Source organism: Marmota flaviventris, chromosome 8 (assembly GCF_047511675.1).
Source record: "Marmota flaviventris isolate mMarFla1 chromosome 8, mMarFla1.hap1, whole genome shotgun sequence".
Lineage (NCBI taxonomy): Eukaryota > Metazoa > Chordata > Mammalia > Rodentia > Sciuridae > Marmota > Marmota flaviventris.
The window spans coordinates 46,572,943-46,645,031 of NC_092505.1; the positions used below are offsets into that span (position 1 = coordinate 46,572,943).

Sequence of the window (72,089 nt, forward strand, 5' to 3'; positions counted from 1 at the left end):
ATGTTGTGTCTCTCAATACTCCAAGAAAAGATAATAGCTCCAGTCCTTCTAATTAGAAGGCAATTAGTCAGCATTAGCTAAGACTCTTTATCATTATACATTTACCTGGATATAGAGACTTTAAAGTGACAATTATCTGAATTGAAGCATGACTTCATTTTCGATGGTCAGTTTTGCTATACAATGGAGAAAAAAAATAACATACCTTGGCTATGTATTAAAACTAAAGATATCATTATATTAATTACTGGAGAATGGGAAATTATGTAAGTTTTGTTTGTTACATTCTGTAAATAGATTTTCCAAAGAGGGAACCCTCCCCAACAGAGATGACAATAAAATTAGCATTTGGCATTCACTGATAATTTCAGTACTTCTGAGCAATATCATTTTTCATCTTTAATATAAAAACTTGACATCTTGACTGATATAAATTGTTTTCTTTGTGAATCAGACCATAGGTTAGGCTGACATAATCTTTTAGGGAAAAGTAACTATTTTCCAAATGAACAAATATAAAATACTTTGTGTTTATCATCAAACTATTCCATTTTGTAAAGGGGAACTACTTTTATTTCATTTTGGTGGAACTACAGTTAGTAAAATAACATAAAAAATCATACTATTTTGCCAGAACTTATTATTAAACTTTTCAAAAATGTCTGTAGGATTTATTTTGTACAAATGTCACAGAGCAAAATTAATTTAGAAGTGAAGGATTTCTTTGTAATGCGTATTCTCTTCCCTTTATTCTGATTTTTTTTTTACAAAAAGTGGTTATAGGGAGTGGGGTCTCACAGCCAACACATTTTCATTGTCTCATTTTTTCTTACACAATTCCGAACTATTGCACATTTTGCTTTAAATATCATATTCTAGGTGAGTTTCATTTCACTGTTCACATGAATGCTATTCAGTCCTATTCCAACTCTATTTCATTTCCGTGAAAGATATTGAATTTTAAGGTTGTCTTTTATAAAAGTTGTGCTCCTAACACAAATGAAACAAACCTAGAACTACAAAGCTGAAATTAAAGTACTTGTGGTCAGTGAAAAAGAAATAAGCTAGACCTATAAGGTCAGCATTGTAGATATTACATTCCACGTGGATGTCGCACACCCCAATTAGCCCACCTGTGCATTCAGCTCAAACTCAGAGTTCTCATACCCAGAAAGTGTGCTGTATTTCAGATTTCCTAGGCTGTTCACATGGCAGGCATCTCACTTGCTGCCCAGTTTCACAGTATGAGCCAAATATGAGCCCAAGTACCAGATTTCATCAAATTTGAATTTCATTCTTCCCATTTTGGTAGGGTCTGTCAAAAAATCTGGTATCAATAGTAATTCTACTTCATGGTTTCACTTAACCATTAAAACAAATGTAGCTAATTGGTTGGACTCTTAGATAGATTTCCATGCCCTCTGGTGGATGCTCTATGAAAGAGCTTTGCCCCTTAGAAGTAAGAAAGCTCTCATTTTAAAAATGAACACTGTTTAACATGGGAAGGAAAAAACTGTAGTCATTTGAGAATTAGAATATGAGACACCCAGTCTTCTTTTGTTGTTGTTATTTTGGTTTGGTTTGATTTTGGTTTCTGGAGATGCTTTACTTCTGAACTACATCTCCAGATCTTTTTTATTTTTTATTTGGCAACAGGAAAATAGAAAAATAGGGCCTCACTAAATTGCTCAGGCTGGCCTCAAACTTGTGATTCTCCTGTCTCCGCCTCCCGAGTCACACGGATTACTGGTGTGTACTACTACACCTGGCTTTTAAATAGAACTTAAAGAGCCATAAAATAACTAAAATCATTGCATTTGTTGTGGAAATAGCTCAAGAAACTTACAGAATATTTAACACATGATAGTCACTCAGTTATTTTAAAAAACATTTAATGAAACATAACCTGTGCTATTTGATAAGCAATCATGTTAGAAATTGTTCTATGAAAATAAACTATTTTTCTACCAGCCCTATACACCTGCTTACACCCTATACTTAAACTTCTTCCCCAACACTCCCAAAATAAATCAACCAGCCATATATCAAATGTGTACTCAGGTGTCCTTCAACAGACAAATGAATAAAGAAAATGTGGGCTCAGGAGGCTGAAGGATCACGAGTTCAAAGCCAGCCTCAGCAAAAGCGAGGCACTAAGTAACTCAGTGAGACCCTGTCTCTAAATAAAATAAAAAATAGGGCTGGGGATGTGGCTAAATGATTGAGTGTCCCTGAGTTCAATGCCTGGTAGCCCCCCCTTCCAAAAAAAAAGAAAACAAAATGTGGTATATATACCCAATGGAATATTACTCACCCTTAAAGAAGAATGAAATTATGGCATTTGCCAGTAAATGGATGGAGCTGGAGAATATCATGGTAAGCAAAATAAGCCAATCCCCCTAAACCAAAAGCCAAATGTTTTCTCTGATATTTATTTGGATGCTAATTCACAATAAGGTGGGGGGCAGGGAAAAATAGAGTTACTTTGGATTAGGTAGAGGAGGGTTATGAGGATAGGCAGGATAGTAGAATGAATATGACTTTATTACCTATGTGCATGTGCTGGGAGCCATTAGCCAAGTAGGTATGACAATTTCCTTGCCAGCGTACCCCATGTTGCTTAGTGGAAGGACTCGTGGAAATAGGACATTTTGCAGTGACATTGCATGTAGGTGACCTTGCTCAAGGACCAGGGCGGATCCAAGTTTAGGGTGTTCCCGGTTTAGGATAATCGGGTTTAGGGCGTTCCGGTTTAGGGCGTTCCAGGTTTAAGATTATTCCTGCTGGTAATAGGGCGTATCCTGCTGCCTGAGTTCCCCTTGAGTTCTCACGGGATTCAGACAGTATTTTTTGGGAGACAGAAGCCCAGTGGGAGTGGATTTGGGCAGAGAACGTGGATTTCCCCAGAACGTGATGGTAGATGGCTGGTGTGAGTTCGGGAATAAAGAGTTGCTGTTTGAATCTACAAGCTGTGTGGTGGCTCGTGATTGTGTGCCCAGCCAGACTGTGGCATTTGTGCCCAGCCAGACTGCGGCATGCATGTATGACTGCATGAGTGGTATGATTCTACGTCATGTACAACCAGAAGAATAAGAAACTATACTTCATTTATGTAGGATGTGTCAAAATACATTCTACTGTCATGTATAAGTAATTAGAACAAATAAAAATGGGGAAAAAATGAATTATACTAGTCTCTACCTTTTGATTGAAAATTTAATCCATTCATATTTTACATACTTACTGATAAAGATGGTCACATTTCTGTCTTTGCCATTAGTTTTCTATATGTCTTATAGATATTTTGTCCTGTATTTTCTCCATTACTGCCTTCTAATTTTAGTTTTTGCTAATGACATGTTTTTATTCCCTTTCCATTTACTTTTATGTACATTCTTTGTGTGTTTTCTTTATGGTTCTAACATAGAACAATCTCACTAATATTGATACCAATTAAACTCCCATTTCATTAAAAAATATAATACCATAGTCATTTCCCTTTCTTTATGCTACTAATGTTACATTTCTATATATTGTGTGCTTAGTAGCAGACTTATAATCATTTTCTATTTTTAACTTTTAAATTATTTTGAAAATAAAAGGTGGATTTATAAATTTTTAAAAATTACATTTACAGAAAAGTGCAAATCATGCAACAATAAATTCATATTGCTTCAACTCTGAGTTTCTCTAGAATCTTAGGGAAAATCCATCTGCCAAATCAATAGCCCTGTCTCAAGATTTGCTGACATTTTTCTACATATTAATTATAACCTCTGCCTACTCTGTAAGTGGAATGGCTTTGTACATAGCTCATTGAATAAAAACAAAAACTCTTTTCCTAGAGTTATTTATTTGAGATAAATATAATCATAGCCCACATTCCCTGATCTTTTTTTAAATTTTATTTATTCTAATTAGTTATATATGACAGCAGAATACATTTCAATTCATATTACACAAATAGAGCACAATTTTTCATGTCTCTGGTTGAACACAAAGTAGAGTCACACCATTCATTTCTTCATACATATATTTAGGGTGGTGATATCCATCTCATTCTACCATGTTTCCTACCCCCTTTTCCACCTACCCCTCCCTGCCCTTTGCCCTATCTAAAGTTGTCTATTCCTCCCATGTTCCCCACCCTATCCCCATTATGAATCAGCATCCTTATATAAGAGAAAACATTTGGCATTTGTTGCTGTTGTTTGTTTTTTTTTTTTTTTTTGGATTGGCTTACTTCACTTAGCATTATATTCTCCAACTCCATTCATTTACCTGCAAATGCCATGATTTTATTCTCTTTTAGTGCTGAGTAATATTCCATTGTGTATATATACCACATTTTCTTTATCCATTCTTCTACTGAAGGGTATATATATTGGATCCACAATTTAGCTATTGTGAACTGTGCTGCTATAAATATTAATGTGGCTGTGTCCCTATAGTGTGCTGTTTTTAAGTCCTTTGGGTATAAACCCAGGAATGGGATAATTAGGTTAAATGGTGGTTCCATTCCCAGTTCTCCAAGGAATCTTCATACTGCTTTCCATATTGGTTGCACCAATTTGCAGTCCCACCAGCAATGTATGAGTGTAATTTTTTCCCCTCATCCTTGCCAATACTTATTGTTGTTTGTCTTCATAATAGCTGCAATTCTGACTGAAGTGAGATGAAATCTTAGAGTAGTTTTGATATGCATTTCTCTAATTGCTAGAGATGATGAACATTTTTTTCATATAATTGTTGATTGCTTGTATATCATATTCTAAGAGGTGTCCAGTTCCTTGGCCCATTTATTGATTGGGCTATTTGGGTTTTTGTTGTTGTTGTTGTTTAGCTTTTTGAGTTCTTTATATACCCTAGAGATTAGTACTATATCTGATGTGCGTGTGGTAAAAATTTGCTTCAAAGATGTAGGCTCTCTGTTCACCTCACAGATTGTTTCTATTGATGAGAAGAAGCTCTTTAGTTTGAATCCATCCAATTTATTGTTCTTGATTTTAATACTTGTGCTATAGGAGTCTTATTAAGGAAGTAGGGGCCTAATCCGACATTATGGAGATTTGGGCATACTTTTTCTTCTAATAGGCATAGTGCCTCTGGTTTAATTTGTAGGTCTTTCTCCCACTTTGAGTTCAGTTTTGTGCACAGTGAGAGGCAGGGGTTTAATTTCATTTCCTTGCATATGGATTTTCAGTTTTCCCTGCACCATTTGTTGAAGAGGCTGTCTTTTCTCCAGTGTATGTATTTGATACTTTTGTGTAATATAACTGTAATTATGTGGGTTAGTCTCTGTGTCCTCTGTTCTGTACCATTCGTCTATCAATGTATTTTGGTGCCAATACCATGATGTTTTTGTTACTATTGCTCTGTAGTATAGTTTAAGGTCTGGTATAGTGATGCCACCTGCTTCATGCTTCTTGCTAAGGATTGCTTTAGTTATTTTTGGATCTTTTATTTTCCCAGATGAATTTCATGACAGCTTTTTCTATTTCTATGAGGAATATCATTGAGATTTTGATTGGAATTTTATTAAATCTGTATAGTGTTTTGGTAGTATGGTCATTTTGACAATATCAATTCTGCCTATCTGAGTACAAGGGAGATCTTTCCATCTTCTAAGGTCTTCTTTAGTTTCTTTCTTTAGCGTTCTGTTTTTGTTATAGAGGTCTTTCACCTCTTTCATTAGGTTGATTCCCAAGTATTTAATTTTTTTTTGAGGCTATTGTAAATGGGCTACTTTTCCTCATATCCCTTTCAGAAAATTTGTCGTTGATATTAGAAATGCCTTTGATTTATGGGTATTGGTTTTGTGTCCTGCTACTTTGCTGAATTCATTTACTAGTTCTAGAAGTTTTCTGGTGAAATTTTTTGGGTCTTCTAGGTATAGAATGATATCATCAGCAAATAGTGCTAATTTGAGTTTGCCTTTTCCTATCCATATCCTTTTAATTTCTTTCATCTGTCTAATTGCTCTGGCCAGTGTTTCAAGAACTATGCTAAATGAAAGTGGTGAAAGAGGACATCCCTATCTTGTTCCAGTTTTTAGAGAGAATGCTTTCAATTTTTTTTTCCATTTAGAATGATTTTGATCTGGGCTTAGCATAGATAGCTTTTACAATGTTGAGGCAAGTACCTGTTATCCTTAGTTTTTCTAGTGTTTTGAACATGCAGGTGTGCTGTATTTTGTTGAATGCTTTTTCTGCATCTATTGAGACAAGCATAAGATTCTTATCTTTAAGTCTATTGATGTGATAAATTACACGTATTAATTTCCATATGTTGAACCAACCTAGCATTCCTGGAATGAACCCCACTTGATCATGGTGCACTATCTTTTTGATATGTTTTTGTATTCAATCTGCCAGAATTTTATTGAGGATTTTTGCATCTATGTTCATTAGAGATATTGGTCTGAAGTTTTCTTTCTTTGATGTGTATTTGCCTGGTTTTGGAATCAGAGTGATATTGGTCTCATAGAATGAGTTTGGAAGTGTTCCCTTTTTTTCTATTTCATGAAATAATTTGAAAAGTATTGGTATTAGTTCTTCTTTAAAGGTTTTGTAGAACTCAGCTGTGTATCCATCTGGTCCTGGACTTTTTTTCATTGGTAGGCTTCTGATGGCATCTTCTATTTCATTGCTTGAAATTGTTCTGTTTAAATTGTGTATTTCATCCTGGTTCAGTTTGAGGAAATCATATGACTCTAGAAATTTTTAATGCCTTACATATTTTCTATTTTAAAGGAGTAAAAATTTTCAAAATAATTTCCAATTATCTTCTGTATTTCTGTAGTGTTCATCGTGATATTTCCTTTTTCATCACAGATGTTTAATTTGAGTTTTCTCTCTCCTCTTTAGTAGTAGCATGGCTGAGGGTTTATAGATTTTATTTATTTTTTCAAGGAATCAACTTTTTGTTTGTCAATTGTTTTAATTTCATTGATTTCATCTCTGATTTTAATTATTTCCATTCTTTCCTGGATTTTGGTGTTGATTTGTTCTTCTTTTTTCTAGGGCTTTAAGATGCAATGTTAGGTTCTTTATTTGTTGACTGTTTCTTCTTTTATGGAATGAATCCATGCAATGAACTTTCCTCTTAGTATTGCCTTCATAGTGTCCCAGCGATTTTGATATGTTGTATCTGTGTTCTCATTTACTTCTAAGGATTTTTTAAATCTCTTTCATGATGCTTTTACAACCTATTGTTCATTCAATAGCATATTATTTAGTCTCCAGGTGTTGGAATAGCTTTTATTTTTTATTTTATCATTGATTTCTAATTTAATTTCATCATGATCTGATAGAATGCAGGGTAGTATCTCTACTTTTTGTATTTGCTAAGAGTTGCTTTGTGTCATAATGGTTTGTTTCAGAGAAGGATCCATGTGCTGCTGAAAAAAATGTATTTACTCGTTGATGGATGAAATAATCTATATATGTTAGTTAAGTCTAAGTTATTGATTGTACTTTTGAGTTCTATAGTTTCTTTGTTCAGCTTTTATTTGGAAGATCTATGCAGTGAAAGAGGTGTATTAAAGTCACCCAGAATTATTGTTTTGTGGTCTCTTTGACTCTTGAACTTAAGAAGATTTTGTTTGATAAACATAGATGCTCCATTGTTTAGGGCATATATATTTATAATTGTTATGTCTTGTTGATGTATGCTTCCCTTGATCAGTATGAAATGTCCTTCTTTATCCCTATTGATTAACTTAGGCTTGAAATGTACTTTATTCGATATGAGAATGGAAACCCCTGCTTGTTTCCGCTGTCCATGTGACTGGTATGATTTTTCCCAATCTTTCACCTTCAGTCTGTGGGTGTCTTTTCCTATGAGATGAATCTCTTGGAGGCAGCATAGTGTTGGGTCTTTTTTTTTTTTTAAATCCAATCTGCTAGCCTATGTCTTTTGATTGGTGAGTTTAGGCCATTAAATTCAGGGTTATTATTGAGACATGATTTGTATTTCCAGCCATTCTTGTTTATTTTTGATATTTAACTGATTTTGGTTTCTCCTGTGATTAGTTTTTCCTTTAGTGTAATACCTCTCTCTGCTGATTTTCATTCTTGTTTTTCATTTCCTCCTCCTAGAGCATTTTGCTGAGGATGTTCTGTAGTGCTGGCTTTCTAGCTGTAAATTCTTTTAACTTTTGTTTATCATGGAAGATTTTTATTTCATCATGAAATCTAAAGCTTAATTTTGCTGGATATAAGATTCTTGGTTGGCATCCATTTTCTTTCAGAGCTTGTATATGTTTTTCCAGGATCTTCTAGCTTTCAGGGTCTGGGTTGCTGAAAAATCTGCAGATATCCTAATTGGTTTCCTCCTATATTTAGTCTGATTCCTTTCTCTTGTAGCTTTTAAAATTCTCTCCTTATTCTGTATGCTAGGTGTTTTCATTATAATGTGCCTTGGTGTGTATCTGTTGTGATTTTGTACATTTGTCATCCTGTAAGCCTCTTGTATTTGGTTTTTCAATTCATTCTTCATGTTTGGAAAATTCTGTAATATTATTTCACTGAATAGATTTTTTGGTTTGGAACTCGATGCTTTCCTCTATCCCAATAACTCTTAAATTTGGTCTTTTTATATTATCCCATAATTCTTTAATGTTCTGCTCATGGTTTCTTACCATCTTCACTGTGTGATCTACATTCTTTTCGAGATTATATATTTTTTCCTCATTGTCTGAGGTCCTGTCTTCCAGATGGTCTAATTTGTTGGTGATGATTTCTATTGAGCTTTTAATTTGGTTTATTATTTCTTTTATTTCAAGGATTTCTGTTTTTTTTTTTTTTCAGAACCTCCATCTTCTTTCTGAAGTAATCTTTTGCTTCCTGTATTTGCTTATGTAGCTCTTTATCAAAATGATCTTTTGTTGCCTGTATTTGTTCTCTTATATCATTCTTTAATTCACAGAATATTTTAATTTTGTATATCCTGAATTTCTCTGTAATTTCATCTGTTGTGCTACCCATGGATTCTAATAATGTAGTATCTTGTTTTGTTTGGGGCAACTTTCTCCCCACTTTTTTTTTCATGCTATTTGTGTGTCTTTCCTTCTAGCACTGACAATCTGCAGCATTACTGTTTTTTATACTTTAGGCTTTTAGTGCCCCTGCAAGGGTTCTAATACCTCTCCTGCCCAGCTGGTGTTCTAAGCCCAGTGGGGGTGGATTTGGGCAGAGAACGTGGATTTCCCCAGAACGTGATTGTAGACGGCTGGTGTGAGTTCGGGAATAAAGAGTTGCTGTTTGAATCTACAAGCTGTGTGGTGGCTCGTGATTTTGTGCCCAGCCAGACTGCGGCATTTGGCGTCCCATGCGGGGAACTTCTGAAGCTTAGAGGTAAGTGAAATTTCTCACCCTTGAGGAAGAGAGAAAGAATGGGTGAACATTTCAAAAAACAATGTGTTATTGTTTTGATTTATTTTGTTTTTATTTCAAGTTGCCTATTCCTAGAACTTTCTCAGGCAAACTGGGGAAAATGGTTGACTCAAGGTTTGAAGTTGTTCGCCTCCGAGCAAGAGAAATTGTTAGAGGAAGGAGGTACCCCAGTGAGACCAAGAACAATTAGGGCATATGTTGATACAATACAAAAATGTAGCCCATGGCTTTTTAAAGACAGGTTATTAAGTATATCAATGGGACCATCATGGTATCCTGTAGAAGGATTTTTCTTTAACAAGAAAGAGATGGCTAGTTCTGTTTACTACATTTGTCTAAGATCTTGGTTTTTACAGACATCTGATTAATTTACAAAGCTAAAGTGTTAAAATATCAACCACTAAATATAAAATCAAGTACTCTTTACTGCCGCGTCCGGCCAAGGGAGCCGAGTCTGGCGAGGGACGGCGAGGTTAAAAGACACACAGGACACCAAGGTTCTTCATCCAGGAGTCAATACCCTTTATTGCTAACACACTTTTTTTATACCCCAAGCAGCAGAAGTGGAAAACTACCCAAAATCAGGAGGGAGGGGGGAGAAATTTAGTTTCTACATCTATTATTGTCAGGTACCGAAACCTCCCTTAACAATAAGTCCATCAGACCAGAAAAGGTCAAGGCATTCCCGTGGGATACATATGTCTCAGACGGACAAGCAGGATCAGAAAAACCGCAAGTTCGCCATGGCCTTGTGAGCTGGCCACACTGGCATGCAGAACAAACTAGTGGAGGTAGGGCTCCAGGGGCCAGGGTGGACCTGCTGCCAACACTTTACTTATTAAGTTCCATAAGGTAATATATTTAAACATTATGTGTGTTTTCATAAATTGGTAAATGGAAAAATGTTTAATATTGCTTTGTGTCTGTGTCTTTGCTAAAACAAGGTTACTAAGTGTTAAGATTCTATCATGTGTAATTTATATACAAAGAGTAGAAAAATTTTCAGTTGGGTTTCAATTATAGTATTATAGTATCATAAAAAACATGAAAGTCTTTCATCTTATTAAAGTGGAGTAATTTGTCTAAATCAGAAATTTTATAAGAGTTGTTTCAAAATGTGAATTTATAAAAAGGGTTAATGGTTAAAAAAGAGAAAAAGATTCAAGATGTGGAAATATATTTTAATATAAAAGGTTAAAGGAAAAAGAAATGATTCTAGATGAGATAATCTGTGTGGTAAAGTAAAAAGTTGTAAAATGCCATTTAAAAAGAATTTGAGGAAACTAGACTTAATTTAAAAGCTTGAGAAAGGAAGAAAGAAGAAAAAGATATTTGTACATGGCAGATTGAGACAAAGCTTCTCAATGGAGTTAAAAAAAAAGCCTTTGGTTGAAGGGCAGCCATGTCAACTAACATTAAAGCGATTTAAACAGAATCTAAGCCTCGTTTAAAAGAGTGAAGTTGTAGGTGGTGAAAAAGTACATTTAAAAGTACAGTATAGATGATAATTAAAAGGCTTTAAAAGGTTAAATTGAAGGTGGTCAAGATACCTTCATGGCGGAAAAAAGATTGCTTTATTGCATCATTCGAAGCCTAGTTAATCGTAAAGGCATTACTTAAAAAAAAAATGGGAAGATAATAGGATAAAAGATATTTAGATAAAGAAGATTAAAAATTTGAAGTGAAAAACTTTAAAGACAGAAGTATAGAAAGTGAAAAAGAAAAAAAGATAGAAAAGATGTAGGAAGACAATAATTTTAAACCCACAAAATAGGAAACAAGAAAACTAAGAGGAAAGAAAAAGCAACTAAGGGTGAATGTACAAACCTTAAAAAAAAAAAATTAGAAGATAGAAACAAGATAAAAATGGTTGAATATGTCAAGTAAAGGTATTTCAGATAGAAAATACAAAAAGCTAAGACAACTATTAGATACAGACATTCAAGATAGAAAAAGGTAGAAGAGAGAAGTTTAAAGTCAAATATTGGATAAAATAGAAGAACAAGGAGATTATTAGTAATTTTTTCAAAAAGCCCATCAACTTTAATTTCTGGTGGTGCAGATATTAGAAGTCTCAGATGAGGGTGTTAAAATTTATAGACAAAAGCCAATTTAGAAAATGTTAAACTAGAAGGAAATTGGTTTAAAACCACATCAAAAAATTAAAAGGACTAAAATAATTCTAAAAACTAAGGCAGAATGCTTTTGAAAGACTTAAATTTAAAAGGATCTTTAAGGAGTATATATCCCCCAAAGATAAACTTAAAATAACCCTTTTTACCCTAAACTTTTTAAAATTTAGATTCATTAGGACTTAGTGCTGCGGAAAGGCATATGTATCCAAAAAGCCTAAGGTACTTTGGAAAGATATTCTAACAGGACAATGGAAAGGTCCTGACCCAGTGATTGTCTGGAGTCGGGGTTTTGTTTGTGTGTTTCCACAGGAAGAACAGCAGCTGATTTGGATTCCAGAGAGATTAACTAAAACAATTTCTACAGATTGAAAAGAAGATGATTTGACTCAAATCCATAACAGCTGATATCCAGAACTCTAGCTTGGCCATTCTTACATCTGCGACAGTGATTAACCAGTGATGCAATTTTTATTTCCTTGCCAGCGCACCCCATGTTAATTGTGGTAGTGCTAGCATATCTTTGCTGATGGTGTCACCAGTGATGCAATTTTTCCCAAGGAGCCGTCAATTGGCTTGGTGTCTTGGCATTTCTGTATCCTCCTCCCTTCTGCTAGTGATGGTCTAAAATTTGGGGGCCAATGGCTATATGCTGGACCGGTAGTCAGTGATGGGTATGATCCAATTGCAGTGGTATCAACCTAAGACAGGAGGCTAACGCCTAAAGGTCAGTTTTCCGATGACGGGTAAGAACCATATGTTGAATTGGACAACCTACCAGGCACGGTCCTTAAGCCACATTGCTGTTGTTTAATTAATCAGAAGGGGGGAGATGCTGGGAGCCATTAGCCAAGTAGGTATGACAATTTCCTTGCTAGCGTACCCCATGTTGCTTAGTGGAAGGACTCGTGGAAATAGGACATTTTGCAGTGACATTGCATGTAGGTGACCTTGCTCAAGGACCAAGGCGGATCCGAGTTTAGGGCGTTCCCGATTTATGACTATCCAGGTTTAGGGTGGTTCCAGGTTTAAGATTATTCCTGCTGGGAATAGGGCGTATCCTGCTGCCTGAGTTCCCCTTGAGTTCTCACGGGATTCAGACAGTATTTTTTGGGAGACAGAAGCCCAGTGGGAGTGGATTTGGGCAGAGAACGTGGATTTCCCCGGAACGTGATTGTAGACGGCTGGTGTGAGTTCGGGAATAAAGAGTTGCTGTTTGAATCTACAAGCTGTGTGGTGGCTCGTGATTTTGTGCCCAGCCAGACTGCGGCAAGTTGCCACAACTAAAGATGGCAAGGATGGGTCACAAGATGGAGGTGGTTGCTTCAGCAATGGAGTGTCAGGTTGGGCGAGGGGGCCCCTAGCGATGATGTTGGGCAATGTGTTCAAAGATGCAGTTGGGACCCAGTGTGGGCTCCGTGGGCATTGGTGGGTCTATCCTGGGACATTCCAGGGCTCCACAGATATGATCTTTTTTTTCATAGCCACTTTTGAAATTAAAAGGTCATAGTGGAAAACCATCTAAATAGGAATTGAAAGAAAAAAAATCACAATGTCTAGTTTTAGCTCCCACAATAATTAACCATACACTTTGGGCAAATCAAATACTCTTCTAGTCCATATTTTCTCATCCCTTATATGAAGACAGTTATTATAAACTTGCATATATATATAATATATATAATCTTTTATATATGTTCTTTATTGTTAATTGATGCATAATTGTTATATATATATCCACGGGGTACATTATGGTGTTTTGCTATATGTATACTATTATATACATCAAATCAGAATAATTAGCATATTCATCACCTCAAATATTTTAAATGGAAGTTTATAAAGTTTTCAATTGTAAAATAATGTATACATATTATTGTACAGTTTGAAAATCCTGAAATGTGCTAGAAAATAAGATCATCTATATACTCATTACCTAAAAAAAATATGCTTAACACTTTCATTTCCTTATGGTGTGACTTCCTTTGTTGGCTGGCAGGTGTACGCTATAACTAAGTATTATCACTTACAATTACTATTAAACATCTAGTAGTCTAATTGTATATTCCTTTTTTTATTAGTGTAATGCATGCATTTAGTTTTAAAGTCAAATAATACTATAGCCATGATAACAATCAGTACTTCTCTGTACTGCCTATTTCACACATTATTATTTCTGACTCCAATTTCTTGAGACAAAAATTTTCGACTGTTAGCGTTTTGTTTTAAATATTTATGGCCTAACTTACAAATGTAAGCCATGTGCACTATCATTATTTGATTTCTCCCTTCAGTTTAATATATTATTGATTGACTTTCCATAATCTAAGAATAGGATTTAGATCTCCTACTACCTCCTCTCACCTTCTCATACACTTTCTGCTAAGTATAACAATACAAAAAACAGACATTTAAAAAATATCATTTTAATAATTTTGATTCACAATATTTGATTCACAATAGTATTTGTATTTTTTATAGTTAAGTATCTAAAACAGTGTAATTATTTATAGCTTTCTTTAATTAATCTGTCTTTTATTTTTATGGATTATATAATTGCCTTGCTTTTTCACTTTCTTCATCTTCCACTTATTAATCATTGATTATGATGTCATTTACATGCATTTTTTTTTCTGTAGCCATTCCTCTGACCATTTACAGTCATGATCTGACTGGAGCTGGCTCTTCTCTGAGCTGCTGCAATGCCTCTAATTTGTGAGTGTTTCTGGATTTGCTTCAGCTTTGAGTTGCTTCATTTTTCTGTTTCTTCCCCAAAGACACTTAGCAAAGTGGAGAAACTTGAAGCTCCTGTCAATTAGGACATCTATCTGTATCCATCTCATTAATCTTTTCAGGTACTGAGATCTTATGGCTAAGTTTCCTCTGTTATCTTCTGTCTCATTGTTTTTCTGAATTAAATACATTTTTATTCCATTACTGAAATCATAGTGGATTTCTAAAGGGAGTAGACGTGTTCATTCTACCATGCATAACTTAAAGTTAGAAATAGCCAGGTCATAAAATTATCATGAGGATAAATCTGATATTGTACATGATAGCAGTTTGTGCACCATAAGTCCTACACACATATCTGGCATTACTACTCTACATTAACATGTTTCTTCAGAATTCTTTCTCATTTGACACAGGGAGATTATATTAACAGCACTAAGTCTTTGGCTAAGTCTTTGGCTTTTACCTACATTTCAGAAGTCTTCATCCCTATTAAAATCCTAATTATTTGGGGGAGTGTCTGGAACCAGGGAACATTACTTACCATTTTGTTTAAATCTGTACTAAGTACCAGGTAAGCTGCTTTAGACACTTTGGGTATAAATTACTAAATAAGATAACAATTCCTCCACTTTTGGATTTGGATTATAGTCAGAAAAGACAAACACCAGTCTCCAGATAAAATTCAGCTGTGTAGTACAGCAGCAGACGATAAGTGTTACAAAAAAGGAAAAAAAAAAAAAAAAAAAAAAAAAAATATATATATATATATATATATATATATATATATATATCTGCATTAGGAGGTGGGAAATTTCTGAGTTGGGAGAGGTTGCAATTAAAGTAGGGGACTCAGGATGAGAAGGTGACTTTTGGGGGGGGAAAGGCTAAAAGAAGGTGAGAGAGTGAAGAAATGCTGATATCTAAGGAAAAGATTGTTACAAACAAAAGAAGCAGTCTTAAGGCCAACAAGGGCAGATGGTTGTGGATAATATGTGGTAGGCTTGAGGACCATATTCCTGGAACAAATAAATGGGTAAAGGACAGAGTTGTAAGAACAGAAATCCAAGAAGAGTACATATCATATAGGGCCATGTGTCAAGGACTTTGGCATTTTCTCTGCTTAAGGTAGAATCTCATTAGTTTCATTAAGGGGCATGATCCTCCTAATAGTGGAAAAAAAATCTTCATAGGAAAAGATATCCCACATCATATGTCATCAGAGAAATACAAATTAAAACAACAATGAGATTGCACCATACACTTATTGGAATGCCCAAACTCAGAGCACTGACAATACCAAATGCTAACAAAGATGTGGAACAACAAGAACTCTCACTCATTGCTGGAGGAACTATAAAATTGTACATCCGCATTGGAAGATCTTTGGGAATTAAAAAGAAAAAAAAACTAAATATGTAATTCAATATTCTTGCTCTTGGTATTTACTCTAAGAGTTAAAAACTTATGTCCACACAAAAATCTGTACATGAATATTGATAGCAGCTTCTTCATTCATAATTGCCCAAACTTGGAAGCAACCAAGATATTCTTCAGTATGTGAATGGATAAACAGTGGTACATTCAAACAATGCAATTTTATTCAGCATTGAAAATAAAGGAGCTATCAAGCTATGAAACTTGTATACATATATCAAAGTCAAATGAGCCAAACTGAAAAGACTTCTTTTTCCAACTACATGCTATTCTGGAAAAGAAAAACTATGAAGACAGCAAATGGATCAGCGGTTGCCAGAAGTTAGAGGGGAGAGAAGAATGGAGAGGCAGATCACAAAGAATGTGTAGGGCAGTGGACCTACTCTGTATGACATTATAATGGTCGATATATACCTTTATAAATTTGTCAAACCTATAGAATGTACGATACCAAGAGTGAAACATAATATAAACTATATACTTTGGATGATTCTGATGTACCACTGTAGGTCACCAGTTGTAACTAATGTAGTCCTATGGTGAAGGATGTTCATGATAGGATAGGCTACACATGTGTGGAGATGGGGTATAGGGGACATGTCTGTACCTTCTGCTCAATATTGCTGTGAAGCTAAAACTTCTCCAGAAATAATTGATTAGAAAAGATGACTGTAGCTACTATTTTGTAGGTAGAATATAGGAGAACAAAGATGGGAGCAAATGGAAAATTTAGATGATATTGTAGTTATCAGGTAAGAACTGATATTGAATGGCTTTCACCAGAGATATGCTAGGTAGGAAATCTTTGAGTCTACAAATACTTTGAAAGTAGCGTCAACAAGGTTTCCTGACAAAATGGATGTAGAAAGTAACATAAAAACTCAAGGATGACTTCAAATGCTTTATCCTGAGCAACAGGAAGTTTGCAGCTACCATTAACTGAGATGGATAAAGTTTTGATAAAATAGGTTTGGGAAAAGAGGACTGGAGTTACGTTTAGTTCAGTCTGAGATTATCTATTGATAACCAGTCAGGTATGTGTTGCCATTTAGATGTGAGTTGTGCCCCCACAAGATCATGTGTGAGACAATGCCAGAAGTTTTAGAGGAGAAATGATTGGGTTATGAGAGTCTTAACCCAATCAGTGAATTAATCCTGATGGGATTAACTTAAGTGGTGACGGAAGGTGGGTAGGATGTGGCTAGAGAAGGCAGGCAGTGGGGGTATGCCTTCGGGTATATATTTTTATCTAAAGAGTGGAGTCTCTCTCTGCTTCCTGATAATCATGCCACCTCCTTCTGCTACACTCTTCTCTGTGATGTTCTGCCTCATCTTGAGACCCAAGGAATGAAGCCAGTTGTCATTGGACTGAGATGTCTGAAACTGTGAGCCCCCCAAATAAACTTTTTCTCCTCTAAAATTGTTCTGGAAAGGTCTTTTAGTTAGAACAGTGAAAAAGCTGGCTCAAAGAGTATGTCAATTGTTTGGTATAAAAAATTTGTCAGCTGACTACCATAGGATATCTGCTATGTTTTTCGTTTTTGCTTTTTTTTCCTACCCTGGCCCCTGCTGGTGGTCACTGTTGATGTGCCACTTGAAAAGGTCTCATTACTACTTCTGCAGTCAGAGTCCTCAATGAGAATAATGACGTCGATGCGAAAGTTTCTTATTATGGAGCTTCAAGCAAAGCCAAACCTTGAAGGCAGAGAAAGACTGGTCTCTGAAGTACATATTCACACAAGTAAAATGGCGGCCTTCTCCTTACTCTCCTCATTGGCATTACACATGTGCTTTTCCTTAAGCAATATCCATCTGCTTCTGTCTACACTTTCTCCCTCCTCAGGCTGAGGAATAAGAGCTCTTGGACTGAGACCTGTAATCTTTTCCTCTTCTTCTTCATTTAAGCTCCTCCTTCAACTCCAAGCTTATTTTTTCCTTACTATTCTTTCCTCTTTCCTCATACTAACTTGAATATTCTCTTTCTGGTTCTAGGAATGGACATGTCTGAATCTCTACTTAGGCCATTGTTAAAGTATTTTATTGACTCTATAGTAGAGGAGAGGTCTGATTAAGATGGAAATAATGAGGAAGAGACAAATATGAGTAACAATACAGTAGAATCCTAAACTGGACGGAGGTGATTCCTAGCACTTGGTTCCTGCCCACTTGAAAACTAATGAAGAACTATTATACTGGTTGTGTAGCATAAAAAGTATAACAGAGTAATATATGAAAAGTTCACTAATTCATTACTAAAACATCTCCATGACTAAATTTTTTCCCTACATTCATTTTCTCTACTACTTGCACATTTTCAGATTATATTATTATGTCTCTAGGAATTCTTAGTAAATGAAAGAATTATTCTTAAATGTAATATTTTGGAATTATACTTTCAGTTGATGATCCAAATCTAAAAACAACCTTGTGTTTTTGGAATTTCTTCATATGGGGGTGGAGGACCTAGTGTGTCAAAACATGGAACAGGGTACTGTTCAAGGTTTTGAGTTTGAAGGTGAATTCCAAGAGTTGGACTCACAGCTGCTTCAGTCCCTGGAAAGAAAAAGAGATATGTCATCTTACTAGACAGCATAAAGCAGAAGTACACAAAATGCCTGAAGAAATCTGCCATTTTTTTTATCACTAGGGCAACTGAAAATTATTTGTGCACTTGAGAAAAAATTTACAACTATCTTGCTCTCCAAAGTGATAGTTTAGTCATGATAGCAAGAAAATTTCCTTGAATGAAGTGATCATATCATTATTGACCAACCCATCAAGAAGCATTTACAATTTTATAACTGAAACTAGGAGGAATGTTTTTTTTTTTTTTTTTTTCATAGAACAGAATAGAGGATTCCTTACACAGCATTTTAGCTAATACTCCCAGCATAGGACATGCAGGTTTCACTTTCTAGTGTCTAGTGTTTCTACATTAAAATATCACTTTTAAACTTTATTTGTATTTATTTTTACTAACTGCAAATAATGCAAAAATCACTTTAAACATTTTCTTGTAATAGTAAAAATGTTAAGATAAATGCTGAAAAATTTGCATTTAAAGTATATCACACACACAGATTCTAAAATTTAAAAACATACTTTGAAATAAAGATTCTGCAAAGTGTGAAATATGATATATCAAGAAATTTGTAATGTTTTGAACAACCAACAATAAAAAATTAAAAAAAAAAAAAGAAGTGTAGTTTAGAGGGAAAGAACCAGAAAGTTACTGCTGGTTGCTTCATATCTCATTGTTAAATTCCTTAGAGTTAAGAAAGGGTTGATGTGTGGCTTTCAGAAATGATAAGAGGTTATGAATTTTATATTTCAGAAAACATTCATTGCCAGGATTGTGAAACAATATTCAAGGCCAAATAGAAAACCAGTTAGTCTGGATTTGCAATTTGTCGAATAATCCTCCAACAGTATCAACAGAAGATGTAAAATTTGGCAAGACTGAATGTTATCAATACTTTCTATCAAGACAGTAGAATGAACCAGACATAATTTTCCTATGCTCGGCCAGTGTAACTCCACATCATGTACAACCACAGAATGGGATAAAAATTGGAATGGGTTGCACTTGAAGTATGTATAATATGTCAAAATACACCCTACTGTCATGTATATCTAAAAACAACAAATTAAAAACATACTTTCTATATGTAAAAAAAAAAGAAATAAAGATTCTGGTTTGTAGATTGTACAATAAAGTCACTAAATATCAAAAACAGGCCTTCTCATCCACAAACCGGTAACCTTGAGGGACTTTGAATTTATCCTAGTAACTTTTAGAACTCTATTAGTATTTTTTGAAAGATTATTTTTGAGCCACACAGGAAATCAATAGTAATATTTTATAACACTCTTTCTTTGTATACATTTTTTTTCACCTGAGTCTTTACCTGACTTTGAATGATTTTGATTGCTTCTTCCCAAAACAATAGTAATGACCGTAAATTTAATTTTATAGAAGTCCTTGAACTAAATCCAGCTCTTGGGTATTTTTGTATATTAAATTTAACTGGAACGCATCTATACCTATTCATTTACATATTGACTATGGCTGCTTTTGAACTATAGTGACAGAGGTGAGTAGTTCCTTCAGAGACTATATGGACTGCGAAGCCAAAAATATTTTATCTGTCCTTTAATAGAAATTTGCTGACCTTCCTTGAAGAATTCCACTGGGAAGTTTCCAAAGAACATGGTCCAATTATAAAACAAATTTTAAAATGTGTTACTTATTAGGCATTAGCTGCATCACACAAGCCCATATGTAGATTACTCAAAATGTTTACTTGGGTGTGGAACAACAATTTAGAATCATGAATTTTTATACATTTGTATTTGCCTGATTTCTTATCTTGCTGGTCCTTATAGCAAAGTGTAATAATGCAAACATGAATATAGCATATGAAGGGTAGAATACAGTTAGAATATTAGTCTCACCTGTTGATTCAGTAATTTTCTCAGAAAGTTATTTATTTAATTGAATAATCCATTCCTAGGCTATTGCATAATATTTATTTACCCAAACTTTTTTGTACAATAAAATGATAATGATAGTGTCTACCTATAAAAAAGCAGTACAATGTTTAAGGTGAGTTCTGGCACACAGTAATGTTTATTATTATTTCTATTACTTATAAATAATTTTACTATGCTATGAATACACATGTACTTTTTGTTTATAATAGATCTTTTATTTTAATGGCTACATAATGTTTTAATAAGTATCAATATTAGTTTGAACAAAAATCATAAAATAAAAAATATCCTGGATTAAATCTATAGATTTAAGCTGACACCAGCTGTCTGTGGGACTTGATCATTAGTAAAACATATTGCCTAAGTAATTCCAGCCATTGTGAAAGCTTGTACTCAAAATTGACTATTTTCCTGGGAGACTGCTCCAGGTATAGTCAATATAAAGTCAATGGTAATGTCTACCTGGAAATTGTTGACCAGGTGACTCTAACACATTTATTACCTTTTCTAATTTACTTCTACTTCTCCAATATACTCTACTACTGCTATTATGAATGTTGTGTTCTAGGCAACAGGATCTTGACAATTATGCTCTGTGATTGGAAAGTTTTATTATTTCCTTAACTACAGATTTGTCTGTTGCTCTGAAACTTGTTATAAAAACTACAAGGCATTTGATTAATAAAGGCAACTAAGCTAATATGCTCAGAAAGCTTTTGAAATAGAAAATATATCAGTTTTTAATTGTTTTCAAGGCATGTTTCCATATAATTCATGTGATTGGGGGCGAGGAAAGCAGGTGTTACTTTTATCTTTTAAAAAGTTAAGAAACTAAGGGAACTCAATTTAGAATGCCTACAAAAATCCTATAGTATTACCAGAACTGCTGGCTAAAATATTAGAATTTATTGCTTAATGTTGTAAAACCTATACATTTACCACTGAGTTTTCATACCCCAAATTCATGTTTTCCACATTGTTAAGAGTAATTCCAATAGACTTGACATTTTAATATGTCTTTTCTATTTGTTCTCTTTTTCCTCCTTGATCTCATCCCTTTATCATATATGGAAATCATTCTCAAAGGCCTGAATTTGACTCTACCATCGACTAACTGTGCTGCTTAGTCTGTAAATGCCTTCATTTTCTCATCTGTAGAGTATTTCAAATTATGGTAGGCCCTCAAAGAGTTGTAGAGAAGAATAAATGAAATTCAAATATCAAAGTCCTGGGTCATAGTAAATGCTCAATAAATGTGAATTATCACTATTGTCATGCCCTTCCTGGAAAGTATGTGAATAAAACACTCCTTCTTTCCCTATGTTAAAAAAAAAAATCCCAGACCATTTACACATAGAACATAAAATACACAGAAGAGATCTCTAAGGATCCTAAAATGAACAAATCCTGAGAGACCAGAGGGGAGAAAGGGACACAGTGTGAGAGGCCCTGCTTCTTGCTCACCTCTCTCCAGCCTCCTTCCTCTCTCCGGGTCAGAGCACTCACATTTAATCACTGCTGGAACACCAGGATCTCTATTTTCTTTGAAATAAGAAAAAAGAGAAAATTATCTGTAAGGAAGAAATGGGGTCAGGGAGATTGGATAGTTGGAGGGCAGCCTCATGAGGGAACACCAGACCTGAGAAGCTAAGCCAGAATGAGTGTCCCCAGGAGGAGTGTCTCTGTGGGCTTGCAACTTGCTGCCTCCTCAGGAAAGGTCAGGGGACCTCTTGAGGGCTGAGAGAACCCAGCTCCAATCCAGGAGAATATGGAAGGAAAGTAAAAGTACACTAAAGTAGATTTGACAGTGATTCACTACTTTTCATTAAAACATGGACAAAGAGTGGCCTGGTCACTCTCCTATGCTCTTTTCTAATGAACACTACATTGTTTATTTACTGCAAGCTCAAATTTGTCTTTTACTTATTTCCTTAACTCCAAGTTTATTTTCCTTCATTGTCTTTAAATGGCTATTTTCTCATTAATAGGGACTTTTATTCAGCTTTATGGCCTTATTTTCAGTGAAATCTTTCCTTTATCCTTGTTTTCAGTGAATTAAGATAGAACAATCTGTGTTTTTGAACAAATTTTAAAACTCCGTTGACATTACATTACTTACTTTTCACATACCAATTTAAAACAAAATAGCTAACATAACAAACTAAAAATTTTTTTCCTGTCTTTCTTTCTTTCTCCCCCCCCCCCCCTTTGTGACTGGGGTTTTGCTATGTTGCCCAGGTGGCTCTAGAATTGTTGGGCTCAAGCTGTCCTCCCACCTCCACCAGTCAATAGCTGGGATTTCTGCTGCATATCACTATACCAAGCATGTTTACTTTTAAGATCACTTGTAATTCTATCTGGTTCACTTTGTCTTATAGTCCTTGGTATGTAATGATCACAAATGGTAGAGATTTTGGATATTCATGGTTATATGAGAATTTTAACAATTTTCTATTTTGCCCCATTTTTAACTAAAAACTTGCACAGATTCCTTTAAGAAATCTTTCTGCAGCCCAGTGTGCACTTTCAGTCTTCATTTCCACGTTAATGGTGGGGGGAGGGAACTGGCTGCAAATGTGTTTTTTATTGAGTTATCATTTAGGAGGAATTCCAAGAGCATTATTAAAACAGGTAAGGTACTGAAATAATTAACCATTGATAGAAGAAATAAGTTTTACACCTAACATAAGTGCTGGAAGGAAACAAAATACCCAATACTAGAACTGTTCATGTCTGATGGTGGAGGAAAAAGCACAAGAAGACATCAGAAACTGCTACATAGATGATCCATTCGAGAATCTGTAAAGGCATTGAATGGATATTGTGGGGATTTGGAGCAGAGATGGAAAGAAGAACTGCATCCAGAAGATCAGTGGGGTGGGGGTGGGGAGAACGAAAAGCAGGGAAGAGGACCTAGTTAGCAGATTCTGGAGCTAAATCCAGGAAAAGGAAGTGGGCCTGGAGCAGAAAAAAATAAGACAAATGTAGGGTTTTTTTTTGTTTTGTTTTGTTTTGTTTTTATAAAATAAATAGATTTTAATCTTAGTCCTTAAAATACAACTTCAAACTAAGATTTTTCTCCTCTTAGTCCTCATCTTCCTCCTTGCCTACCTTCTTGACTTTATTTTGGTCTTCCTCCTTCTTTCGTTAACAATTCCTTCTCTTCCTCTTTAACCTCCAAGGACTGTGTAATAGGGCTGTCATAACGGAGTGCCACAGACTGAGTGGCTTTAAGCACAGAAATTTATTTTTTCACAATTCTGGAGATTACATGTCCAAGATCAAGTGTCAGCCAGGTTAGGTTTCTTCTGAGAACTGTCTTTGGCTTGCAGATGACCAACTTCTCCCTGTTTCTTCACATGGTCTCCTCTTTGTGCCTGTGTGCTCATCTCTCCTTAGAAGGATGTTAGTCTTGTTGCATTAACACCTATCCCCAATTTCCTCATTTTACATTAGCTTTTTAAAGGCCCTATCTTCAAATATGGCCAGATTTTGAGGTACTGAGCCTTTAAACTTGAACACATTATTTCAATGGAGTATACAACCCAACCCATAACAGGGAATATTAGAGGGATTATTTCTTCCTTTCTGGGAAATAAAGATCTCCATCATGATGTATGGGCATTGAAGATGATAACTGAGTGAATAAGTGTTGGAGACTCTTCTACTGAACCCAATGACTATTTAGGGGAGCCATTAAATATAGGATCTACTATTCAAGAGTATAGATATTATGATATTAAGATATCATATTAAGGCCAAGGACCTGAACAGACACTTCTCAGAGGAGGACATACAATCAATCAACAAGTACATGAAAAAATGCTCACCATCTCTAGCAGTCAGAGAAATGCAAATCAAAACCACCCTAAGATACCATCTCACTCCAGTAAGATTGGCAGCCATTATGAAGTCAAACAACAAGTGCTGGCGAGGATGTGGGGAAAAGGGTACACTTGTACATTGCTGGTGGGGCTGCAAATTGGTGCGGCCAATTTGGAAAGCAGTATGGAGATTCCTGGGAAAGCTGGGAATGGAACCACCATTTGATCCAGCTATTCCCCTTCTTGGACTATTCCCTAAAGACCTTACAAGAGCGTACTATAGGGATAATGCTACAACAATGTTCATAGCAGCACAATTCACAATAGCTAGACTGTGGAACCAACCTAGATGCCCTTCAATAGATGAATGGATAAAAAAAATGTGGCATTAATACACAATGGAGTATTACTCTGCACTAAAAAAATGACAAAATCATGGAATTTGCAGGGAAATGGATGGCACTAGAGCAGATTATGCTAAGTGAAGCTAGCCAGTTCCTAAAAAACAAATGCCAAATGTCATCTTTGATATAAGGAGAGCAACAAAGAACAGAATAGGGAGGAAGAGCATGAGAAGAAGTTCACCATTAAACAGGGACGAGAGTGGGGAGGGAAAGAGAGAGAGAAGGGAAATTTCATGGTAAAGGAAGGAGACCCTCATTGTTATACAAAATTACATATAAGAGGAAGTGAGGGGAAAGGGGGAAAAAAAAACAAGAGAGAGAAATAAATTACAGTAGATGGGATAGAGAGAGAAGATGGGAGGGGAGGGAGGATAGTAGAGGATAGGAAGGGCAGCAGAATACAACAGACACTAGTATGGCAGTATGTAAAAAAGTGGATGTGTAACCGATGTGAATCTGCAATATGTATACGGGGTAAAAATGGGAGTTCATAATCTGCTTGAATCAAATGTATGAAATATGATATATCAAGAGCTTTGTAATGTTTTGAACAACTAATAATAAAAAAATTTAAAAAAAGATAAAAAAAAACACAATACTACCCAGTATGAAATACATCATGAGAAAAGAAAACTGTAACTATAAAAGAATTGAAAAAAAAGAGCATAGATATTATAATATTAAGATATTAAGAGTACAGATATTATGAAGGGTAGGAAGATATGGTTATCTGAGTGCTGAACCAGCACAATACTGTGAAATGAGATAATTACTACTGGACAAGGGGATGTTCTTGGGCTCTAAAGTGTTTGACTGAGTTCCCAAGGACATTTTTTAGACCTGAAATCTCATCAGACATTGATATGGGATGGCATGGCAACCCCTTCCTTAAATACCTTTTATAAGGATAACAAGTCAAGTAGTTACTTTCTTCTCTTTAGCATTTTTTAATATGGAATGTTTCCAGAGTTTGCATGTCATCCTTGCCCATGTTAATCTTTTCTGTATCACTCCAATTTTAGTATATGTGCTGCTGAAGCCAGCACTCTTTTTAGTATTTCTAATCAAGATAATTGGTAACCTGTTAGCCTGAATTGCTATTGAGATAAAATGTCTATTTTATATATTGTAACATTAGTAAAGTTCAGTCAACTCCAACCTTTGATATTCAGCCAAAATTCTCCTCTTGACTCTTCTCATTTGAGGGCAGCTTCCATGAGATCCTGAGAGTCAAACCTTTGACACTTACATCAGATGTGCGGACCCATTTCAAAAAATATGATCAAAAAGTCGTGATATAAAAGTGAAATAACTTTTGAAGAAATAGAATGAAGGACTGGGAGGAACCCAACTTTCATATATCAAATCTAGTATCTCCATTAAAATGTTTTAAATGACCCATTTCTCATATTCTGTATTCAGAAGGGAGCATTCTGGGCCTTCATCTGTGTGTAACAGATAAAAGGAAGGCCATAACCTCTATTTCATATTCTAGCATGTCGCCAGTGTCATTCAAATGATTTCTAATTGTTCTCTACCTCTTTCAAATAGTGATTGTGAGGAAAACTCACAGGTACAGCCCCGTACTTCAGTGTGTGATCATGTGAACCCCTCAGGTTCTGGACTCAGCCTCAAGCTATGAGCACCTCCTTGGTGAAAATTATGGAGACAGGTCTGGGCCCTCAATGTCTATCCACAGGAAGATCCTGGAGAGGCTCTCTAGCTTCCCTTGGGAGAGAAGCTTCTTCTTACAGAAATATTAGGTAGGAAGAATCATTTATCTGGAGAGGTGAAGGTATGATGAGAATCCAGTCAGCCAAGTAAATCCTGTGTGGATTAAGGTTTTTGACTCCCTCAAAATATCAACTCTCTGGAATTCATTTCCAGCAAAATTTGTTAAGAAACTTCTAGGGATCATAGAGAACACCACTTCCTTAATTACCCTTTTGTATTTTGTTTGGGAGAGGAGAAACAGGAATGCAAAAGCATTAACTCTGGGGCAACATTCATAGGAAAACTGTGAATGGTTGTTAGACCCCTTCATAGCCATCTTGAATATCACTCAGAGAGGATGGAGTGGGTTGGATAAAGTGAAATCCAACTCATTGTAGGAAGGGAAAAGATAAATGGTAAGAGATAACTGAGCCTGTGGTCTCCAAGATTGACAATAGAAAAAAAGCTTTGTAAGAGAATTCATGAGCAAAATATGATCCAGAAGCTGTGCCAGTGGCACTGGGAGGAAATGATAGAATGAGGACAGAAATAAATATACTAGAATCCAATCCCTACAGTTATGGAGTCACTACATAAAAATATATGATATTCAGCATCTGCGGCTATACTTTGTGTACAGGGATGAAGTGGCTAAGCCCTTAGTATCCAGCCTAAATTTTCATAGACTCTCTACCCACAATTCTGGATAGTTTGAAGTCTACTAGTTGACTTACAGCAAAGAATTCTATGTATATTAACTCAGAAGTGTGAAAGTAGATAAAATCCTCTAAGAGAAATAACAACAACTTCCAAAGACAGAGAATATCAAAAAACCCTCAACCTATCACTTGTTAGATGTGAAATAAATTGTGACCATATTGTTATTTTAAAAATTCAATTTCTTTACAAGTTTATTTTTTTTTCTTGTTCATAATGATTTCAGAATAATATGGAGCATGTGACTGAATGCCCAGGACTCAATACTATCATGTGCTTGTGGCTGAGACAGTGTATCAGCCTGGACCCCTTCTCCCACACTCGGACCTATTCTGGCTGGTTCACCCAAGTTCAAGAGCAGGCAAAACAAACACGTTGCAGAAATTAGAAAAGCATTAGAGAAATAGGAACATAAACTACCTTAGACATTATAGCAGCATAATTGAGTAGCTTAAAATTAGAAACAAACTTTTTTAAAAAAAATATTCAAGATAGTCTAGTGGAAGGTTCTTCTTCAAAGTGAGAGAAGGGCTAAGATGGAGAATTGTGTGCCTCTCTTTAGAAATGCAAGTTCAGCTGGAAGAATTATAATGCCATTTATTAACTATCTGTAGTTTAATGAAGAAAAATAGGCCAACATTAACATGTAGATCCCTTTGACATATTTAACAAACATATTTTGTTAAAAGGTCAGTAACCCTATTACCCTGTCTGCTTCATAAAAAGTGTTTTTAATTTCAAGAGAAAGATGTATTATCACTGGAGAATTTAACAGTCCTTCCCAAAATAACCATTTCCCGAACTGATAATGTCTTGTCCTTGTTAAAGGACTTTTGGGTGGGAAAAAGTTAATAGTAAAAACAATCACTAAATTTTAAAGTAACTTTTGAAGTTAAAACAGTTTATTTTTACCAAGCACTCTTGGGACAATTGTGGCATGTGATGTAGTACCTAAGAGGGAAATTCTCATAACACTGTTCGAATGAAGATGAAGCTTAATATGAAGAAATAAGCTAATGATTAAAGAAAGGAATTATCAATTGTAGCCTTCCAGAAATCCGTGGTAGTTTTTTTCTTTTGTTCGTTTGATTGTTTTCCTATTTATTGCTAGGGTTGGAAGCTATGCACAATTCTAAGATTTCTAATTTCTTCATTTCTTACCTCCTCGTGCGAATTGGGAAATGAGGGAGGAACATGTTTTGGGGGGTGGGGATTGAGTATAGGCAGCATCAGGATGCTGTCAGTGTGTCTGGAGAGAAAGGGCATATGGATTGGCACTCCCCTGTCCAGTCACAATGATTTCACACTATGCGTTGGCAGTAGACCATCTGGAAAATGTGGTTTAGTGCTACTTCAGATGGGTTAAGTGAGTCATAGCTAAGTAACCAAGACTATGAATACAAGTTGGATAGACTGATGTCAAAAACTCAAGAATATTCTTCTGCACTTTAGATTCTATCTCATACTCAACTGTGAGTCAGTTTCCTAAGATATATTCTCTTTCTTATGGGCTTTCTTTCTTTCTGATTTTTTCTCACTTAAACTCTTCTCAAAGCATGCCTTTGGCTATACCATAAGCCATTTGCCATTCTAAGTTCACTGATTCACTTGGCAGATGATAGCTTTTCAAGGCTTCACAGAGAAGTTCCAGAACTCTGTGTCAACTCACCACAAATGGAATCCAAATCTCCAACAGCAAAAACAGCCATGGTGCGTCTTGGGGAATCCATTCGGGATCTCTTCAGCCAGCACTGGAGACAGAAAAGCACCACTCCACAGAGAAGAGACACCAAGAAAATCAGCAGTAGAAACCTGAGGTCAAAAGCAGCCAGAGAGGAGTGAGGTAGAGCAAGCAAAGACTTCCTGTTACTACCTGAAAAATGGTCAGGGACTCAGCTAGACTGGGTGTTGGAATCCTTTAAGCAATCTACCCCCACCATAATTGCCACAGGCCTGGAATATTGTCTGCCCTCAGAGAGGCTTGATCTTACCACGTGGTGATTAATACTTCATCCTTGGAAAATGAAGGAGTATTCTAAAAAGCAGTGTCTTGGTTCCTTATTTATTGAACTAGTTAATTCTTCCATACATTCATTAATGACAATAAGTAATGACACATCATTTAAGGGAACATTATCTAGTCATTCCAGACTTCCATATATTCATTCAACTAATATTTTTAGTAAGTGATGTTAGGGTTAGGGAATTCATAGGTAAAAAAGATAAGGTCTCCATGTTTCAGAGCTAATCATCTAATAGAACTGATAATATGAAATTTGGAAGTTATAGATATCAAGATTTAAGAAGTGTATCAACTATCTTAAAATATCTGATGAACTATCTCATAAAAGAGGCAGCTGCTTATTTTTATTGCTTTTATTACCAAAAGTAAAATTTGTAGAGTCATTTAGAAAAATTTCAAGTGGAAAAAAAAAACAATTTACCACTAAAAATCTCCATCTCAGAAATACATTATTAAAAATAGTAAGTTCACTGTCACAGAAAATGTATAAGTAAACACTGGCCAACCATCTGGAAATGATGTTTCTATAGATATTGATGTACATGACCCCTAAATTTCCTTAGGCTGTGTTATTTCTTGTGCTGTCTAAAATTATTTAGGAAAATGATATGCATATTTCACCAAATGTTTTATAAAACAAATTGAGAATATCCTTACCAGATGTACCAGTCATTAGGGTGTTGATCAGTATAATTTAGACACCTGGTGATAAAAGAAAAGCAGTAAGTGCTAGAATTCTAGCTGGCTAAAGCCTATGTCTCTGGGGCCATAAAATTTTTACTCACCACATCCCCATATCTGTTTCCCCAGAACAATTGTTTGTTTACCGCCACCACAACGCCTGCCCCACAACCTACTCCCAGCAAAATTAAGTGTGTAAGTTACACTGTGTCCACGCCAAGGCACTGAAAAGATGGAACGGTTTGAATCTGCTAGACATACAAACAGATGACTGCCCTGAAATATGTTTGATTCTAGAGTTAAAAAATACTATTGTGCAACAAGAAGGTCATGACTAACTTTTTAGGGCCAATGCGTCATCTGTATTAGGCAAGTAATCATATCACCCTTCTGTTGATCCAGGTATCTAGAGTCCTTTACTTTCCAAATTCTCCAGGGAAGGTTTATAATTTCTGTTAAACTTTAATAACTTGGTAGAGTAGCAAGCATTGGAAAATTGGTTGCTTTCTAGTTCAACAATTGGTAAAGAAAGAAGTTAGGCTAGAAAGAAAATGAATGTGGCCACATGTTTATCATTCACCAAGAAGAGGAGTTGACTTCTTCAGTTGGAGGGGTGAGATCGTTTGTGCGTTGAGGCAAAACTCAATCATTCTTGAGGTAAGTTTGAAAAGATCACACAAAAACAAATTTCACATGGGTTTGACTCTCAGGAGTAGAGATATATGTGTTGTTCATCTCAGTCCCTCATATACCTGACCTGGTGCAGAGGGTATGTTTGCATAAGGACTTCTTTCCAGACTTCATGTATGGACACTTCTAAAGTGTCTTGAGAGTGAACAGGGGAAACCTGTTCATCACAACCTGATAAGCTTCTGAGATGGAGCCATCCTTAATCATGCTTTTTCAGCCACTGTTAAAATAATACTTAGTGCTTCTCAGCTTGAAAGTGCTCATAAGCATCCATTAATTTATTGCTTTCACATTCATCATTATACTAGTTAGAAGTGACTTTCTAATACTTCTTGACTTAGAAATTTTGCCTTAACATTGAAGATAAGTCAATTACCCAGACACTAAAGTTTTTATTTGCTTATTTTTGTTTCTTTGGTTAGTTAGTTAGTTTGTTTAAAGCACCTAAAGAGTTTAGGAAAGTTCATATGTACAAATGCTGATTTAAGAATTGCAACTGAAGCTGGGCACAGTGGTGCATGCCTGCAATCCCAGTGGTTTGAGAGGCTGAGACAGGAGGACATCAAATTCAAAGCCAGCTTCAGCAAAAGCAAAGCACTAAGCAAATCAGTGAGACCCCGTCTCTAAATAAAATACAAAATAGGGCTGGAGATGTGGCTTAGTGGTCAAGTGCCTCTGAATTCAATTTCTGGTACTCCCCCAATCCCCCCCAAAAGGCAACTGAAGTATAACTTTCAAAGGTATCTCAGGATAAGTGATCATTAGTAAAGGATGGTAACAATAATTAATGACACATCATTTAAGAGAATATTATCTTGTCATAGAGAAAAATATAGACTTTTATTTATAATTAAAAGTTTTGGTAAGAAAAACAATTTAGAGAGCTCAGCCCTATACTGTATATATTCTTTTAGACAAATACAATGATTCCAGCAAAAATAGCTATTAGTTAAATATAAAATATTCCATCATTGTACCATCAAGGCTTCTCTTGAAGATTGTATAATAAAGAACATTTTCCTTTTAATATTTTCATATTGTTTGAATATTTATATAGGCATTACTTTTGTCATCAGAAAGTATTAAAATATTACATTAAAATATAAAATTCTTCAAAATATAGTATCCAACTCAAGAGATGAATATAGGTAAATTTCCATGGTGTCCTGATCAAATAAAAAAGCTGAAGTTTCTTGTTTGTAGATCTTGACTTCTAAGATCAAAGCTTGGAATGGATTATCTCATCTTCATGCATATATAAATCTCCTCTATTTTTACATTTAGAATCATCCCATATAACTTTAAGTCAAGGCTAAAAATTGAGTGCCTCATTTTATTTCATAATTCTTATTTATTAGCCACTCATGATTGTTTTCAGTGCTAGCAATAACCCAAACTTGACTTATTTCACTTTCTCTTTACTAGCCCTGTGCACCCTCTGGTGGTTGTTCTTACAAGTAATAAAATGGCCAAAAAGAACTTAGCTGGAGAATGGAGTTGTCAAGTAATTCCAAAAATTCTGACATCTATCATGTAATTCAAAAAATTCTGACATGTATCTCACTCTAAGGATTTTATTCACTGTACACCTGGGATCCAGAATAAGGAATGAAAGTGGGAGGTCACTAGCTGGAACTTAACATAGAATATGTGTCTTCTGGCTCCTTCTTTCTCACCATTATTCCCATTTCTTTCTCAAATTCAATTCTTCAACAAAAACATTTTGAATTCTTAAAAAAATAATTTCTGAACTGTAACAGCATTCCAATTGCTCAAATTTTAAATGCAAGATCTTTAGAGTACAAAGTTTATATTTTTTAAAAAATGAAGTTATTATTCAGGTGTTGCTCAAATTAGGATGCTGATGTTAAAAAGAAAACAAGATAGCTATCAGGGAGAAATGAGAGCAGAAAGGAATGTTTAAGGAAGACATTTGAAATAATCAGAATCTTCTAGAAGTAGATGATAGAGATAATTTCAGTTTCTACCAGAACAAGGGCCCTTCTTTACTTGGATCCTCTGGAAATGATTCCTGCTCTATATGGATGGTTAGACTAGTTGGTCTTCTCAGTGCTGAGAATCCATGCAACTAAAATTTTAAATTCATTAATTACATTAATTCAGGAAGAAAACTGCAGATCTGCTCCATTTGCTCCTCTCTACAATGACCCAGCATTTTCTATGGCAGGCATTCTTCCAAACCAGGTATATTAGGTCATGTCAAGTAATTCACTTTAGAACTTACAGCACTATAAGTGAGGCCCACACTATTATAATCTTCTTTTTATAATTCAGAAAACTCAATCGCAGGGAGGTTAAGTAACTTGTCCAAATTAGCATTACTGGAAGTGGCAGAGGTTTTAAACACAAATGGTCTGACTGTGGAGCCATGTCCATTACCACCATGCAATACTGCAACTGGGAGCACTAAAACTCAGCTCTACATTCTATGGAGTGTTAGCTGAATGCATCCAATATCCTGTGTTCCAAAATGCTTTCAGGAAATACTGAAAATACAAAAATGAAAAAATTTACAAGTGAGAGCATGGAGAGTATCAGGCACAGAGAATAAGACAAGAATGAGATCAATTTGTAAACCAAATGTAACAAGTCCCATTTATAAAAGAACTGAACTCCAGATCTGGCTTAAGCTTTCTAGCAGTTAATAAGATGAGAGAGAACTGGTATATACTGTCCTTTAAAATGAACAAAACAAACAACATTATTCATCAGATGTAAAACTATTCTTCCTATAGAAACTAGAGAAAAATTCAAACCATGGGACTTCATAAAGAGACCATTGTTAATAATAGGAACAGTGTTTCCATAGTCTTAGGATAAATAAAATAACAAATTTCACGATTTTTTTTTCTTTTTAAATAAAACTACTCCTCCAATTAGGCCAATGTACAATTCATGCTCACAAACATGTGGGAAGGATGGGTAGTAAGTCATGTCATCCAGAAATTGGTGGTAAATTGCATAGTATCTAGGAAACTGAATAGGCTATATGTTCCTCAGGCATTTCACCAATTTTATAGTGATTAAATGTCAGATGTACAATATGACTTTGTGGTTAAACATCTGGGTTCAGAATTTAGAGTCAGTTCTGGGTCTCCATCTAAACTCTACCTCTTCTTTGATTCCTTGCTCTTGAACTAAATATTTACCCTCACTGGCCAAGTGAGATGGTAGCATGTCATTAGGAAATTTATTAACAAAATTAATTTACATAATACTTTATATATATAATATATGTTTTATAAATCACTATATACATACATGCAAATCAGTGTAATTATTTATTTATGGGGAGAGGAATGGATTAAAGAGATAGAGGGGGCTCTATCACATTTGATTTCATACAATAAATTAACACTTAAATTTTATGTAAAGTGAAGCAATGCATTGTTGCTACTAAAAATTCAGTTATAAAAATAAAATGAGTAGGTCATATCACAAAATTAAAAGCCTAGTGTTTTAAAACAAATTTAAATAGAACTAATAATAGATCAAAAATTTTAAACATTGAGTATGTAAATATATATATGTATATATATATATATATACACACACACACACACATATATGAATTATTTTGCAAATATTTGGATCAAGAAGTTAATTAATGAAAAACAAAGTTATTTCTGGCTATTCAGAGATCCTTTCTCACTCAAACATGGCCTCTATCAGAATAGCCCTCATTCCATTTTCTTTCTGCTCTTCTACTCCCTTGCATTCTGATCCATCTCTGATTTTTGTGTCCATTTTGTGTGTGAACTTTGGGCAAGTTACTCTTCTTTTATGTTTCTCATTTCAAAAGGACATGTGGAGAGGGCCATCTCTATGCTTCCTTTTACCTGTAATCTAGTGGGTTTGTGTTACTCTCTTATAGTTTGATAAAGGATGAATGTATACTCTCTTGGACAGGTAATGGATTTTAACAAAGATAATGTCTCAGATCAAAGATGAAATCCTAAATTGAAGATATCTAGGACAAATATAGGTAGAGAAAGTGAATCCTGTTTGGATGTGGAACTTCTACTCTTTAAGAAACCAGCACACCTTTCATTTTAGACTAATCTCACTAACACTATCTTGCATAAAAAAAGAGAGATTGTATCTACCTTCAATACCTTTACTTACTACTTCCCTATTCTTCCAGCTACTCTCTTGTCTTTATTTCCTACTAATTTGAAATGTATTTGAGGCACATTTTAGTCAGCTTTTTTTCATTGCTGTGACTAAAAGAATCTGACCATCACAATTATAGAGGAGGAAAAGTTTATTTTGAGGGCTCATGGTTTCAGATTTTTTATACCATAGAAGGCCAGCTCCATTCCTCAGGGCTGGAGGTGAGGCTGAACATCAAGGCGGAAGAGTGTGGCAGAGGGAAGCAGCTCACATGATGATCAGAAAGCAGAGAGAGAGAGTTCCACTCACCAGATACAGAATATATACCGGAAAGCCACAATGAATCACTTCCTCCAGCTACACCCTACCACTTCAGTTACCATTCAGTTAATCCCCATCAGGGGATTAATTTACTGATTTATTGGCTATAACCCAATCAGTTCTCCTCCAAAACTTCTTGCATTGTCTCACACGTGAGCTTTTGGAGGACACCTCAATCCTAATCATAAAAAGGCAGTTTCTAGTTTTCACTCAAAAGGGAAATAATGATAATATAATGGAAAATTAGATGTAAAAGTTTAGATGTAAAACTTAAATGTAGCCAATAAAAGGTCATACCCAATATCAGTTGAAGTCCTCTTGTTAATTTACTATCTGTCTGGATCTCAATTTCTTCCCCTAAAAAGGAGACCTGTAGCCTCAGAGGCTCAAAAGTAAATATAAATTGTTCCTCAATGCCATGTTTCCCTGTCATGTTGATCAGAGAATTAGAATTGACACTTAAGATATTTTCCAATTATGAAATTCTGTATTCTATTTTTCTGAGTCAAAGGCAGAAAACGATGAGGCAGGATGAGTGTAGCTATGAAATCCAGAGTCAGGAAAGCCTATAATCAAAAATTATCATGTCACAAACAGCAAGAGATAGAACAAAATGGCAGGTCTGAAAATAAATGAAAAGAAACAGCAATGAAGGTTGATGCAAACACTAAAAGGGGGCATACACTTAATAAGTAGATTGTTAACAAGAAGATGATCCTCCAGAGACAGGCGAATGACTCCAGAGCCCAGGAAAGCCCCATTTGGCCCGGACTCTTACTTTAGAGCCAGTGTCCATAGACCTTGGCTTTGAGGGAAATAGACAATGATAATTGAAAGCAGCTGGCTGGCAGAGAGTGTAGCAACCAGAAGACAGCACGTGGCAGGAGTGCTTTTCTGACACTTGCACTAAGTCACAGTGCATTATAGTTATCATGAATCATCATCAGCATTATTAATGGCACCTTCTCCCCATCTCCCGAATAGAATTCTGGGAACCATTAAATCCACAGCACAAAAAGTGAGAAAAGCGAGTCAATTATTCACATAATTCATATCAGAATCACTTTGAAATGTACACATAATACAAGTTAGAATTTGGGTTTGTTTGTTGTCCGGTAAATTGCCACCCATCATTGCTGTGACCTATGCATGTGAATGCAGCTGCGGAGGAGGTGACATCGTGATGATTCTCTCATGCACTTACAGCACCCTGGATGCTTAAAGGAAGGGGAAGTCAGTGACCAAAAATATCTAGAAATAAACCAGGCCCCTTCTTTATTTAATAACGATCTTAAGAAAATTATTATCTCTTGGTTTTAGAAAAATTAAGCCATCTGCATTTAAAAACTATTAGTGTTTTTCTTATGTGATTATCACCATCACTTGAAACTCTTTGGGGGCTTTATAATTGACTTTATCCTTTTTGATTGTTTGAATTTTTAAAATGCTAAATAAAAACAAGGAATCTATTGCTATTTACTTACATTTCATTTTCTTCGCATGGCAGATTCGAAAGCACCAACTGAAACACATGTTTAGAACAATAAAATCCAACATCTCATCAGTCTAATCCTTTAATACGAGCAGTGCCTAGAGACAATGCGGGTTTATATCTTTCTTTTGTTCTTCTTCTTCTTCTTCTTTTTTTTAATTAAAAGCTCTGTTGCATAGTTTATTGTTGGTGTACAGAGTTTTAATTGAAAAAATTTCTCTGGGGGCTGGAGGTGTAGCTCAATGGTACAGAGCCTGCCTAGAATATGAGGCACTGGGTTTGATCCCCAGCACCATCATAAAAAAACAACAACAAAAATTCTCTAGGTAGATTTTTAAATTCAGCAGTGACAGGAGATGTGTATTGCAAACTAGATTCTTATCCTACATACACTATAGATGTATTTGTAAAGAGTTTTTTGTTTTCTCTATTGGCAGATTTTGCTTGCTCTAAAGAGCTTTTGTATGCCTTGCATTTTTTCTGTGTATTTTTGCATTCAAGGCAGAGGAAAGAGTTCATTAGTTGTGAGTAGTATTTTCATGCAAAGGAAGCAAGTTCCCAGTATGAGGAAACATAAGTCAAACCTATTTGCATTAATGGGTGTTAAATGTATGCATGAAGGGGTGACTTTAACAGCTCTAAGGCTGAGGTCCACTTAAGATCATATGAAATTCCTGCTGAGATTTACAATCTTTATCAAAAAAGAGGGAAGGTAATAATAACCTTTAGAAGACCCAAACCCCTAAGCATTCCATCACAATTATCTTAGTTCTCTGTGTTGAACCTTACAGGTTATAATAACACCCACAATTACAAGGAAAGAAACTATTTCTTTCTAAAGACTTTGTGTGTTTGTTTTTTCCTAAGAATTGGAACTCTTTCTGTGTACAATAAAAAAGCCTTGAGATGTCACTTAAACGTAGCTATAAAACTCAACCCAAATAGGTCAGTGGAAGCATTTATTTCACTGGACTGTTGCATATATGTACAGGTAAAAACTTACAAACTTTAAATGATTGACCTAGGAATTTTGTATGAGATATGAATTTTCTCCCTTAATTCCAAATTTTTCTTCTTCAGCACCTTGTATGTACACCACCAAGTTTATCTGGGTAAAGAGATTTGTGGAGTTGCAGATGGAGTCATGAATTGGTCATCAGAGAGCATGATAATGAACAATTTATAAGCACAGAAAATGAGTTGCATTTTCTTTTGCTAGATTGCTGCAAATAGATTTGCATACTAACTGAGAGGAAAATGAACACTCAAATTTTGTCCATAAAGAAAGTTTATTTATGAGTAAATGAAATCATTTGGGATCTAGCTTAACAGATAAACAAATAAAGCCAGCATTTCAAGTCACTTCCCAATCTTCTCTGCATGCTGTACCTGAGTATATATGGTATTTCATTATTACCACCTCACTGCCAAAGCATTAGCTGTCAGACTCCCATGTTATTTTGAAATGGTGAGGGAAGTTTTAATATGCTTTAGATCTAAGTCTTTCAGATATGTTGGTTTCAGGTAACACAGATACAAAGATGCAGTTATTGGTCAGAAAAGGATGCTGGAGTGGGGGAACCAAAATAAATCCTAAAATGCTTCTTTCTACAACAGTCAGCGTTTAAAAACTGTTGAGAATCAAGTATGGTTGCAGGCAAAAAGCAACATTCTTAAATTAATCTAGCCATGATACCTTTCTCTGTTTCAACAATATTTTTGATGTTTTGAAAATTTCACAGCATAGCAAAGTGAAGTAAAGGTTAAATGTGCATCGTATTATTTCAATCATATGAATAGAACTAAATAAAGAAGATGTCAACCGAATGCCCTGGATGTTTTATTTGCCATATCTTCAGCCAACAAATAAGTTGTAAGATGCTGGTGACACCTTCTTAAAGGAATTATTTTAAAAATGTAGTTACAATGCCCAAAGAACATATCTGTAGCAGGTCAAATCCTCAGAGTATTTTAGAAAGTCTCCTGGAAAGAAAGAGGGTTACCTGGAATAGTGACAAACACCAAGTTCCTGTTGAGATCACTGAAATGACACTGAAAGATCTGGATCTTGACATCCTTCAAGGCTAATCTGCCCAGAGATGGTGCTTTGCTGTCTACGCTGGTCTCTCCGTCTCAGAACTTGCTAAATTCTCCATGCTGTGCTTCCTTCCAGAGCAGGCATTAATGATGGCTCCTTGTGACTAATCAAGTGCATGCTGGGGAGGAATGTTGGGTGCATGATTTCAGGTACTAAGAGTTTTAGGAATTTTAGTTTAAGGTCAGAACCTTGGTACTGTTTCTCAAGGCCCTAAAAGGAAGGGTTATAAATCCTGACCTGCAAATCTAGCTGGCTGCTTAAGTAACTTTCAAAATTCAAGTACATGCCTTATTCCAGGGAACTTGTGAGATCTTTTTTTAAAAAAATAGAATCTCATACTGGGAATATTTATTCATTTTTTTACCCTTTATGTGTCCTCCTTGCTCCTCTTTTCCTGCCCATCATTTTCAGACTCAGGTCTAACACAGCCTTGAATTTACAATTATCAGACTGGCAAGTTCAAAATTCAATAATACAGCAGAAGAGCTAGATATAAAGAAACACCCTTTTGTATATAATTGGGAAAACTATACAAGTTTTTTCAAAGACAATAGGGCAATGTCTATCAAACTAAAAAATAAATGTACCCTTGGTCAAGAATTCTACTTCTGTTGCAGAGCAAGGACATCTGCAGAGATGAAGTGGCCACAAATGTCCTTGTTCACTGGTTCTTTTGAGCATACTGAAAGGATTTTAACATGTCACTCTGAGAAGGAGGCAACATTTTATTAGAAGGAACAGGAAAAGGGAAAAATGGGACACTCTCAAGGGGAAAAGTGGGTCCTCTCAGAGAGGAAAGAGATAGTACGCTCCTCTAGAACTCCAGTTTTATTGGGGGTCCCAGGGAAGTTTCCAGAGAGTCCCACTCAACTCTACCACTTCATAGTCTTACCCCAATGGAGGGAAGACTTTGCTATTATAATGACACATTAAAGATGTATAACAACACTGGGTCACCTTTCTCCAGGCTGACCTGTTCTAATTGGAACTTGTTCTTACAGATTTTATGGGTATAGGGCTTTGCTTTCAATTATCCTGTCTCCTTGAGTCCTGGAATCTGGTCTGTGTAAAGTTCACAAAAGTTCCCCCTTCAGGGTTGTGTGTGTGTGTGTGTGTGTGTGTGTGTGTGTGTTTTAATCTACAGGGAGAATCCTCTTGCATTTCTCCTGCAGATAACAGGTTGTTTGCTGATGATATGTAGCATATACTATTGACTTAGGCCAGGGAGAGTCACAGATAAATTACTCTTTAAAAGAAAGCATGTGAGGCTGGGGCTGGGGCTCAGTGGTAGAGCGCTCACCTAGCATGCGTGAGGCACTGGGTTCAATCCTCAGCACCATATAAAAATAAAATGAAGATATTGTGTCCACCTAAAACTAAAATAAATAAATAAATATTTAAAAAAGAAAGCATGTGGGAGTCAACACAGTATGCCCAGTTTATAGTTATTCCCTTAACCTCATGCTCCCAGTATTCATGTCTGTCTGTTACTTAACACTTCCAAGAATGTGTACTTATAGATATAGAATATTTGTGCCTACATATAAGCCACATACAATGATGCTCAATGAAACAGAAAATGTCCATCCACATGTGACTGGCACATACAACAGAGGGGTGAGAGGGGAAGGTAGGAGGCAGGGGGTTAGCAATGATGATTGAATGTGATAGACATCATCATCCAAAGTACATGTGTGAAGACATTAATTGGTGTGAACATACTTTGTATACAAACAGAGATATGAAAAATTGTGTTCTATATGTGTAATAAGAATTGTAATGCATTCCACTATTATGTATTTAAAAAGATAAAATCAATAATAAAAAAATTAAGAAAATACAAAATGGTTATATCCATTTGACAAAATACAAGGAAACTGTGATGGTTAATCTCAGAAGCTGTTTTAAAAAGTGGAAACAGATCACAGATGCTGATATGGAGAGGTCTTTAAGAGTTATCATTAAATGGCAGCTATCAAAAATACAAACAATAAGTGTTGGTGAGGATGTGGGGGAAAAGGCACATTCATACATTGCTGGTGGGACTGCAAATTGGTGCAGCCAATCTGGAAAGCAGTATGGAGATTCCTTGGAAATCTGACAATGGAACCACCATTTGACCCAGCTATCCCATTCCTTGTTTTATACCCAAAGGACTTAAAAACAGCATATATCAATGTTTATAGCAGCACAATTCACAATAGCTAGATGAAAGAATAGGGAAACTTTGGTATATATACACAATGGAGCATTACTTAGCATTAAAAGAGAATAAAATCATGGCACTTGCAGGTAAATGGATGGAGTTGGAGAATACAATGCCAAGTGAAATAAGCTAATCCCCCCCAAAAAAAGGCCAAATATTTTCTTTGATATGAGGATGCTGACACTTAATAACAATGATGGTGGGAGGGAAACATAGGAGGAATGGAGGAACTTTAGATAGGGCAAAGTGGGTGGAGAAGGGAGGGAGTTAGGGGGCGAGGAATGATGGTGGAGTGAGTTAGACATCATTACCCTAAGTACATGTATGAAGACACGAATGGTGTGAAAATACTTTGTGTAAAATCAGTGAATTGAAAATTTGTGCTCTATATGTGTAATATGAAATGAATTGCATTCTGCCATTGTGTAAAACAAATTAGAATAAATAAATAATTTAATAAAAAAAGAAAAAGAGTTATCATTAAATAAAAGGTACAAATCATGAAATACTGTGCACAGCATGATACTCAAATAAAATAGGGAGATATAGCTGTAGTATTTTTCCATATATAAAATTTATGTATATATACCCATATTCGCATAGAATGTCCCTGCATGGATGAAACCATTAACCATGATTGACTCTGCAAAAAGAAAATGAGAGACTAAGAAAACCAGATTGGGAGGTAAAGTTAATTAATTTTTACTGTTAATTCATTTTTCTGTTAATAATTTTTACTGTTAATTCATTTCTTGTAATATATATATATATATATATATAAAATATATATATATTATATATATATATATTACAAGAAATATATATATATTACAAGAAATGAATCAACAGTAAAATATATATATATATATATATATATATATATATATATATATATATATACACACACACACACACACATATATTATTATAATGTCTGTATGTCAGAAAATCATTTTATACATGCCTTTATTTCCAAAGGCTAATTTTGAAGCCAAACATCTAGAATTCAGGAGAAGCATATTGTAGTTCAAGCCCCAGTGTAGTTCACCAAATCCAATTCAAATTATAATATATGAACCCATTTATGATTGCATGCATAGATTGCACTAGAAACAAATGAGACATATTAGTTAACTAAACTACTGCTCTGAATTGGCCATTAAGGTATATGGATTATTTGAGCTGCATCTGGACGGGCTAAGTAGGCTGTGTGGTGGCAATGGTCTGTTTAGTATGCAGCCACAGTCACAGCCATGAATTTCAAAGCAGAGGAAGGGCTCGGTGCCAATGCCAATAGGAGAAAAGTAAACCAAGCCTACAGTATTATTTGTCCCTAAGACACCCTCCATTTTGAGTGTCTCTGAAGCCTGTAATTAAACAGAATGAAAAATAGGCTTTTCACTGGTGAACTTATTTATTAGTCGGTCAGACGCCTGACTTCCGTCAGCGGAGTCAATTGATCTTAAGAATTTCTGGGAAAGGAAGGGAAGGCCAGATGACTTAGAAAAGAGATGGAATGAAGACAAGGGCAGCATGTTTGGTTTAGCTTTAGAACTGGAACAATGACCAGCCAGATACTTGGATTAAATAATTCTTATGAAAAAGTACATGATCTTGTAGCAGGTGGCCGACCTGCTACAACTGAATGGAGATGGGGTCTATATTCATATTAATACTGCAAACACCACTACTCAATTTGGTGCTAAAATAAAAAATTATATGCATTACCACCTTTCTTCTCCCAGATTTCCATTTATCCATTTAGTGATGTGACTTCCCCATACCACTCTCCAAAGGCTGACATGGTAGCTTCTGCCTAAGACAGTAGTTTCTCCAATATATCTCCTCACTGGCATCATGACAGTTTGATAGTTTGAGAAACAGAAGTTTGGCCATGAATGCTGTTTTAGCTGCATAATTTCTTTAGCTTTTTATTTTAGATTATTGTAGATTCTCTTACAGTTTTAAGAAATAATACAGAAGGCTGGAGATGTAGTTCAGTGGTAGAATGGTTGCTCAGCAAGACCCTGAGTTCAATCCCCAGCAGCACAAATAAATAAATAAATAAATAATAAAACAAAAACCAAAATAAACAAAACAAAAACAAAACCCAGCAACAACAAAAACCTGATTGAGAGATTCCATATCACCTTCATCCTGTTTTCCCCAATGGTAGCATCTTGCATAACTACTGTACAATGTCCAACCAAGAAATCCACACTGATACCATCTACCACCCTCGTGATTTTGTAGTTTATAATTTTTCACCTAAAATTAGTGATCAATTGTGTTTGTCCAACTATGTGCCTGAAATTGTGCTAGTAAATTCTCATCACTGGAAGGTCAAGTTGAAGATGGACAGTTGTAATTCCTACTAAAATGATCCCTTAAGTTCACTGGGACTTCTTAGGTTGGAGTATAAGGGTAGAAGGAAGCAAAAGTCTCAGAACTAATCAGGGAGAAGAAGGGATATGTATCATGATGGTTCACAAGATCACACTCTAGACTCACCGAGTACTGGATGATGAGCCTGAGATCCTCGTTCTTGTACCAAGAACCTAGGCACATAGGCATTCAACTGTTAAGTGCTGGTCATTTTCCCAGAACTTCCTTTTGCTAGGAGGAAATAAATCTTGTAAAAATGAACAGAGAGCAGGGGATATGAAATCTATCCTTTGAATTCAGACCCTGGCAAAAGCCTAAATTCCCTGAAGCACTAAAGTCATATTGGTATTTGTCCTTAAAGGTCATGGTAGGCAGCTGTTCAAAAGGAACTAAGGACCAAAATTCAATGGATTAAGCAACAATAAATAAAAGGTATGAAAGAAGTGGCATGCATAAAACAAAGTCCAAAGAATAAGCAAGAAGGCATCAGCTGCTCTTTTTATGGAAATTGCCCGAAGGGTGTAAGGTTCTAGAATTTGGAAGATATTAACTAAAGTCATCACTAACCTGGGCTGTAACAATGAAATATTTATCTTCTCAAAAGCTACATTTTCTAAAGTCATGATACTCTCAGTTTATCCCCCTCAAGTAATTTTATTTTGAAGATCAAATTAAAAATATCAACATGAATTCAGACTTTGCAATAATATGAAGAATTGGTTCCTAGAGCAAAAATAATAAAACAAAATAAAGAATTCCAAAATCAGTTCAGAGATCCATGGAAATGATAGGAACTGGGCTAATGTAAGGAGTTAAAATGATACAGGACACTGTCTTCACATCTGATTTCTTTATTTGCTACTTCTCCCCCGTGAAAAGAAATACTGAACACACTGGTAAAGCAATGGTCAATTTTCAGCCTTCATCTTACTTGAAGTAATGGATAGCATTTGACACAGTTCAATACTTTTCTAATTTAAACACTCTCTTCACCTGGCTCCCAGAACAACATATTTCCTGATTTGCCTCCCACTTCCCTGACACTATTCTCAATCTCCCCAAACTTGACGTGTTAGGAGGATTCAAAGACATAGTTCTCAGACCCCTTTCTTTTGTGTGTGTGTGTGTGTGTATATATATATATATATATATATATATATATATATATATATATATATATATATATTTTCACTGTCTTAGGAATTTCCTTTAGTCTCATTGATTATCTCTTTAAACTGACAACTCCTAAATTCATATCTTCAACCTAGAACTCTTCCCTGGACCATACAATCAATTGCCAACTCTATGCCGCCATTTGCCATTTGAATTCTATTAGACTTTTGTAAATAAATTTACCCACAAAGCTAGCATCTGCTCTTTCCTATCTCTCCTTTACCATTCCCACACCTCAAATTTTCTCAGTAAATTATATCTTTTTCTCTTTGCTATCAAAGAAACTTGCAACTATTTTTGAGTTTTTTCATACACCATTTTCCCAATCAATCAGAAAATCTTGTAGTCTCTACTTTCAAATGATATATAGACTTTCACTGCTTTTCTTTACTTTTGCTAACAGCTTCCCATCTATGTTATTCACCAGTGATCATCATTGCCTGCTGAAATGATGGCAATAACGTCTTACATCCGTGTACACACTTTCCCACCTGCATTCTGCCCTGAATACAAAAACCAAGGTGATATTTTTGACTCTAAGTCAGATCCTGTGACTTCTCTACACAAAACTCTTGAGTAACTTATTTCCCTCAAGGTGCAAAAGTGGTCCTTACAATTGGCTCATAAAGCCTTATGTGGTCTGTTCTCTTCCCTTTCTGGCCTCATATCCTATCAGTCTCTTGGCTCACTCTGTCCCAAGCATATTGGTATTCTTGCTTTTTCTTTGAAATTTCCAGGCATTTCTTCCTCTGGGCCTTTGCATTTGCACTTGTGATTGTCTAAAACACACCTCCCTCGTGTGTCCATATGGCTCACTTCCTCACCCATGAAGATCTTCACTGATACGCCACCTTCTCAGTGAGATTTTTCCTGACCATTAGATTTGATATTGCAACAACCTCTACCCCCGTCAATGCTTCTTATCCTCCTTGTGTAACTTATGTTTTCCAGAGAATTTTGAGAAAGGTCTATTTATAACATCACTTAAGTAACATTTAAGTATTATTTCTTCCCTCTCCTCTGGAACATAAACTTCATGGGTAAAGTCATTTAGCCTAATTTATTCACAGTGCATCTCCAGTAACTAGAATTGTGCCTATCCCATAGTGAATTATGAATCAAAAGCAATACTTGATGAATGGATGAACTCATGAATTAGGTAAGTAATATGTAAATTCATGGGCCTAGGATTAGGAGCAGAGTACTAGAAATTCTTTTACAGGGAAGTCATCTCCCATATAATATAAGAAAGAAAAAGCAAACATAAATTTTAGATCAATTTTGTCTGAAATTTGACTCAGCCAATGCTACAGGTATACAAGTAGGTGTCAACCAGAAAAAAATGAAATGTAAAGGGAAGAAGTATGTTAGAGTTGCTACAAAGGCAGAGTAGTTAGATGAATCTAATGCCCGCTTGGGCAGATAGTGTTTCTATGGATTTTTGAATGGGAAACTTGACGTTGGTTTGTTCTACATTCATTACTAGATTGTACCAGCAACTAAGAGGCCATGTCTGAAATGAACCATTAAATGTAGTCCTCTGCAGATTGAACACAAATTATATTACTTTGAAAAGTGCTTTGACATAACTTGGAGTTAAACATTTGCTGTAAGTGCCACTCTTTATGGTAATAATTGACAAACCATGCTTAGGGTAGATGTGTGTAAGGGTAGAAGTTGTTTTATTAACTCAAGACATTATTGAATTCCTGAAAAAAAATAGAAATTCTGGTTGTATTTTAAAACCTACTGGGTAAACACTGAAGTTGCTAAATAGCTGATTTTACTGCTCTACTACATATAATGTGATAGACACTAAACTCTACTTCTTATAAAAATTTTAGTAGAATTTTCTTTCTTAAAAAATATTAAATGTTTAGGAGTCTAACTTCCAAAGCTTAATTTGCAAAACATCACCCAAACCTTTGAAAATACATGAAGGATAAATATTCTTAGTTTTTCTTTTACATATCATATTGCTTCCTTCTCCATTTTCATTCGGGGTGCTTGGTTTTCTCTCTTTTCTCATAAAGATTAGGGCCATCATTTCTTTAAACAGAATAATTAAAAACTGTTTTGGAACTATTTTGTTATTTTAAATCCAGGGAAGGTAATGGAAGAATTTAGTGGGTACTCACTGTTGTCCTCTACTGTTGCAGAAACATTTAGCAACATTTAGATCCTGAGGACAGAGAGAGAGAGTCTTGAATCTATTCCTCGTGTCAGACATAGGGCAGACTGGAATAGCTTTTCTTTAATAACTGTGTAAAGAGAATGCATTTGATTTAGAAAGCAATTAATTTTCCATTGGAAAGAGCTGAAAACCATAATTGCCTATCCCAAATGTACTCTTCTGTTAATCTAACCCTGGTCTTATTGAACGACTCTACTTTTCTTCTCTATGGCTTAAGTCCTTCAACCATTTCTGGTATCCATTCATTCAGCTCGTTGATAATTAGCTTAAGCATATATTAGTTTAGGCATGACTATTTCTGGACAATCAGACATGAGAGAAAATGTGTTTAGGAGATGTGAATTATAGGGAACATTTCTCCATAAAGATGAAATATTAATCAGAGAATGGTAAAGTCTTTCTGAATGTGGATGTTTTGTGTTTAAAATATTTTGTCAGTTTTTCGGCAGATCTCATGGATGAGACAATATTGGAGATGGAGCATGAAGGATGTAGAGAGATAAAGTGAAGGGTTTGGCATCTCAGGTGGAAACAACAGAGTAAGCAAAAGTGTAGGGTCAAAAATGTGTAAGATATCACTGCAAATGGCATCCTAGAACTCCAACGGGGCTAGAAAAAGGATGCCGGGACAGATCACAGAAGCTTTGATTATTAGAATAAAGAAACTAGACAAGTCTTTTCATGAGATGAAATTGCTGAGAAGAATTTCTTTTTCTTATCAGTATGTCATCTAAAGATGACTCATGCTGGAGAAAATGTCAAGTGAAGTGCTTGCCATTATTAACATCTAGACCAAACAATGGCTGCATGTACTTCAGAATATTATTAACAATTAATCATATATTTACTTTTTATTCAGATTTAAACCTATAAAAATTAATCAGATTCATAAAAGAATTATTAAAATAATTGCAACTATAAATGTGACATAATGTCAAAGAAGCAAAATATTCATTTTCTTATCACATAACTTTGCCAGAAATTCTCTTGGATGAAGAATGTGAATGAAATGAAAGATTGACTAGTGAATGCCCTAGGGAACAATTTATGCTCCATGGAGTTTGCATTCCATTGTGGCTGAGGGAAGGAGCACTTTGTCTTTGTAATTTAAACTATAATTTGGGTTGTGATAGGGTGACACTAAGTGGCTGAAAACGGAAAGGCTTAGTCAATGAAAATCAAAATAAGAACAAAAAATTGCACTTGTGGTGACATTTATGACTCCTTAGCAACAACATGAGAAAATTATATTCGTAGTAACTCAGTCATTAAAAAAATCAACAACTAGCAATTTCTTTCCTTCTGTGAAGCCAAAGATCCTTATAAATGGAAGATAAAAACCAATAGAAATCTAATCATGGAAGCTGAATTTGAAGACTTTTTCTCTTACATTGCTCCAAAGTATTATTCTACCTTTGTAGTCTGTTCGTGGCTTTATTTCCTTACTCCATTTAGAATCATTTTTTACATAGTGGTTATATATTTATTCTCTGAAAAGGAATCTAACATCTAATCTAATATTTATGTTTGTTCACTCAATAAATGTTAGATTGAATTGTATAAAATCACCTTTTTTTTTTTTTTTTGGTTAAAAATGGTTTAAGATTGCCAGTTACATATTCTTCAACCTAGGGTTCTGAAAGTACTTTGAGGTGAAGGTGATAGATACATGTTCTCTCTATACGTGGACCCTTCCTGTAAATCTAGTACTAAACACTTCCAGGGTAGCAGTCCGTTTTACCTCTGAAAAATTTTCACAAAATGCAAAGGAGCTTTCCTTCCTTAAATTGGGTTCTTTCTGGACCTTTGACATGTTGGTTCTAATTCTGTTTTTTTGAAGCCACATGCACACAAAAAATCTTCCCTGTCCCATTTTATGGTCTGATTAGTCTTTGGTCTTTCTGCTCCAGTCTTACAGTTGTCACCCTTTGAATTAAGCACTTTTCTTGCCTCACCTGACATGTGGTAATCCCATATTGACATTCAGAAATGTTGGTAAGTTCATATTCCTGAATTTTCCTGCTCTGAGCTTCTATGACATCCCCCCCCACCAACCCTCGCCCTGTCTTGCTTTCATTGCTGCTCTCAGATTCTTCATTTTCTAGGGCTTTGTCTTTGACTAGTCACTTCAAGCCCAGTGTTCCCTGGAGCCCATATTTAGCCCTTTGCTCTGTTCATGAGAAGGGCCCTAGATGACCCCATCATTCCCCTTCACTTCACTGCCATCCATATGCTAAATGTTCCCCCACTTACAGCTCTAACTGAAAACTCTTTATAGCCCTTTATATTCAGAAGTCTCCTTGATATAGCCACTTTAAAGTTTCATCTATACTTCCGGTTACTCCTGCACACAGCCAAATATATTATCTGGAATCCAGCTATCATTCAGTCTGTATTTCTGTGTGGAATTTCTTCATCCACCTCATCACCCAAAGCAGAGCCATAGATGCCTCTCTGACATATTCATTCTCATTCTCTGCATCGCCCTCCAACCAATGTACAGATTCTATCACTTCAAGGACTCTTAAAACTATGCCCTCCTATTTGTACTAGTTAAGGATTGTATCTTTTCAATAGTCTTTTTTTAAATTGCTTTATTTCATTCTTATTATTTTCTCTTTCCTATCTTTCTCTTCATCTACCAATACAATATCCCAGCCAGGCTGATTTTTCAAAGCTCTAAGGTCAATCACACATTTCTGCTTCTTAAAAATTTTCTATTGGCTTCCAACAGCTTTCAGAATTAAATTTCAAGCTTCCTAATTTAGTACAAAAAAGAAGAAAGTAGAAGGAAGGACGTCAAGTATTTCAGTATCCTAATGGGTCAGTTTAATCCTCCCTCGCCATATAAATGAGGTGAGAATGTATTAAAGGAAGAGAGAGGGAGTGAGAAACAGAGGGAGAGAAGAGAGCAAGAAAAGGAGGAGGGGGGGAAGAGCAGAAAGGGAAGATGGGAAGAAGAGAAAAGAGAATGGGGGAGGGGCCGTGAGGAGAGAAGAGGGGCTGAAGTGACATTCTGAGCATGTAACCAGGAAAAGTCTGGTTCCACTGTCACCCAATGAAGCCAATAAATGGAGAAGCAGTAAAAGGAGAAGAGAAGTAAGAGTTTAATGGGCTGGCAGCAGGACATCCAGTAGAAAAGAGAAGGACTTTACTCCAAATTCTGTCTAGCCAGGGGTAGGTAGCAGGCACAAATGCTTATATGGCATTTCTAGAGAGTCAGACTTTAGTCACAGGGCACTGGAATGGTCATCAGTTTTTGTGGTAGTCAATTGTCTTGACTGATATTGTGGTTGGCAGGTCCCCAGGTCTTCCTGGTTCTTGCAGGCTTAAGGAAGATTACTGATTAGGAGACAACTTTGGTGTTTCCCCCTGCTCTTCCTTTTAGGCAAGGCTGACTTTGTTTTCTGAGCAAAGAAAGGACTTGATAGTGCTAGAAGTGAGTTAACCCATTCATCAGCTTCTCTAGCTGAGGGCAGGAGGGAGAAGAGAGCTCAGCACAGCTGAGAAAACCCATCTGTATGCTTAAAAAAGAAGAAGTTAGGGAGAAGGAGATAAAAGCCTGCATTTGTCCTTCACCTGAATAGTGATCCCCTTCCCCTGTGGACCATTATTGCCTTGTCATCTGTCAATCTAAATAGATTTCCATTTTGCCCAGGGTAGAGGTGAGGGCAAAGGCAGAACCTATTTGCTAGATGGAGAAAGTGAGCTTTCCCTTCTTACCCGTTTATTTCATTTTCCAGTCTGTCATGTTCTTACAAAATTTGGCAAGTGTTAGATTACCTACCCTTTAATTATCATAAAACTCTAGGGTTTCCATTTTCCTGTCTTATCTAAAAGATTTTGAAAAGCTCAGATTGAAATGTACCAAGTCTACAGCATCATTAGATACAAAGTTATAGAAGGTTGACTGAAAAATTAAATGAGATAAATTGTAAAGAACGTGTTCTTTAATGAATAGTTTACCTTGCTTCATTCTATTTCTGTTTTACAAATTTATTATAGTACAATCTGCATTTAGTAAATTACAAATTATTTTAAAACTTTCTCTCAATGAATTTGGCATATGTGTATGCCCATGATCTTACCTTAAGGAAGATATTGAAAAATTCCACAATTTTTCAATACTGAGTACTCCTCTAGCCCCTTGGCAATGTCCCCCCTTCATCCAATCAGTTCTCAGGCCATCAATATCTGATTTCTGGTACTATTGATTACCAGCCATCATTAGAATTTTATTTAAATGGAATCACACAATCTGACTTCTATCCTTCAGCTTTTGCCATGTTGTTTCATATTTCATAGTTCACTTCTTTTTATTGATAAATAATATTTCACTTGCCACACTCTGCTTATGGACTCACTTGTTGATGGATATTTTGTTGTTTACAGGTCTCATTGACTACAAATAAAACTTAACACCGAGACACATGCATGAGTTTTGGGGGAACACATGTCGTCATTTCTCTTGGGTAAGTAGCCTAGGAATAGAATGGCTTAGTCACCTGGGACATTGTTGTTTAACTATTTAAGAACTTTTCACAGTGCTTCTCAATGGAATTGCAATATTTTAGATCATCACCAGCAATGAATGACAGTTAAAATTGCTCCAAATTTTTGTCAACATTTGGTATAGTCAGTTGTTTTAATTTCAGCTGTTCTAAGGGGCATGTGGTGACATAGCATGGTGTTTTTCAAAAATTTGCATTAGTCCTTTGACTAAAAATGCTAATCATCTTTTCATATGCTTATTGGTCATTTGCATATCTTTTATATGTCCAAATTTTGCCATTTTTTAGATTGAGTTGTCTGTTATTGAGTTGCAAATAGGTTTAATATATTCTGAAAACAAATTCTTTGCTGATATGCTGCACATATTTCCTCTTAATCAGTTACTGGCACATTTATTTTTTTGTGGGAAAAGTTTTGATTTTGATAATGTCCAACATATTTTTGCATTTTATGCTTCAAGCTTTTTACCTGTTTCCTAATAAATTTTTGTCTACCCAGATTTCCAAAAGATGTTTTCTGTTATATTGCAGGACTTTATAATTTTAGTTCTTCTATTTCTCACATATATACAGGTATATATGAGTCAAACTGTTGGGTCAAATGGTTACTCTATAGTTAACTTTTTGAGAAACTGCCACCTATTTTCCAGAGTGGCTAGAACATTTTACACTCCTGCCAGCAATTTATGAAGGTTTCAACTTTCTCCTTCCTCACATTGATGTTAACACCTGCTATTCTCCTACTTTTTAAATTCTATCCATAGTGGGTGAAGGTATGAAGTGATAGTTTATTATGGCTTTGATTAATGGTTTCCTGAAAGCTAATAATTTTTAGTATCTTGTGTTTTTTGAACAACTGCATATCTTCTTTGGAGGTTTACATTTTTTCAAAGCATGCATAAAAGTTGTGTTAAATCTAACGTGAAGATTTCATGGAAATCATTAATAAAATTATAAAATTCTTTGGGCCAGGAGCTTTATATAGTGAAATGTTTTAACTAAGAGTTAATTATGAGTTCAGTTTTTGTAAGAAATATGGACCTGTTCTTCCTTATTTTCTCTTTTTTTCCTCCCCTTTCTTTCTTTTCTTTTGTTGTTGCTGTTTATTTGTTCATTCTTTTTAGTAGTCAGTTTGGGCTGTTGTGTTTTTGTACAAATTTACTTGTCATATTCATTGACATTGAAATGCTTTTAATGTTTTTTCATTACCCTTTTTATGTGTGTATGCGCTGGGGTGATGTATCATGGTTCTCCACAGAAACAGAATAAATAATACATATATAAACATATAAGAGGAGGTATTATGGGAATTCACTTATGCAATTATGGTGACCAAGAAGACAGACAAGATATCAAGCTGCAGTACCAGTGGGAGCCAGTGATACAATTCAGTCCAAATCCAAAGACCTGAAAGTGTATACAGTCACGTAACTCTGAGTGCAAGCCCAAAGACCTGAGAACCAATCAGTGGCAGTTCAAGGCCCAAGAGTAGAAGATGACTCTTTTAGCTGCAAAAGGAGTGAATTCACCCTTTTCTGCTTTTACTTCTATATGGTGGCTTCTGTTTTTGTTGGAAACATATTCTTGTTTTTCTTCTAGCAGAAATTCAATCTAGTTATATTTTAATTAAAAGTTTTGTCCCACCTTTTAAGAATGATAACTTACACCTCCACCTCCGTTCAGTTCTATAAAGTTTACTGCCACTGTTTGGATCAGTGCTGAAGACTGTTTTCTATCTTTGATTATTGGGCAGAATTTTAATATTAAATCATCAATTTCGCAAAGCTAAAGGAGAGGTGTAAGAAGCACACAGGAATTGAATTTTTATCTATACTGTTGCTGTCACAAAGTTGAAACCAAAATAACAATCTGATGATCTAGCATGGCCCCGCACATATTTTTCTGGACTACATTTCAGTATAGCTCAGAATTAGGGATCTAAAGTAGAAATTATCCAATCTGATTCGTTATAGAAATGTTTCAGTTTTTAGAGCAAGCCATTAAAAATATGATGAACCCATAGTAAGAGAAGCTGTCTACAGCTTTTCATGGTCCTCATCACCGAGAAGAATAGCAATGCAATAAAATACAACTGAAATATATGAATTTAAGCTTAAAATATGATGACTGCAATTTTTTAATCTTAATAAATTTTTTTATTCTTTAATAAATGAATAAGGAATAAGTTTTAAATTACATTTGATTTTTCATGCAGTTACTTTTATTTGTCTTCCCACAACATATCTATTTGTTCATCCGGATTTATATCTTGACATGATTTGTAATTGGCATATAAGAAAAAAAGATGAAAAAAAATGATTTCTAAATTTAAGCCTTAAATTCCACTTAATATGTGGATGGGGATAGAATAAGAAAGGAAGCAAATGACTTTATAAAACATAACAGTTATAATTTTCACTCCATTTTTGAGATACTGATACAGTTTTAGACTGGACTCAGAAATTAGATGATAATTGCTGCTCTTTTCATGAAGCATTATCAAGTCAATTTCCTTGCCAAAACCATTTAGCAACGAATACTTATATATCTTCAGCTTTAAGGTATTTTATCAGCTAATTCATGCATACTGTATTTGAAATTTTACAATTCACATGGTTTAAATGAATGCAGCATGATGAATGTCAAAAATGATTGTTGAGAACCTCAATATTTTCATGGCTGTGAATAATTTATTTTTCTTTTTCTTTCAATTTTAAAAAGAACTTGTCCATAATTTTCCTGTGGGTGTAATTTTACCATCTTTACTTTTTACTAATAATTATTTTATTAGTAACATCTCTGGACCCACAGTACATGATTTGTTATATTATTTTGATCTGGATACTCATCTGTGCTTGAAATTTTGTTATGTATAGGAAAATCCTAAAAGTGAAATGAGAAGTTTTTGAGTGTCTGCTCTGAGTTTTGCTGAATAGCTGTTCATCAGCCCAGCAATCTCTTGTTTCCTGCAGGTTCTAAATAGAGAGACCTTTATGTCATTAGCATATCAGAAGTTTGAATTAAAAGCTCTGTATGAAAAGGGGGGTCTTGTTCTCCTACAATATCTAATGCATAGTGATCTTTCAATATATAACGTATTGTTGATGGTGCTAGCCCATTTGATTTTGATAAAATGATGGATTAAAATAGTGTAAAATATCTTCCAACGAGAGCAACTAGAGATGGTGGAATTAATACAACAATATATAAAATGTGTAACTTGTCTAACAAGATGGGCAGAGAATTCCCCAAGTGCTATGAATAGAGTAAATTCCTCGTATGAATCTATGAAAATCTTAGGAGATAATAAATCAAATGGTTGAACTCCTGGCTTCGTGGGACTAGCACTTGGATTTTAATGACTTAGTTCAGCTTGTTTAAGTAGGAAGCTGGAAAAGAGACTGATGCTTAGAGTTGGGGTCCTGAGAGTGTTGAAACCTCAGTGAAAAGGTAAACTAAAATCTACACACTGACATAGGAAACCCAAAGAAAACAGTGAAGTTTCTTTCTGCCTAGGCTCTAGATGGAAAAAGAGAGAAAGGAGAACTTGTGAGCAAGTGTGAATATTAGAATCTAAATTGCCAATAGTTGCAATATGTAGAAACCCTCACCGCAATAGTTAAAAGACAAAAATTGGATCCAGTGTTTGTCTAACAAATGTAAATACAAAACCAACTGAAAGAGAAATTCTGTGTTGTAGTTTGCACTAGGAAATCTCACAAAAGAAGGTTTGTTGAAATGACATCATAATAAAAATTACTTATAAGCAGTTAGTAAAGACTGAAGCATTAACTGAAGAATTTAAAGATAAATTGAAGAAAATTACCAACAGTGCAGAAGAAAAACAATGACAGAAACATGAAGACAGATTAAGACAGAGAGGATAGAACAAGAATGCCCAAAAAATGCTTTGTAGGAGTTCCAGAAGAAGACCATCTAGAAAATAAGGAAATCTACAAAGAGACTACATTTCAGAATTTTTGGAATTTAAATTCTACATATTCAAGAAGCAAAAGTTTTACAAAGATAAATAATTTGATACGTAGACACATTTTAGTGACTCTTCAGAACACTAAATCAAGAGAATATGTAAAATATAACTAAAAAGAAAAGATATGTTTAAAATAATGCTATTAGATTGACTACAGATAGCTTAATAAAAAATTAAGGTCAAGATTATGAAACAATATCTTTGCAGTAGGAGAGAAAGTAACTGCCAACCAATAATTCTTTACCCAGCTAATCTATCAACAATGAGGATTATATAGAGAAAATTTCAGATAAATGAGGACTGAGAGAATTTGCCCCAACAGGTCTCTCCTTCAGGAAGAAAGATTTGAGTTCTGGAAGAAGTAGGATATAGTAATCAGAGATGAGCAAAATTTTAGGAAATGTGTACAAATATAAACACTATTCTTATAATTTCATATTATTTGTGTAGAGGATAAAATAAAGCTATTGATTTAATTTTAAATCAAATCTAAAAGTTCAATTTAACCCCAAAAAGTATATGTGAAAATATAAAACCTTAAAACTAGTAGTGACAAAATAAGGAAAGACATTATATTATGCTAAGACCAATACAGTGGAAGAATATAAAAGAGAAAAAATCCAAGAAGAAAGAATGGAATGAAAATCACAATTTCATATATTTATGTTTACAATGACACACACACATACTCAAACATATACATAGATGTATATGTATGTATATATATATATATAGATATATAGATATATATGTAATGTATATATAAACATATGTATGTTTATATATGTACATATGTAAAAAGTTATTGAGTTCATTAATTAAAATTAGATAGTATTATTAGTGTATTAGGTAACTTTTCTTATTTAATCCTTACAGTGAAGTTGGATAAGAAATATCATAATCCTTCATTTTAGACCTTAAGAGAATCAATTTGCAAAAGATTTAAATATTTTGCACAAACTCGTACACAGTATTAAGAGTAAACCCAGAGAGTGTGGTTCAATATCTTACCACTATAATTTTTCTATATACAAAATTATGATGATGAAATAAGTCTAAATACACCCATTACTACAGTAAATGTAAAGGATATAAATTTTCCATTTAAATATAGATAGCATAATATTGTCTTTGAAAACTGCCTCAAAATGGATTATAAGAATAGTAGCAACAAACTATATTATTTACAAGAGACAGACATGACATAATAAGTAATAACAGAAGCATTGGGAGACAGATGTGAAGCAACTTTTAACAAAAGGAATGTTAGTTTATCTATAATAATAACAAAAATGATATTAATTCCAAAAATATTATTAAAAGTTAAGTTAAAGCTGGGCATTGCATAGCTGTAATCCCAGCTGCATGGGAAGCTGAGGTAGGAAAATTCCAAGTTTGTGGCCAACCTGGGCAACATAGCAAGATTCTATTTCCATACAAAAAAATTAAAAAGGCAGGATATAGTTCAGTGGTAGCAAACTGAGTTTCCAAGATAAATGCAAAAAAAACAAAGAGACTTAATTGTATGCAAAACATACAAAGAATTAGCTGAAGAATAGTAATCTCCCCTTGCTATTTCTATATTAGAAAATATTCACAGCATAATTTTCTTCTAGCTAAGCCCTGTGTTAACACTCATGTTCAAACTTGCTCAGAGTTTAAGAGGTAAAACTTTTAGTCAAGTGTACCTTGGACATAATGCTAATGATGGCTCTTTTCAAACAACTCTTCCATGAAAATTATTCAGGTTTTCCCAACTGGTTAGTTCCATCCCTATTTTAAATCCCTAAGACACATTGGTCTACTATAGCACCATGTCACATTAACCTAGTGACCTCAATAAGTTTGGTTGTGTTTACTGGGGAACATTCGGTAATATCCGGAGATAACTTTGGTTATCATGAATGGTGGGGTTGGGGTTGTAGTAATCAGACATCAGATTTGATGTTAAACATTCTACAATGCCCAGGACAGGCCCCAAAACACAGAAATGGTCAACATTGACCCAAATGTCAACATTGCTGAAGTGGAGAATGAGAAATCCTATTTCAGTTTATAGTATTTGAATTTTTATCTCTTCTGCTTTCAGTTATAAGAATCTGGAACTGAGTCTTCCTTGTCTTGGATTCCATACAATATGTAGAATACATAGCATTGTGTTTGCTGCAGGGTAAATCAACATTTGTTAAGCTGAATTTGCATTCAGCAGCAATCTTTAGTGATTACTTTGTTTTGTGAACTCTCTTTAGAATTTGTGTTGAAAGTGTAATTAGACAGTCTTTATCCTCTACAAATTCCTAGCTTACAGTGAAAGAGATGTATAAATAGATAATTTATAGTGTAATACACCATGTACTTAAATAAAAATATGAGGGGAGAACTATGCAATGGGAAGCCAAAATAAACAAAAGCTAATTCTGCTTACAGGAATTGGAATTTGGAGATCAATAATCCATAGCATTATAAAACAGGAAATTACCTTGGGGTTTCTCTCCTCTAACCTCAAATTTTATAGATAGTGAAGTTGAGCTTTAGAGAAGAGAAGTGATTGACAGCATCTCTGAGAGGGCCTGGCAGAGCCTGAGCTAGGAATCAGGTCTCCCAATTTCTGACTTTACTTCTCTTCATCATAATCCATTGCCTTACTTCACCTACTATTCAAGGGTCAGCATAGTTTCACCAAATTATGGGAACACGGGATGGATGTTTTGTGTTGTGTTATTTGTAGTTCAGTTAGTGTGTTAGTCAGGATTAGCCAGAAAAGAAGAAAAAGCAATGGAGTATATGCACCATGCATATCAATAGATTAGTAGATGAATGGATGGATGGATGGATGGATGGATGGATGGATGGATAGACAGACAGACAGACAGACAGATAGAGTTGTTATAATAAAACTCACTAATGGAATTATGGAGGCTGACAAGTTTCACGATCTGCTGTCAGAAAGGGAGGCCCAGGTAGAGTCAATGTAGTTCCAGTTTGAATACCAGTATGCTCAGGACCCAGAAAGAACCCATGATTCAGTTTAAGTCGGGAGGAAACAGAGCCCTGGCCTAGCTCAAATCAGTCAGGCAGAAGAGATTTCCTCTTACTCAGCCTCTTGTTTTTGCAGGTCTTCAATTGATGAGATATGGCCCCCACATATCAGGGAAGACAACCTGCTTTACTCAGGGTGCTAATTCAAATGTTAATCTCACCCACAGACACTCTCACAGACACACCCTGAAACATGTTTGCCGCAATATGTGGACACCCTGAAGTCCAATGCTGTTGACATATAAAATTAACCATTAGAGTCAATAACAAAACTGCTGACACCCTCTGTCTAGCACGTGGTATGTTGAAGAGCTTAGTTTTACTTTGTCTGGAAGAAATAAGATTTCATAAAGTAAACCAAAACAAGCCAGAACCCATTTGGTCCCCAATAGTTTTGGAAACCTGCTTTACCTAGTTTGGTTAGGGAAACTAGAATTAGAGAACAAAATATAAAAGATATTTTATAATATAAGAGATATAATGCTATCAAGATTCTTTTCTTCCAAAATAATCTATTGCTAATATCTAAATATAGATATTAGAAAATTTAGTGAGATTTGCAAAAAAGTGAGAGTTTTTTTTTTTAATTCATATTTTATAACTTCTGAATGTTCTTCCTTTAACTCATTTGTATTTTTTCCATGGTATTTTATTTTTATTTCATTTGTGAAATATGTTCTCTAATCACTCTTTGATTAGAATGTTATTTTTCTATGAATTTATTCTGCTTAAAATTATCTGTGTTATCTCCAATAATATATTTTCTCTGGTTATTTATTTTGTTCAAATCTTTATTTTGTAAAACTTGTTTTATTTTTACTGATGTGTGACCATTTATTCATATTTAAGACTGAGACAATGGAATTTAGGAAGCTTCTTATATACAAAATTATTATATTAAGATAAACATTCCTTCTATATTCAAATAATATCTATGCAAAAACAATTTAAAACTATTTAGAAACTCAAACTTGAAAGAATGAAGAATGCCAGTTTTTTTAAAGGAAACTTTATAACAATTCTACATTTAAAATAGTAAGTTAATTACATGAACAGAATATTGTTTTTATCTATATTAGTTAATTCTAATATTTATATGAGAAAACAGATAAAAATAAGAATTTTTGAAAGAGCAAAGAAATAAGAGGATACAATTACTATCATATATGAAGTTTAGCATGACAATATAATAATCTAAATATAGATATTAGAAAATAAAATAAAAATAAAAGTTGTTACTTACCTCACTACTTACACTAAAATATATGGAAAACTATTCAGAAATTGGAATATGAAAATTCAGCCATGGAAGAATTAAGAATATCCTGAGAGTTTTATAATTGTAGGTGCACACACACTCTGGAAGTTGGAAAAATTCAAAAGCTGGGATAGAAAAGATTGTTGAATTCAGTTGTTTAATTTTAAAAAATTTACATGGCAAAGTAATATAAACAAAGCAAAGAGGGAAGTTACTTGTAACAAATGATAGACAATAAGTCTCCTTTGCTTAATACATAACATCCTCCCACAATTTTTTAAAAATATTTATTTTTTATTTGTAGTTTGAACTCAATACGTTTATTTTATTTATTTATATGTGGTGCTAAGGCTTGAACCCAGGGCCTTACATGTGCTAGGCGAGAGCTCCACTATTGAGCCACAATCCCAGCCCATGTGCTCCCACAATTTAATAAGAAAAAGATAAACAATACTGAAAAAGTGGAGTAATTATAAATAGCGATAATAGTACATGTAATTCTCAAACATGAAAGTCCATACAATCACAGTCATAATAGGAGAAGGGCAAATATGTTTTTCACCCATTGGAATGCCAATTAGAGAGAGAGAGAGAGAGAGAGAGAGAGAGAGAGAGAGAGAGAGAATGACAATCATCAAGAATACAAATCACAATAATTGCTAGAGAAGATATAGGGGAAAAGGTACACTTATATATTGTTGATGGTACAGCAAATCGGTATAAGCACTTTGGAAAGCAGTATGGAAATTCCTCAGAAGAGTAGGAATGGAACCACCAAATGACCCAGTTATCCCTCTCCTTGGTATGCAACCAAAAGAACTAAAATCAGCATCCTATAGTGACCCAGCATACCAAGTTTACAGCAGCACAATTCACAATAGCCAAGTTATGGAACCAGAGTGCATGCCCAACAAAAGATGAATGAACAAAGAAATATATATATATATATATATATATATATATATATATATATATATATATATATATATGACATACACACACCACAATGGAGTTTTATTCAGCTATAAGCAAGAATAAAATTATGTCTTTTGGTGGCAAATGGATGGAACTGGAGAACGTTATGTTAAATGAAGTAAGCCAAACTCAGTCAGGGGTAGAATGTTTTCTCTCATATGTGGAAGCTAGGAGGGAGGAAGGGGGAAAAGAGAGAGAGATCACATGAGCATAGAAAGGAAAACAACAGAGTAGAGGAAGAGGATCCAGGGGTAGGGAAGAGGGGAAATTATGGGGAAGCACTAGGGAACAAAATCTACCAAATTATGCCATGGCTATGAATGAATATACCACAATAAATAATATATAATATATATTATATATATAAATTAACTGTGCTGATTAAAATAATAATGATAATAAAAGTAAGATCAGTAGTGTAGAGGTAGAGCATGCAGATCAGATAGAGAGAAAGGGAAGGAAAGGAAAGACACCAGGGAATGAAATTGACCCCATGATACTACATGTGTGTACAGACATAGCACAATGAATCCTACTGTTGTACATAATTACAGTGCACCAAAGACAAAAAATTTTTGAAAAGAATAAAATGTAATGTTATGCGATGGTTAAGAGAATAGATAACTGGAACCATGCTGTGTGGGTTTGAATTCTGTCATTGCATTTGCTAACTGCATGGCTTTGGGAATATTATCTAAACACTTGTGTGCCAGAGTCTTCTAAACTATAAAATGGCATGATAATAGCAACTATGGCAAAGGGTTCTATGATGATTAAATGAGGTAATACATGTAAAACTGTTGGCGTATATTAAGTGCTATATAAGTAGCATGATCATGCATTCCAGTTTCCCTGGGATATAGTCCCACTTTACACTTTTCCTGTCCACTGTAATTACAAATACCCGTATTCTTACACCTTAAAGATGTCCTTATTTGGATGATAAGATTATAGACATGAATAAGTAACTGGAAAGTACTTTGACGTAGGGATATCATCTGTGGTATTCTTATAATAGCAAAGATTAAAAATAATGCCCATCTTAGGGAGTCCATAAGCAACTCAGTGAGGCCTTATCTCTAAATAAAATATAAAAAAGGGCTGGGGATGTGTCTCAGTGGTAAAGAACCCCTGGGTTCAATCCCTGATACCAAAAACATAAAATAAAATAATGCCCATCAACAGATGAACTTGCTAAATACACTCCATTCCTTCTGTGGAATACAATGCTGCCATCAAACAGGAACTTAACCCTAGCAATTGTTTAGAACGGTGTTTTTCAAACTTACTGTTCTTATGTTCCCTTAAACTATTAAAAATTATCAAAGACCTCAAGGATCTTTTATTTTTGCGTCTTACATTTAATGATGTTTATTATATTAGAAGTTACAATGGAACAATTAAATGTGTATTTATAATGCATCTTAGCATTATTACAAAAATAATCTTGACCTCAAGGTCTTCCCGAAAGGATTTCTAGGAGTCCCAGTGGTCTTGGTCCACATTGTAAGTACTATTTGTTTAGATTTGGGGCTAGGAAAAAAACAAACAAACAAACAAACAAAACAATTCTTTGAAGGAGAAGTATTTTATTACTGACATTGCTTAGAAGCATTGGTACCTGGTGATATTAAAAGTCAGAATGATTTCTTTTGGTGTTTTCATTATTGTTTATAAATTCCCTATGCACAATGCACCCGCTGTGTCTATGCTGGGGGAACAGGTCCTCCCACACTGTACTGCCCTGGACACCGATGTGCAGCAGATATCTTATGCCAAAATACTTGAGCTGTTAGTTGCCATAGTGTGTTAAAATTATATTAATATTAAGGACTAAAAATCTTATATTTATTCAGAGTCACTGGAAATGTAAAGAAAAATCTACACCGAAGCAATCTCCATCATAGACACAGACCAAGTGGAGGCTGGGTGCAAGACACCCCAGGAAGGAAAGAAAGAGAAAACAGCTATCCATCGTTTCTAGAATTCAAGCGTAGGGCCCAAGCACACTCATACTAAAACAGATATAGTTACTGCTCTGTAGGAGGCATTTAAATCTCTGAAAACTTGAAGAAAATAGCTAATTATCATTCTGAGATAATTACTGTTGTGAATTCAGTCATTCAGCCTCTGTTTTTACAACGTGGCATTTTGCACACAGAGTAATCTGCCCTTCTCAGGAAGCTTATTTCCCAGGATCTTCCAAGAGTCTGGCAGCATTGCTCTGGCTCACCAGCTGGGGCTCCCTGAGGAGAGGCAGGAGAGGAGAGAATCCCCAGTGCATGTCCTCCAACACGTTTGCAGAACTCCTAGTGCATTTCGTTGTGACAGTTAAGTTGTATAGTCACCAAAAATCTTCTAAGCAGTTTAATTAAATGAGATCCCAGGAAATTAAACTAAATATGAGGTGAGATGTGAAGCATTCTTTCCAATGTAGCTTGAAATGGAAGCTAATAGGGTCAGAGTAAAAACCCCACTAGAAACTAAAAAAAAAAAAAAAAAGGTGGTAAGCAAGTAGAATCTGATGAATGCAGATTCAATAAATTTAGAGGCCTAAATTTTGTCTTGGGTGGTCAGGAAGAAAAAACAGTGCAAAAGTTTTTATGGGTGGGGAAATAGAAAAGATGTGTGACAGGGAAAGTGACATTGATAATGGCACATGAAGCCCCTAAGTTGATAGAACTAGAAAATATTTTATGAACCATCCAGAGTAACCTCTTTATTTTAAAAAATGGAATAATAAATCCACAGATTACTACAGAACTAGGAATTGATATTTTGTTTTGAGACAGGGTCTGGCTATATTGCACAAGCTGGTCTCTGCAATCCTCCTACCTTAGCCTTCCATCTAACTACAGACACATGCTTCCGCTCCTGGTTTGTGCTTGATGTTTTTAATATTGCTAACTTTTAAAAAATATATATTTTTAGTTGTAGATGGACAAGATATCTTTATTTTATTTATTTTTTGTAAATAAATCTATTTATTTTTTGTAAATGAATTGAACCCAGAGCCTCACATGTGCTAGGCAAGCACTCTACCACTGAGCCACAACCCCAGCCCCTAATATTGCTGACTTATCATCAGATAAACAGTTAGATATATGATACCTCTTAGAATCTCCATGTGTTTTGAAGGAACATATATTGTAGGTACTGTTTTCCATTGTCTTCCTTTTCATATTATACATACTGTTCTAACAACACTAAATGCAATACCAGCATAAATCACATCCAAAGTTTAAAATAATAAATCAAACTTTGTAATCTTGAATTAACCACATCATTAAATAAAATTCAAAAGCACAGTTTCAATTCTTAATTCTTATAGTCACTATGCTTAACTCTGCAGAGGAAGCATAAGTGGAATTCAATAAGGTTCCTGACCTCCAGTGATTCAGTTATCCAAGATACATTAACTGTAAGCAAAAACTATAGAGTTTACGGGCAAAAATAAACAAACAAACAAATAAATAAAGGCATCTTAAAAGGGACACTGAGAGAAACAGGTCATACAGAGTTTAGTTCTATTTAGATAGTTTAGAAAAGCCTCATGAAATTAAACTGAGAAAGACCTTGAAGGAACAGTAGATCTTGAGATGTAGAATGAGAAAGTGTCCATTTCAGATTGAAAAAAAAAAAAAATGACAAACAAAAATTGAGAAATGTGAAAGTCTAGCAAGTTTTTAAAGGGAAGATAAGTACGCTGGTTGTATGTATTTATGAGGATGAAGGTAGTTAGCTTCCTGATTTGAGTTCTTTCATATGTGTAATCTCTTCTTTAAGGCCAACCATTATCCAGCCCTGACTTTCTCACAGGCAGCCATAATTATTCCTATGTGTCCTTGTCTTTACCCTCCCCATCCCATGGGATTAGGCACGAGCTCTCCACAGGTTAGCCAAACCCTATATATTAGGTCAGCCAAAAAGCTGAACAAGTCCAATAACACTCCCTCTCTTGATTATTTAAACTTAGAAACACAAGATTTCAGTGGAAGCCAAAGCTGGAAGAGAATATATTTAATCACTGTGACTAAAGTTTCAGAGGTCTTCATCTATGTTCACAGGGCAACATTGCTTTGGGCCTGAGGGGAGGGGAGGGCATGGTGGAAGAAAGCTGCTCAGCTCATGGCAGCCAGGAAGGGGAGGGAAAGGGGGAAGGAGAGGGGGAGGGGGAGGGGAGAGGGAGAGGGAGAGATTGGAAAGAGGGGCAAGGACAATAAATACCATTCTAGGGTACGCCCCAGTGACCAACTTCCTCTAATCATGCCCCAACTCCTACAGTTTCCACCATCTGCCAATAGTTCATGTGGCTGTTGATGAGATTAGAGATTTCATGATCTAATCACTTTCTAAAGGCCTGACCTCTAGACATTGTTGCCCTGGGAATCAAGCCTTTGACACATGAATCTTTGGTTTTGATTGTATATATATGTGTGTGTGTGTGTGTGTGTGTGTGTGTGTGTATTGTGAGATACAAGGGTAATGGCAACTTGGCATTGCAAGGGGAAAGGAGTTCCATGTAGAAAAACAATGGAGTTCTTAAGAGTTAGAAAATGCCTGATCCACATAGCTTCCTCAGTCTTTGATGTAGTTTTTATAAACCTTCTTTATCCTGACTAACCTTGAGGGGGTCTCTAATTCTCAAATCAAAAGAACCTTACCAATTCAGGAAGTAAGAAACCTCATGAGAAATTAGGCTACTTTTTGAGTATCAGTTGGGGTAAGCTGGGCATGTTAGATGGTACTGTATGTATTGACAGCTGATGATCTAGAAATTACCATGGGGCTTGTTAAAAAGGCATGGGGATTCTGACTCACTAGATTGGGGAGAAGACTAGGAATCTACCCTTTCCAAAGGTTGCCCTGAGAATTCTGAATTAGTGTTTCTAGACAACTGTTTGAGAAATTTTGATATAGTTTATTTGTTGGTAGGGCATTACCATAATAATGTGTTTGTGTGTGTGTGTGTGTATGTGTGTGTGAAAGATGCAAATAATAATGGGACCCATAAGTAAGCTATTAGAAAATTCTAGATGAAGATAAGTGATCATGCAATAAAAGGTGGCTGGTGATATAATTACTCTTTAATTAGATTTCCTTTTCCGAACTTACATACATATATCATCTCAGTTTCTCGTCTGTGTTACCTCCCTCCATTATTTTCTATGTATGTTATGTTAATTCCAAACCAGTTGAGCATAGTTGTGAAGATGGATATGAAGATGAGCACATCTGACCCCTGTTCAGTGATCAGACTAAAACTTGCTCAGCTGACTGCTAGGAAGACTCTTGAAAGACTCTCAGTGAAGATCTGGTGATGTGAAAGGCTGCATGTTAATGCTGAGAAATCATTCATATCAATGAAGTTTAAAAAAATTCTAAAATAGAGAATGTTAAAGGAGAGGAAAATGGAGGTAATAATAAAAACATTTTTAAAGAATAGAAAAGGTAAACCAGGCACACCTGTAATCCCAGTGGTTTGGGAGGCTGAGGCAGGAGGATTGTGATTTCAAAGCCAGCCTCAGCAATAGCAAGAAGCCAAGCAACTCAGTGAGACCCTATCTCTAACTAAACTACAAAATAGGGCTGGGGGATGTGGCTCAGTGTTCAAGCACCTCTGAGTTCAATTCCCAGTACCTGCCCCTGCCAAAAATAGGAAAGATTAAAAATTAGACAGATATAACTGTGATGAAGGCTTACTTAGTCTAATTTTGAAACAGCAGCACACTAAAACATAATGTCAGGGATTGACCAGTTAACAGAGAGTTGAAAGTGGGGCCTGAACAAAGTAAAAGTCAGACTGCAGTATTCTTATTTCTAAAATGTGTTTTTAAATTGTGGTCTTTAATTTAATAAACTGCTTTGACTTATTAGCCATCCTCAGTAACTGACCTTGGAATTAATGCTATGATTTATTTGGGGGTTTTGATGTTAAGGACCAAAAGCATTTTCTGTGTCTGTGAATGTGACCAAAGACACATGATCTATCAGGTTGTGAATCAATTATCAAACAAACAAACAAACAACAACAACAAAAATAAGAAAAACACAGAGGCAAGAAGACTTGATTAGTTTGAGAAAACTTTTAGTTCTTCAAGTAAGACTTTAATGAGAAAAAAGTAAAGGACACAGAGAAATCCCCTAAAATATTTTTGCCATGAATTCACAATATAATCCCCTGAATTTCCCTATTTTTCTTTGCATTAGCCTATTTCATCTGTGTTGTAAATAAGAAGCAGAATAACTGGGCTTAGATGTGCTTTCAAAGGTAATAGCCAATCTGAGCAGATTTCTAATTGCCTTAAGTTGAAAAAGAAAGTACACTATAAAAAAAGGAGCATAATTCCCTGCAAAACCTAATTGATATCTTGATAGCACTGAAGAATAATTAAAGCTTCCCTTTGCTATAAAGCTTTTTATACTGACACTACCCTTTATCATAAATATTTTTGAGTGTTAGTAAAAGAAGATAGAATAGTAACATGAGATTAAAGTCCTGATGGAAAAAAATATCTACTCATTACCGGTTATGTTAAAGAATAATTTAATGTCAGTATTCCAGTTAATGGAAATGGAATTATCTTCACAGCAAATATTAACTCCTATGTCTTATGATGCAATGACTTTAAAGAGCTGATATTTGGGGAACTGGTTGAAAAAAGAGTTTTTGTTTAAAAGATGTCAAACATAAACTAAACCTACCCACCACAAAACTGGAAAAATGTTTGCGTTTTTCCTTAATAAATTTCTAAGCGTTCTGGAACAACTGAATGATAACATAACACGTCCCTGTTTTAGGGAGAAGACTCGGTAGCGCAGTTCTTAGAGATGAAGATTTTATCCTCTGCCAAATCTCCTTTGTATAGTAGGATGTCAGAGCTGGGCTTCAACCCATTTGGTGTGAAAAAGCCGAGTGGTCCTTGTGAAGGCGGAAAGAAAAGAAGGGATCAGGAAGAGGAAGGCAGTGAATGAATGGTAATGAGTTCAGAGGAGCCGCTTCATCATTTGCCTTCCACGGGCTTCTGTCCGGATAGGACCAAAGGAGCTTCATTTAAAGATTTATCTTTGATGCCTATGTAGTGAGAGATGATCTGACATTGTTTAAACAGACAACAACAGAATGCAGGGGTTTAACACTGGCGTTTTCTTGAAACGCTCAAGGAATCCCATAACAAATACATTTAAAACACATAATCTAAATCCTTTTTAAAGGGCACCTCACATTAATCCCTCAGCTGGGGCTCCTCATTTTTATAGCATCATTTATCACTTTAATATAACATTAGTTTAGTGGCTAAAAGCCATGGCAGAAAACCCACACCGAATGTTGGAAACATTAATGACTTAAGCAGAAAGGAAACACTTGAAAGACCAGCCGGTGCTCTTGCTCTTTCCCCTAGGTTATAATCACAGATGCAGGAAGCAATCGCTGCTATATAAATAATACTGCAATGTGGTTAATGTTGGCAAGACCAGACTTATTTGTAACGCTAAAGGGTAAATAACAAAAGGTTTGACAAACTGACTCAAGGGGAAAATGTGTGTTTGTATGGTGGTGGGGGGAGTGGTAAGGGAGAGAGGGAAGAGATCAAACAGTTCTCTACTTCTGCTGCAGATATTTCTAAGGAAAAGAGAGAGGTGGAGATGAGATATAGGGGGTGGAGGGTGGAAATACCAGGGCATCCTAGTAGTGCAGATGGCATCAGGGACTCACTGCCTCCCACTGTACCTGAGGCTGTAGACATTACAGGAGACAGACATGGCTGTGGGTGTGGGGAGGGTGGGGGGAGGGTTTGGGGAGGCATCACACTCTGCTTAGCAGAGGAAAATCCTAGTGTTGTGAAATGAAATTCTCTGCATGGAGAACTCCTTTTTGTGTTTGACTAAATCATAGCTAGCCCTTTCCCTAGCTTTGAGTATGTCATTTTGGAGAAAGACACTGGCTTTCTCGAATCACTTTTCCACATTTATGAAATAGGCCAGAGACAGGAATGCAGAGACTGGGACTGTCTTGATGAACACTTAGCAATAATCTTTTATGGATGAATTTTGCTCTTAATAATATAGCTGGTAATTTTTAAACGATGCCTTTGGTGCTATGGCTGCAATGTATCAAAAGGATAGCTCTATGGGCATATTTGTAGGAGGAGCCTTCTAGGAATTTCCCATCAGCTCCAGTGTCACACTACTCACATAACTCTCCCTCATTCATCTCAAGAAGAATACTTCTTTAACATCCTTTTGGTTCAGAAGGGTAAAATTCAAGCGGTTTCTCATCTTGCATTTTATTTAGCTATGGTGGGCATTTCCCATCTGCCCTACCACTTCTTCTGTCTTTGGGGCCCATCTGGCTTTTGTTTTAATCTCTAACACAGCAGATGACATTCTCTGCCAGTGAATCCTATTTTCAGCTCTCTTGGGTAAGCTACAGAAGCTGAGCCATGCTCCCCAATTTACTGCCAGTTTTAAAACAATAAAAATCCAGTCGTTTTTATTTCTCACTGACCTAAGCAGGGTCTAAAATGATGGACTCCAATTTTTCTGTGAAGATTTGAAAACCTGTTTAAAAAGTAATTTTTCTATCAAATTATTACTTCAGAATGGCCTTGCACAACTTGTAGGTCTCTGAAGGATTCTTGCTTGCTGAACTCAGAGTTTATTCACTGCAACGATCCTCAGTGCCTCAGGAGGTGCTTCAAGCTTAGCCTTGTGCTGTCTCTGGCTCCTGTACAGCAGAGGTTGGTCGTCTCCCCACTCCCCACCCCACCCCATCTTGAACTTGGAATTCTCAATCCTACACTGATGAGTCTAACCTTTGTGTCCTTGTAGTTTCCAGAGCACAAAGCAAATGTAACTTATATAAAGTGTTTCTAAGGCCCCTGGAACAAGGATGCTCACTCAAGACAGCCAATTTGTCCTGACCTGGTACTTTTGCTTTAGAGCTTTCCTACTCAGCAGAGTACCATATGTAGTACTTCAGAGTTTCTTCAAAATCTCAGGCTGAAACCCTTACCTACTCAATCTGAACCTGCATTTTAAAAAGAGTCCCAGGAGAAAGTTTGAGAAGCATTATTTATAACATTCAATTACTAGCTTTTTCCTGGAAACCTCTGTGTAATTCTTGAGCTCCTGTCTTCTTAAATACCAAGGGGCTTGTGGGTATTTCATTATTGTTTGCAGATTTTTCCTTTGTAGACATAGTTGTGATCAACTGTACCCCACCCATAGTGGTCTTTCTGCCTGTCTGCCAGGACCCTCTGAGCATTTATCTTTCAGTTTTCATTTTCCCTTCCTAGGGATAAAGGACTTGCCCTTGCAAGCTGGATATTCCCAGAGTTAATATCTTACTCAACACCTGCTTCTTCGTGGTGGACACATCTGGTTCTATGTAAATCTGTCTTCATTAGCCCTATATTGAGGAGCCTGACCTTTTCATGCCCAAAGAGTTCCAGAGAATGAAGACCAAATGAAACTCAGTGGTGATTAGAGAATATTTCAAGAAGTATAGACCTAGAGGAATAAGACATGGGATTTAGCTTCATCTAGTGTTGGTGTTTTGATTTGATAGTTGGACATTTGGATGTCTCTTGAACAAGTATAATTTTATTCACATCTGGCTAGTGTTATAGGAAATGGATAATGATGTGATGGAAGAACTTGGAAAAGCCAAACACTGAAACATCATTGGACTATTTGACAGAGAGGTAGTACTAGGACCAAACTGTTACAAGGCTGGGCCTTCTGGGAAACTGTGGCAGCACCAACATACCCCTAAGACCCCAATTCTTACACTAATGTCAGAAAGATTTCAGACATGGCACTCAGAATAACAAGCATGAGTTTATTAGAAGGGATAAGAAAGGGTAAAGGGAGAAATGGATTCTCTCAGCTCCCCACTGTCCTGTACCTCAGTTTTATTGGGGTTCCCAGGGAAGTTTCCAAAGAGTCCCATCCAGGTCCACTTCTTGATTTTTGAATGACAGAAGGATTGTATCAGACACGCAAGTCCCCATTGCCATGAGCAGTCCAGGTCACTTTGGCTAATACTGGCTGGTTCTAAATGAAACCTGTTCTTACAGGTTTTATAATTAGAGGGAATTTTACTTATCTGCCTGAATTCAGGATTTTGTGTGTATAAGGGTGACAAAAATCTCCCCCTTCAGGGTAACTTGTGTTCCTCTTATTGGAATTTGGGGGGCGGGGGCTACATTTCTCTTATAGATAACAGGTAGTTTGCTGAGCATTGTAACATATTCTGTCCACTTAAGCCAGGCAGGGCTCCAGGTAAATAGCTTTTCAAAAGGGAGTCAGCACAAGTGGGATCATTTTAGAGAATTATTCCCTTAACGTCACGTTCCCACCACCCACATCTGTCCGTTCCATTTAAAAATGACTTATTAGTATTGCATCCCTCTTACGGATGTATTTTAGAAAATATTTAGAGATAATGATAAATAATAAACAAGAACTTCAGGGAAATAATGCATACTGAATTAATGGGATTATGGTTCACTTTTTTATTTTGAATTTTTTATGGGTTGCTTTTATATGTATTTAATAGCTTTTCATTTTTTTTTTTTTTAAAGAAAAACAGAGTAAGGAGGAGCAAGACCTTAGTAGATACTTCTCAGGGTGGCATTCAAGAAGTTCTGTGATGTGATTGTACCCCCCACTTGCCATCTCCCACCTGGTTCCTCTCTTTATCACCCCTTCACTCCACGCCATCACACATCCTTCACATTTTTCCTGGAACACACTGATTGGCCTTTTCTTTCCACCTAGAATGCCCCTTTTCACTTCAATCTACTTGTGTGAAAAATACCTATTTTGTTGTTGTTCATGTGCCCCAAAGTTTCACATTTCCTCATTATTCTAAATTAAATATATCTAGATTTGCCTCTGTCCACAGGATTGGAATGGAATTGGATCTTTGTCATTGTTTTGGGGGGAATTGGTCTTCTCCCTCTTTTTGGGTCACACAGGAATTTAGAAGGTTTATGGAATCCAAAATCTTGGAAAACAGACGATAGTTATTCATGGCTATTTCTACCAAGAATGAAATTATAGGAAATGTCAATTTTTATGTACAATTTCTTGATTTTTAAAGGTTAGCAAATAATTTGAAATGTAAAAGCCTTCTTTTTTTATAAATTTCTTGCAACTCAAAGAATAAGACAGAATTGGAAGTTGAATAAATTATGCTACCCCACATATTGAAATGCTAAGAAGACGTTAAAGCTTAGCTCAGCTATCTTCCATGACTTTCCTAGAGCCAAAAATCTTTTTAATGAAATTAATTGCTATCTCCTGTAGATCCAATTGCATTTCCCACTCCTCCCTCCCTCTCTTCTTTCTTCCTTCCTGCCTTCCTTCCTCCTCTTCAATGATTTAATTCTACCCCATAGGGCAGATAATTTTATTGTTCCATGTCTATTTAAATACAAGCTAACTGATGTCCATGTAAACTTCCCAAAGCTACCCCATTAACAAGTAGTGTTTTGGGGATTCAAAATCAGGCAGGAATATAAATCCAAAGATTGAGCCCTTAGACACTATACCTTGGAATTCACAATCTAGCAAAGACACCTTAGTTAATTTCCTAAACTATTACTCTTAAAAAATATCTCAGGGATGTAAATAGGGCTTCCATGCATTAGATGAGCCTATAGACTTATATATTCCCTTACCATACTATAAATCCTTTGAAGTGAAGAATCATATGTGATTGGTTTATTACTTTTCCATATACCTGGCACAGTAACTGTTCCACAATAAATAAATATGTATTGAAGTTATTATCCATACCCTAATATAATAAATTCCATACACTCTGCTTTAAATAAATTCAACCAATACCCTTCTCTTCCTCACCTCCTGATATAGGCAGACTCGAAACACATTCCCTAGTACCAGGGAGATCTAACATCTTCATCACCCTCATGAGTTTTATATAATGGAAATAACACAAAATGGGTCAAGGGACATAGATTTGGATTCTTATTCTGTGAGTTCATTTTATATAATCTTTTCTCCTCTCTGATCTATTTCTTTCACAAAACAGGTGTC

General features: G+C 35.4%; 1 protein-coding gene and 1 pseudogene across 1 annotated transcript; both read right to left on the reverse strand.

Moving 5' to 3' along the window:
- Positions 1-18,110: 18,110 nt before the first annotated feature.
- On the reverse strand, positions 18,111-38,265 carry Tmem207 (transmembrane protein 207). Its single transcript, XM_071614885.1, has 5 exons — positions 38,194-38,265; positions 36,183-36,220; positions 29,530-29,574; positions 28,519-28,661; positions 18,111-18,250 (listed from the first exon to the last, which is right to left on the reverse strand). Exons 1-5 carry the CDS (start codon positions 38,263-38,265, stop codon positions 18,111-18,113), a joined length of 438 nt encoding a protein of 145 aa, XP_071470986.1.
- LOC114105192 (U6 spliceosomal RNA) lies at positions 25,366-25,465 on the reverse strand (annotated as a pseudogene).
- Positions 38,266-72,089: the final 33,824 nt, after the last annotated feature.

What these genes read in the sequence shown, in the direction of transcription:
- Tmem207 (XM_071614885.1), bottom strand. Translation starts at nt 38,265, where the DNA reads ATGTCAAGATCCAGATCTTTCAGTGTCATTTCAGTGATCTCAACAGGA. An exon ending in CCATGCGAAGAAAATGAAAT is followed by an intron (nt 29,575 to 36,182) that starts GTAAGTAAATAG and finishes TTTTATCACCAG; the next exon opens with GTGTCTAAATTATACTGATC. An exon ending in CCTAATGACTGGTACATCTG is followed by an intron (nt 28,662 to 29,529) that starts GTAAGGATATTC and finishes TTTTGACCTCAG; the next exon opens with GTTTCTACTGCTGATTTTCT.